The sequence below is a fragment of the Syngnathus typhle genome, linkage group LG12 (genome assembly GCF_033458585.1).
Source record: "Syngnathus typhle isolate RoL2023-S1 ecotype Sweden linkage group LG12, RoL_Styp_1.0, whole genome shotgun sequence".
Classification (NCBI taxonomy): domain Eukaryota; kingdom Metazoa; phylum Chordata; class Actinopteri; order Syngnathiformes; family Syngnathidae; genus Syngnathus; species Syngnathus typhle.
Window position 1 is genome coordinate 3,172,314 of NC_083749.1, and position 72,089 is coordinate 3,244,402.

A 72,089-nucleotide genomic window follows, 5' to 3' on the forward strand; every position below is an offset into this window, starting at 1 on the left:
CAGTCATTTTAAGATTGTAAAACAGAAAACAGCGAGTTAATTTAAAAATACTAAAATAATTTGGACAAAACAACTTTGCTACACGACCCTTCATCATTCCGTTTATTTTGTTAGGTTTATTCTATCCTGATAAATTAGACAATCACATTCTAAAATAAAAACACGGAAATCATAATGACAAAACAATGGACAAACGTTTTTCACTGAATAGCGCAAGAACGCAATTGACTGTATGCGTCATGACCGCGCGTCCCAATACTTTTGTCTCATTTTCGGCTCTTCTCCGACACAAGTGTGGAATGTGGGGGTAAAGCCAGTAGAGGGTTAAACCTCCTCGCAATGAGAGCCAACCCACTGCGCTCTCGTGCCGGCAGCGGTGGCAGTATTTGACGTGGACTCGAACCTGTCAACACACGCTCAGCAAAGTGGGAAATGTCTTTTTTTTTTTTTAATGTCCATCTTTTCTAATACCTGGTGAGGTTATTGAAGCGCCTGCGCTTTGGATTAAAATGGGCTATTTTTCATTCTGTGCCAACAAGCCAAAAAGGGGCTTCCACTCTTTTGGAATATGTTTATTAATGCGCAGTGGACATTTTTTGTCTTCATATCGTCCTCTTTTTTCTCTTTCCTCGCGTCCAATACGTGAAGATGTCATTTAATGGCACAACCTGTTCCCTCGCGTTAGGCTTGAATGATGGCAATCTGTTGAGATGAAAAACGGCACTTTGGGGGATATTTACTTGCCTGCGCGCGGCTCCTGCCTGTTGTTCGAGTCTGTGGAGGAACGCGCAACTTTGCCGGGAGCTGGACCGGCATCTGGACGTGGAAGCGAAGCCGGATTCGGGGCTGCGGTTGATTTGAGCGCGTCACGAGGGCCACGCCGTGGGGCCCGGGAGGGGCACCAAAGGAGCGGCCCCCGCATTGGGCCGATCTGTGGGGATCCGGTTATGGTTTGGGGACGTTGAAGATGGGGCTGATGATGATGTTGGTGAATGGCCCAAGCTCCTCAGTGTGTTTACTGATGTGCGCAATTGTCTTTTTCCCGTTGTGCTCTTACGCGCACCCGCAGCCCTGTCAGGTTCTAAAGCGCATCGGCCACACGGTTCGGGTGGGAGTTCTGCATGTGCATCCTCGCTTACTCCCCGACACCAACACTTCCGATATCTGGAATACCGCGGGCGGTCCATCGGAGACCAGAAATGGGCGAGCGCATGTGGACAAACAGCTTTCCAAAAGTGCCGAGTTCAGAAGCCTCCGGAGTAGAAGTTCCGCTCCCATTCCACGAGGTGGGAATCGGGGTAAAATCCACGCACGGCAACGGGAAGAGAACCCATCGTGGGATGATCGTTTATTCGCACCCAGAGAGTCGATCCTGCTCGCGGTGGAGGCTGTGAACCGAGCCGGGATTCTTCCCTTTAATTTGTCACTGGAGCTCGTCATGGCGGTGGGCTCGGGACTCGGAGAGCTTCCAGCCTTTTCTTTCTCGTCGCCGGGAAGCCCCGAGGATGAGGACCCGCTGTCCTTTGTGGAGAGCGTGTGTCACACGGTGGTCGTGCAGGGGATCTCCGCCGTGGTGTCCTTCCCTCGGAACCGTGACGAGTTTGTTAAGTTGGAGTTTGTATCTCAAGCGCTTCGGGTGCCTGTTGTCAGCGTGCTTCCGAGAGAGTTTAAGCGACAAAGTGAGGTAATAATAAGAAACAGAAGTTGGGTTTTATTTTTAAATGCTTGTGCAAGATAAATTGAAGAAAGATTTCACATTCCATCACATTTACATCATCAAATAGACTGTTGCACAATTTAATATGCTTCTTGATAATCCAGTTTGATACATATCTGTAACAGAATCCATTTTTTTACAATTGGTGGTGTAAAACTATAATGTGGCACGTGGTTAGCATATCCGCTTCACAATTTGAGGGTTTCAATTTAGTCCTTCGTGGAATATAGTTTGCATTTTATCTTTGTGTTTGCTTCCGAAAACACGCACGTCAATCCAAAATGGCAACAGAAGCGAGGGAGCTGTCCATGGTAGCAGGTAACAAGCGGCACGATAGGAGGGGGCGGGGGTGTGGTGGGGGTGATTCCGTTTCCATAAATGATCGAAGGTGATCACCTGCCAGCCATTGATTTCAATATTATAACGCTGCCAAGTCAGTGGAAGATGAATCCACACGACGAGGTCGCTTCGGGATGGGCTTTCATCCACACTATTGATCTCTTACCTGTTACCTCTCATGGTTATGTTTAAAGGCTGAAACAATTAGTTAATTTGTGTACCTTGGATCGATAATGCAGGTTTTATGGTCATTGAGTAATCGGTTGCAGAAAGAAATCTTTTATCTCAGCCGTATAAGAAATTTGTTAGCATCCTCGCTGGTGTTTTCAAAAAAACGTTTAGTCATTTTAATGAACTCGCAAGCAAACTTTATGTCAGGTTTTCACTTAAAAAATGAAATGAGTTGAACATTAAATCTATACTGTGCAGTGTCTTTATCTGGCATCCTCACTTAGACACATAAACTAAATTGATTTATTGCGGGTAAATGCACACTCTTAGATTGCACTGACAGGAGAGTCATTGCTCATCACCGGGGGAGTTTTTGATATTCCGTGCACACAGCTCAAAATAAAACGTGCACACTGACACACGCGTACACACACATGCAGTGGGGATGAAGGCTTCTGGAACAATTGCCACTTTCAGACACAAAAGAGTGTGTGTGTTTTTGTCTCTTTCCCATTTCTGCACCTTAGACGAGAAAGTCTAGATGGTGAGCGCTTGGATGGATGGATGGATGGATGGATGGATGGATGGATGGATGGATGGATGGATGGATGGATGTCAACATATGGGTAAATCTTAGCTACTTGGGTTGTCCATTCATCCATCGAGTAATCTAACCTTTGCATGTATCCCGTCCATCCATCCAGTAGCCAATCAAGTCAAACCTCCATTTACTGTATCCTCTGATTCATCTGTCCCATCGCCTTTCATCCAGTAATAAATTCATTCGTCCAGTCATCCGTTGATCTTCCTTGGGGTCCATCTATCCACTGAGTCATTTGTCAACTGTGAATAAATGAAAGATGCCAGTGTATGGAGGATGGATGGATGGTAGAAGTGAAAAGGATCAATGGTGGGAACTGGAAATATGTATAATAACTGGATGATGATTAGACAGTGGATAGACAGGTAGCATTTGGAAGCAAATTAATGGATAGCCGGCTTGATGGTGAACAAACAGATGAATGAATGATTCTGGCACACAGTTGGGATCTCGTACAAAGATGTTAACAGGTAGCCGCACTGCAGAGCTTTTCTTCGCCCCCCCCCCCCCCCCCCTTCATCTTATTTTCATGACATCAACAGATTTAGGCGCTCACAGTACAATGAGAACGGAATTGGGACGTGCAGATTTTGGCGGTTGGAGTCAATATGAAGTGGCATTTATTTATATTCCAATCAGGAAACAGCTTTTTTAATTGGCTTTAACCGATGCTTATATTGGCACAGTTTAGAAAGCAAATGAAAAATTATTACGCGCATATGAAGTGACTAATGTGATTAAAAGCTTTTGGTGGCTCTGATAGATTTTGGTTTCACAGGTTGTGTAAAGTCGATTAACACCGAGGTATGTCGGTTGCGAGTAAATGTTAAGAAATAATTTTATGCGTGCGTCGCAAGATATTCCTCTCAGTTTCTCGCGCATGAATAGGAGTAGGAAGATGGAAAAAAACTTTAGGATATCAAGTGGATTTTTTTTTTCATTTTGGCAGCTTGAAAATAAATTAAGCAAAAAAAATTTAAATAAAAAATATATACGAGACATAATACAGATCACTTTGTGGACCTTACAAAAAAATATCTGAAAAGCGATTTGACCGCCATTTCTTAAAATAAGTTTCTCATTTATCATGTTTTTTTTAATGGACGATTGGAAGATGTAAAGTATGTGACGAATATTGGCTATATTTCATGTTTTTTTCGTCTTTTGCTTTGGCATAAACACATGTAGTATAACTTGTGATGTGAGTAATGATATTCATGGAAGCAGGTAAGTGAAGGTTGAAAAACCATTCTCTTCACCTCTGTGTCTGGTCTCAAGGAACAAATTGAATTCAAAGCGGCAAAGTAATTCCAGTGCTGGATTCATAACCCATTTTTTATTTCCTCTTCCACTTCACTACATCTGTTTTCGAGGCCTTATCTTCAAGCCATCGCCTGCTATCCCATTTCCCGTACTGTAACGTTCCCCAGTCGCTATCCGAATTTCCCCCTCCGTCTAATTACGTTTCATTTTGTTTCTCGCAGTGCTCCCCAATGTCTCTCTTGCCCTCTCTGAAATCCAAATGACCCCTTCAAAAAATGTTATCTGCCTCATTTTCATTTGTTTATCACTGATATTATCGTAATTTTATCGTTTCCATTCCTTCCTTATCATTCCAACTATTTTCCAAATCTCTTAAAAAGACTTGAAGAAGTCTATTTTCAGAAATTTCCATAAATGAAATGTCTAAAAACATCTGGGGACATGTCCAACACTACTTTGTTTGCTACAATTGTGGTAAGTGTTTAAATTTTGACTGAACCAACACAATTGTCTTTCCATTGAAGGAAACCAACTTGTATTTTATAACCAGGAACCAACAAAATCCCCAACAAACATTTTGTTTTCTTTTGTTCAGACAAAAAATGTAGGTCCTACCTTAAAACTTTTTCGGTAGTTTCGGCAGTTTCGGCAGTAACTTCCACCTTTGTCATTTGTTTGCGCTGCTGACCAGTCACACCTGGCCACCTTTATAGCCTTCTGGCCCCGCCCACACCTGAGTAAAAATAAACAGACCGCCCCTTAGTGGTTGGGGGTAAAACAACACGTGTTTTGAACCCTCCTTTTTGTCATCTCACATTTACATTACATGACACATTTCTGTGTATGTTTTTAATTATTTTCTTACACTTGCTAATTAATCTCCTCTTTCATCAGAATCATCTTCATTTCCAAATGGCAATGCGATCAGCGGAGGCCCCGGCACCTCATCTCCTCTACTCGCTTTTGATGATGAATGGCTGGTGGGACATAAGCGTGTTGCTCTGCCAGGAATGGGACATAAGTGAATTTATTTTCCTCATCAAAAATAACACCCGTTTCCACCTGGGCGCACTTGTCAACCTGACATCTTCAACTTCCGCACTGCCGTCATCATCTTTATCTAACTCAGGAGGCGCATTAAGTGTCTCAACAGGAATGGAGTTGTCATCGACATTTTCCCATCATTTGTCTTCATCTGCTTCGGCTTCCAACGCTAAAACGGAGCAGCAGCAAGCTCTCATGCGGCAGTTGGAGGCCCTGAGAGAGCCTTCGACCACAGTCGGAGTGGTGACCTTCGGCTGCGAGATTCGGGAGGTTCGTCGACTGTGGGCGACGGCCACTCGGATGACGCTTCCGGAATTCCACTGGATCTTAGGGGACGGCCAGAATGTGGCTGAGTTGAGAACAGAAGGATTACCCCTTGGACTATTGGCACACGGGATCATGGCGCCACCTTCACTGGATAAGTACGTCCAAGACTCGTTGGAACTGGTGGCACGGGCTATCGGAAGTGCAGCCCAAGAGAATCCCGCCCTGGCGCTCATTCCCGGAACTACAAATTGTATGGATGTACAGCCGAGAAATGGAAGCTCAGGGGAATACTTGACAAGGTAAGAAGACCGTGATATTATTTTTGTCCCCTGATAGACATTTATTTCAATAGTAAATACAATGGTACTTAGTATAGACCCTTGGGGGACACCATAATAAATTGACAGGTGGGATGCAGTAATACCATCATCTTGAACCGTTTTGGTAGTCACTAAGGTAGTTAGCAAACCATTTGACCGCTCTTAAAGACTTTCCATTATCTTGCAGCATTTTTTTTTTCTTTTAGGCAACCAAGACTGAATTGATGACACTTCTGCTAGTAGTGCTTTGATGAGAAGGTGAAGTGAACAAGCCGCTGCATTACAATTCCAGTGTGCCTTTTCCTGCTGAGATTTACCTTAAAATAACTGAATCAGCATCTCAAGGAAGAAAGACTAGGGAATTAGGCTTGTATTAAGATTACTCTGGTTGGAGCATCTTATGAATTATTGAGTAGTCGCTCTTGGAATTACATGTATCAGTAGACAAAGACAAGCGGGTTGAGGAGAACCCCGTCCGGGATTACAGCCTTCCTCAAAGATGAGCTATTGCCACCCCGTGACGGAGAACGTGTCGTACAAATTGTGTTTTGACATTCGAGATGTTGAAGACACCTTGAATACGTATGCTTGAAACAAGAGTAGAAAAAGGAAAGTAAATATAAGTGGCAAATCTTTGAAATAATCAACAAACTAAGTTTGGCAATTTAACATTGTTGAGGTTAGGTTTTATTTTTTGTTTGTCCTGACATTACTTTTGGTTTGCCTTTATAGGCTTAGAGCAGGAAGTGTTATAAAGTCCTCAAAGAGATGCCACTTTATACTCCTTTCTATTTACCTCTCTGATCTGATGGCTGAGCACCAAGTGCTGCATCATTGGATGTTAATTCACTCGCTCCTGTGGGAAGATTCCTTCAAGGCACATCACTTTGTATTATGATGAGGGAAAATAGGGATACTGGCAGCAGCGAAGGCAAAGACTTACATTCTCGCGCTCCAAGTCTTAAATTGTTTTAAATTTAGTATCCCATATTTTGGGTTATCCTGAACTTTTTAAACCAAACAAACTTAACGTTCAGGTCCAAACAACCTGCAAAAATGCAAAGCTTGTCATTTGCCATTAATAGCTTAAATGTGCGCATCATTACAAAGTCAATGCCATTTACGACCAAGCAAATGTCAATGATTTTAAGCCAGCCATGTGCACTGGCTCTCTTGTATATTTTTGTCAGAGCTTTGCAAATTTTCATAATTGATGATAATGTCTTGTCAAGTGCCCAGAAAGATTTTGAGTGTGTTTGCACAAATTGCAGATGAGATCACTAATCAGAGGAGTGCTTCATGCTCTTAATGTGCCAAGCTAGCTCGGTTACCCAAAAAAAAAAAATCCTACGTGATAAATGTTCCCTCCGTGGGTTGTACTGTGTAAGTCAAACACTTTACGTTTTGCTCCGGGCGTGTGAGATTGTTTTAAAGCCTCCATAAAAACAGCTGCGCTTCTTTTCTGGCGTATCTTCTGGCATCAAGAACACAGAGCTGACATGGCAGGCAATGAGGTCGTGATGGTGAGAAACAGATTTGATTCACCCCGCTGTCATTCTCCATCTTAAAATACCAGCTTGGATTCTCCGCTTCAAATGCCATCAGTCCTCCATTTGTGAATCACACAGGAAATAATAAAAACTTCATTTTTATGTGTCGCGTTGATTCCGACGACCCTGAAAATAAAGTTACACTTTATTATTACTTGTGAACTTTTAAGTTGCGTTTAAAGGGCGAAGCATCCCTCAGCGATAAAACTAGCTTCCATGCAAATGAGTGAAATGAAGCAGAAGAATATATTTGCACTAAAATTCCTTGAGCAGAGCGTTTACACACCAAATAAATCAGATTTATGACGTGGAACACCACCAAATGTTTGGATTTGATTATGAGCAACTATCATGAGAATTACCAGGATCAGGAATCTTAATAATGCCACGTAATGTTAAGCAGGGAAATTGTGTGATCACAATCCGAGTGATGATTAATCGATTAATTGACAACTAATCAAATTAATCGATGATATTTTTTGTAGCCAATTAATCATTGAGACTTAAAATTGTCTGAATTTTGCTCAAATGGGCCTCATAGGTACGTATGAACTAACAATGTCTGCCATCTAGAGGTGGACGGTGATATTACAACTCAAAACTACACAGTGGACCTCCATTATTTCTAGAGAATTCAGAGTAGACTTTGAATAGCAAAAATCTGAACATAAATTGACTGAAATTGAAAAAAAATGTTTTATTGGTCGTATTGGACGAACTAGTCTCTCTCTCTCTCCGTAACCGATAACCACTCCTCAGTAGATGATGCATGAGAACGAGTGGCCCATCAGGTTCTACAAAAGAAAATCAGCTTGGACATTCATCACACTTGTCAGCAAGACTCTTGATAGTTGGAGCCATTTTTCTTGTTGAATGTCACATTGCGTTGTTGGACTTGTGTGAGACAACAAAATCACGGCGGGCGTCCGAGATGAAAGAGACAACCGCGAGAGGCCGTCTTCTAAAATCGTGACTGTGCATCACAAGAAAAGTCTACCAACTCAGCTCCTTTCTCTTCTCATAGTCTGCAAGGAGTCACCGTCGTGATATCAAGTTTAGTTTAAATCTTTGGGTGGCCATTGTGTGGTCAAGTTTTGGGTCTGGACAAGCGAGGTATTGACTTCATCGAGATTTCCGCGGGTGTGATGGAAAACATGACTGCGGGTGTGTGTTAGCGTGCGTGTCTGTTCTGGTTCCGGACAATCTCGGACAGCCAGTAGCATAGCTCACTGCGAGGCATGGCGTGATCATGGGGCCATGCTCTGTCCTCTGTTGTAACACTCACTTTCACACGCAAATACTCAAGTCAACAAAATGAACACCTCATCTCTGTCGCGGGCATTTTTATTTGGGCTAAAAAAAACGGTGGCGGAACAATCACCGGAAAAACGACTCTTTGACATTATGCAATGATATTTAAGCAGATATGACAGTTGAAACTCAACAGAATTGTATTTCTTCTGGGTCGAATTCAATTTGTCAACCACAGCTCTGTATTAAATACAAAATACTTCATAAAATGAAAATAACGTACAGGACCGTATTTCCGGATTATAAGGCACACTTAAAATCTTTTCATCTTCTCAAAAATCAGATGCACACTTTATCTAGCGATGATGAATTGAAATGAAATAAAGCTTGATGGCTTATAAATATTTGGACATTTCCATATATTTCCATTAATTTATCCCGCACCTTATAATCTATAGTACACCTTATAGTCCGACAAACATCTATATATATTAATATATTAGTATATTATGAATAGTCAGACTGATATAACCCGTAACCGAATCAATCCCATCAACAGTTTATTTTTCTTCATCATAACACATACAAATTAAAACGTAAAGAATATTTGAACTCCAACTAACCAACATTCTCTGACCTTAAACACATCATCGTTCATTTATGACCTTTTCATGTTGTCCTTATGAGTGGATTGATTTTACACCTCTGCAATGACTTGACAGATGTCCGCCAAATGATGTGTTTAAGGTAAACACAGATAAGAGGCCTTCTGATCTGCTCACTGTCCTGTGTGGATGCTACCAATATGAGATGGGAGGGGGGGTCTTAACGCAGGTGGATAAACAGAGAACGGAGATTTTCATCTATGACAATATTTCCTTCGGCCGCTCCCTGGCGTTGAAAGCAAAACAACGACGGTGTGTTAGTGTCGCCATCCATCTAGTTATCTCACGACAAGCCGAGCGTTGCATACTTTGGCCGAGGCGACGTCTCGCTTGGGTGGCCACTGTCTGAAACAGCCGGCCAAATAATTCCTGGCTCTTCTGTTACGTCTGAAGCAGCAATTTATTGGGAAGTCGGTGTGAAATTGGCTCGTGTCTGTCGCTGATGTTGCTGACAGCTTTCTATTTTCGAGAAAGCTGTTGACCATCACGTGGAGATGACTTATTGGTTGAGGGAGTTTTGTGGTTCCATCATTGAACGGTTATTGAGTCATGCTTCTGTTTGGTCCCCTTCAGATTTCTTTCCAACACATCCTTTGAGGGCCAGAGTGGCTTTATATCCAGAGAGCGTCAGAGCCAAAATGTCATCTCAGAAGCCCATCACTACATCTGGTCCCTCCAGCTGGACCCCCTCGGCCAGCCAACCTGGACGAGACTCGGACGTTGGCGTAGGGGGAAGGTTCTGATGGACCACGGGGCCTGGACGAGCCGACAGGGTTCCGGAGGGGGAGGCGACTGGCGCAGACCCACCAGGCTGCATTTACGGGTGGTGACGCTGGTGGAGCACCCGTTTGTGTTCACCCGGGATGTAGATGGAGACGGGATGTGTCCCGCCGGCCAGTTGTGCCTCGACCCGCTCACCAATGACTCATCGGTTTTACAGAGTTTTTTCCAAAATCTTGCAGGACCAAATGGATCTGTCCCTACAGATGCGAAGAAATGTTGCTATGGTTACTGCATTGACTTGCTGGAGAAGCTAGCAGAGGACATGGGATTCACCTTTGACCTCTACATTGTTGGAGATGGGAAATACGGAGGCTTTAAGAATGGACGCTGGACGGGATTAGTTGGTGACCTGCTTAGCGGTGCTGCTCACCTAGCTGTGACATCTTTTAGCATTAATTCAGCAAGAAGCCAAGTCATTGACTTCACCTCGCCCTTCTTCTCCACCAGCCTGGGAATTCTGGTCAGTTTTTGATTGCTCTCATTTTTGTATTGCTATTATCATTGACCTTACCTTAACCTTGTTCCGAATTTGTGTTTAGGTTCGTACCCGTGACACCGCGGCACCTATCGGAGCCTTCATGTGGCCTCTCCATTGGTCAATGTGGCTCGGGATCTTTGTCTCGCTCCACGTCACCGCCATCTTCCTCACCTTATACGAGTGGCACAGCCCATTTGGTATGACGCCAAGGGGACGCAACCGAGACCGTGTCTTTTCCTTCTCCTCGGCTCTGAACGTGTGCTACGCCATACTTTTTGGGAGAACCGTTGCCATCAAGCCTCCAAAGTGTTGGACGGGCCGTCTGCTGATGAACCTGTGGGCCATTTTTTGTCTCTTCTGCCTGTCCACCTACACTGCTAATTTGGCGGCGGTCATGGTTGGTGAGAAGACCTATGAGCAGCTGTCAGGGATCCATGACCCAAAGGTATTCGACACAAAAACTGACAGACGAGTTGACTGACTTGTCAGCGGGGGTGTTCATGCAGTCAGCATGGCCTCATTCTCAACTCAGACAGTGCGAATGTACCAGGATAAGTCTTTAAAAAAAATGCATTGCCCGTATATTTCCGATTATAAAGACGATTCGAATTTTCTAAAATTTCACAAAAATCAACCTTATAATCAGGTGCGGCTTTTGTATGGATGTCAAATCAAAGTTATATAATGTTTGAATACGCCATATAACCTGGTACTGAGTATAAAAAAATATTTTATTATTCGAAACATCCTCAACCGCCATCATGGCAGACAACGAGATTCTGATCACGTGATCAAAAAAAAACATATCTCTTAGACTCTATTTGATAGGGTAATACAAAAAAAAACCTTTTGAGTTTCTTTTGGATGTATTTACCTTTCACTGCTAAATGCAGGTACTCGAATGCGGAAATTGTTGCGTAACTGTAGAAAATCAATAGGAGATTGAAGTAAGGTGGTAGGGTTGATATTATTAAAGCTTAAATGCCCTTGCTATCTTTCCTGCAGTTGCACCATCCCTCTCAGGGATTCCGATTCGCTACGGTGAGGGAAAGCAGCGCCGAGGACTACGTCAGAAAGAGTTTTCCCGAGATGCACGAGTACATGCGGCGATACAACGTCCCGGCAACGCCGGACGGCATACACAATCTCAAGTAATTCCATTTTTTCTGCATACTCATGCATGTGTATACAAATATTTGCACATTCATGATCCACCAAGGGTTTATTGTCTCTGGAAATATCACACAAATGTCAAATGAATGGGAATGAAAAGAAGGAAAAAAAATAACACTGCTGTCATTTTTCTTACTGCGAGTCTGCCTTCACTTCACATTCAGCTCCTATCTTCTTCTTTTTCACCACCATCGCTGTCATCCTAAGCTGCTTCGACATTCCACCGGTGTCCCCACTGAGCAAAGCAAAAAAATAAAGTGAGAAACAGCCGCTTGGATACAAACAGAGCTTGGAGAGAACACAATTTAAATAGATGAAACATTTTTTTTTTTCCTCAACTGAGTCTCTAAAATGCTGATTATAAGGTTCAAGGAAAATGTCGACCTTAGGAAATTACAGCTCAGCAGTCGGAAATGCGTATCTTAAGGATACACGCCTGAAATTTGTCGTTTTTTGTCAGTCACGTGATAATATAATAAGAATATTGCAGGGTTGCTTCGTCTTTGCTATTACCACCTCCATCAGGATCCAGATTTCCACGGCTCAACTCGTCGCTGATGAATTCGAAACAATGCAATTTCAAGCACAGGTTTTTCTTATTAACCCGCCTGCAAGCATCGAGATGCAAAGACGTTTTAGCAATCAATCTCAGAGATGGAGCGTGAATAGAAGTGCTCGATGAAGCCACTCTACAGAAATGACGATGTGTGTCGGTAACGGGCTGATGTTTTGGTGGTGGGTTCAAAAGATCGTACTAACATGTTTATATTTGGGAGACAGTTTTGAAATGAGTCCATTTTAGTCCGAGAACTAAAATCATCTGGATCCAACCGCAAGACGACACAGTGAAAAACGATGTATTTTTCTTTTAGGGCCGATCCCCAGAAACTGGACGCCTTCATCATGGACAAAGCTCTGCTGGACTACGAGGTCTCAATCGACGCAGACTGCAAGACTCTGACTGTTGGCAAACCGTTTGCGATAGAAGGTAAACGAACATAAAAATCGTTTTTTCTTCCTCCTGCTATGATCAGTTTCCGTCCATCAACTTTTCCGACCAGACATCATTTAACAGTGTTTATCTTGTGGCTTTTCAAAAGCTTACAGTTCACGTAGTCCCCTGATAATCTCAGGCCCATTTAGAAAGCCTCGTTCCACCCACAGTGAAAACGTCCCTGCGGTTTTTAACGTCCATTACAGTCCTCGATAGTCCAACCTACCATCGCTGCTTTTAATTACTTAATGCAGCCTCCAGGTCTATTTACATTATCAAGTGGTAAGTTTAGTACTTTTAGAATTTCCCGTTATTGACCCTGTTGGGTGCCAAGGGAAAGCAGAAAGTTTCGAAAAAGACGGTCATCAACGTAGACACCTCCGACCTGAATGAAAACTTGTCTGATATAAAGAGTGAAATCAATAGAAATGCTGCCACACAAATGGATGATTTTGTTTTTGATTGTGTGCCCACTGACAGGATACGGGATCGGTCTGCCTCAGAACTCTCCGCTCACCTCCAACTTCTCCGAGCTTGTTAGTCAGTACAAGTCGGACGGATTCATGGACATGCTGCATGACAAATGGTACAAGGTGGTGCCGTGCGGGAAACGCAGCTTTGCTGTTACTGAGGTAATTACGCGAGCCGCCTTCACCTTGGCGGCGTTTCAATTAATCCCCGCTGATGATCTCGATGTCATGTTTATTTATTTGGGTTTGCGTTCTTTATATTCACTGGGCGTACTTGCATCGATGAGAGTCCCTCTGTGTGCCTCTAGGTACTGTACGTCTATGTTGCACCATGACCTGCTGAAATGATAAGCAGAATCCTAAATTGCTTTTCTTAATTTCAAATTTTTTTTGCTGAGCTCTTTTTGATAAGCGCGAGTTAATGTTGTTATTAATGCGATGAAGTCCGAAAACTAGCAACTCACTGAAACAATCAACTTCCGCTTATCTTCCTAATGCATATTTAATGTTTAATTAGGAGATGCAGGATGGCTATCTAGATCATTAACTGTTGGCTTTAACATTTGTTTCTCTCCTAATTGTTGGATTCTTTAATTTGCCTCATGGCTGCGGTAAAGTATATCTATCAATTAATCGATTAAACTTAGTGGAAAAAGGTAGTCAGGATAAAAACAATCGACAATCTCTATAAATGAACCCGGGAAATGAGTCAGCTTTTTATTTGGGCGTCGCTGCCTGTAAATGTGTGTCACTTGTGATCGCACTCAATCTTTTAAATTTGGCAACAATAAAATAAAACTCACAAGCTCGTCGGAGTGGCATGCGTCGAGCGTTTCCCCTTACATAATGGCGTCGAGTCCGAGTACAAAGAAGTGTGGCTACTTGTGTAAAAGTCAAGGCTACTTGAAGATTCATGCTCATACTCAAATAATGGCTACCTCTTAAAAACACGTCAAGAAAAAGGTGCTCTCACTATGCTTTCCATTCAAGGTCATTTCAACAACCATGTGTGCAATAACTTGTAATTCAAAGTCGGCCCTCTTGAAATCCTCCAGCTGCTAACCAAGCTGGACGTCCATTACTTTGCTTTGTCCTTAGCAGTCAAACAGCCCTCTGAGCTCCATCTTGTACCGTTGTCCACGACAAGTCAGTCGTTTTAACTGCCGGCTGTGATTTGGGATCTCGTAAAGTGTCTCCTTGCTTACATTGGGTTGTACAAGCCTTATTAGGTCTTTAAAAAATGTGGTTTCGGGACTTGTAACTTAATTCTGTTCACGAAGATGCCGTAGTTGCTTATAGTGCTATATTGATTTTTTTTTAAATTGATTTATGTATTTATTTATTTATTTTTTATATATTTTTATTTTTTTTATATTTATTTATGTATTCATTTATTTAATTATTTATTTAGGACTAAGCACATTCATGGACATCAATATAAAAACAATAGATGAAATAATGAAAGAATTATCATTTAAAAAAAAAATACATATCTGAGCTGTAAAATTTTGCCCACTTCTCCTTAATACTGTAATAAGTCAGCTTTTTCACACTGCAGATTTGTTCGAGAGGGTGTCAGTCGCTGCAGACATTCAAGTTGCTTCAGGTTCATTTCATTTTCCTGCACCGTGCCCCGTTCTATGATGACTCCAGGCATTTAGCTCGATGCCATTCAATTTTACGCGATTTATCCGTCCGAGGCCCGGCAAGCAGATCACGGATGACGCCAGAGGTGCACCAAGCGGCGGGCGGCGAAATATGTAGTATAAACTGTCAAATGAAAGCCTTGTAAAAAAATGATTCAACTAAACATTACTCATGTTTCATTGCAAATGAACTCTTGTGATTACCTTGACATTGCAATCATTTTCAGCAATGTTACAAGTTTCTGTCAAAGTGAACATAAGACAGAATAAGCAAAGAGATTCATGTGACACAGGCAGTAAAATATTGACCATGCTGCTACGTTTGAGACACGCTCAGCATTTTCAAAGCCATCATTCAATCGGATGGCTGGCAAACTTTTGTCCGACAAAACGGGAACAAAATTGATAGATCGCCTTTCATGAAGCGGGCAACTCCAGACAACATGAGGGAATGACTGCATATTAAAAATAATCTCTTGACTACTAATTGATTCATCGCTAGCTTTGAATAGCTTTGAACGATTGTCACTTATTGATCTCAGTACGGAATTTGATATCATATACTGTTAGACAGGTTGGAAACTTGGGTGGGGTTAAATGGAACAATCCTAAAATAGTTCTTGTCATGCTTAGAGGAAAGGAGGTATTTTGTTAGCATTAAAACTTTTGAATGCGATTGAATGGCTATTGTGTGGAGTCCCTCAAGGGTCAATCCTTGAACCCTTTTTGTTCAGTCTGTGAATGTTAACTTTGGTTTAACTTTTTTCCTGTTTTATTTCAAGGCAGCCTGAATGAACTGAGGCACCAGGCTGAGTTTGCTTACAATTAAAAAATCGGTAAAGTTAAAAAAGACTCTTCAACTAGCTTCCTCTTTATTTCAAGAATATCCCACTGTAGTATCCCAGTAAAAAATATTTCAAATTTCTCATGATGCCAAAGATGTTGACAGCACTGGGCCAATTTCCCCCCAGCTTTGGAAGTAATTGGCTTCACCTGAAATGTCATTACAGCCATCTTAGTTGAGTCACAATATGGAAGATGGCCAATTTAATCCATCATGTATTTACATCCCACATCACTTGATAATGCGGCCACTGCAGCCGTATTGAGAGCTACGCCATACGGGGCAGTAAAAAAGATTCATACGCTGGGGATGTGCTTCGGCAGTATCTGTAGCAAGAGCTCCATTAAGAAAAGTGCAAGATCACATTTGTTGATTGCTACTTGCGCACTCATGATACGCCTCTTAGGGAGCGGTGACACATTCATGCTCGAGAAAATTCATTTCAGATGACTCTGACCGTTCTGCTTTCAACACCGACTTTGGTATTCCTCTATATCTCCCCACAGACCTTACAAATGGGCATAAAACATTTCTCCGGGCTCTTTGTGATGCTGTGTGTGGGCGTGGCTTTATCTCTGGTGACCACCATTGCCGAACACATCGTGTACAAGCTGGTGATTCCGAGGGTCAAGGAGCCACGCTTCAAATATTGGTTGCATACCAGTCAGGTACTCAGCTCTTTCTCATAAAGTTGGTTTGAGGCCCAAATAAGTGATATGTTGCTTCCTCTCCAGAGATTACACCGAGCCCTCAACTCCGTCTTCGCCGACGACAAGCTGCAGACTGTCACCAAGCCCGAGAAGAGGTAACACCCATTTCTTTAGCTAATTTGGGTATAACCCAAAGATCCCTTAATATCTGCAAATACAAATTGCTGTTTGCCTTGATTGTACCGCAATTCAGACCACCTCTGTGGCGGTCAAAACTCAACCAAGTTCTTTAGAAAACCATCACTGCACCCACTCCAGCTTTTCTCATGAGTCACTATGACTGCAGATTATCAGATAAGGATGATTTGTGTCCTACACTCGTAGCTTTATTCTTCCAAGAGGAGGTTAAAGTATCCATTGAGCTTTTTGCTGAGTAAGAGTTCTGTTATGTGAGAGAGAGAAGCTTCTGTGATGCCGTTTCAAATTTGTCCTAGCTTAGCTCTACACGCAGAGAGGACACTCCAAATCAAGAGGAATGTCTGAGTAATGAGAATAGATTACTCTGCCCGTGGAGTTCAATTCATTCTATCAGGCCCTTCTGCGCTGTGCCCTTCCAATTCAAGTTGTAACTGTCAACCTGTCAGTGTGTTGCGGGTATAATGCAGTCTGTATTTTGCTCCAATTAAAAGCTTTTAAATGCTATCGGCTAACAACCTTTGTCGAGAAAATATTAGGAAGAACTTGCCGACAGGAAAAACATATGTAACACTTAAGAACATTGTCGGAAATGAATATTTATGCACATTATGAGCATGTGAATGTAGGACTGGACAATGTGGCAATGTGAATGTCGGCTATTTTTGAAACTGACATAAGGAAAATGCTTATAGCGTCCTCTAAGTGGGACAGAGAAGTGAAAAACAAACTTTGGCAGTTGTCTGACTCGGAGCACTTGTAAAACTGAATTAATTATTGCTGTTTGAATACTGAATAGAACTATAGGCTGTCATGGGGTTATGGCTCCATACATCCTGTTATATAGAATATTAAATCATAGAGCACAATGAGGATTTTTGTTTTACTATACAACACTATACAATCATAAATCTGCTGACTCAACGGAAACACCAGTTTAGAGAAGTGCGCATAAGCAAATGAATAGAAATCCACGTATTGCAGTCCATAGCACGTTGCAAAAAGTGCTGAGCGGGCCCAATTCATCTTGATTTTGGATCAACATCACAAATGGCGAGGATGGAAGTGACTTAGACGAAGAGGAGTCACTGTTGTGTCAGAGGCTGCAGCAGCTTCAGTCACAGGAGATGTTCAACCGGTTCACGTTTCAGCTCAATCACACTTAAGGCTGTCAAGCCTGGTAAAACCTTCTGTGCTGGTTTAAAACTTGTCAGGGCTTTAAAAGTCCACTTGATTTATTTATTTTGGGATCTTTAGTTTTCAATGGATGCACCTATTTAGATTTAATATATGTTATGTTATGTTATGTTATGTTATGTTATGTTATGTTATGTTATGTTATGTTATGTTATGTTATGTTATGTTATGTTATGTTATGTTATGTTATGTTATGTTATGTTATGTTATGTTATGTTATGTTATGTTATGTTATGTTATGTTACACATTTATTTCCTCACTTTGGACACATACTTCCAGGTTTGTCCTTTTTATGTTATGTTATGTTATGTTATGTTATGTTATGTTATGTTATGTTATAATATCTAATAATATTAACTTCAGGTCTAAGTGAAAATGTGGTTTTGTCATCTGTATAATTAGTCAAGGCATCTCTGGCTGTAGGCTTCCAAGAATCAGGACATGGACCACATTATCAAAGATAAAAAAAAAAAAATCCTACCTTACATTTCCGTCTTTGTCTGCATCTCCAGGTGCAATGAAGGAAACAACCAGTCGGCGACGTGGAATCCCGCCGATTCGTCGCTCTGTAACAGGCGTAGGGTTCTTCCCAACGAGGCGCACAATGACTTGGAGCGTCCATCTTCCCCGCCAGCTTCGGCTATTCCGCTTCACCATTCTCTTCCTCTATTGGGCAAACATCTCCCCGTTGTGACCGCCTCAAACGGGCGCTCCAACCTGTTGGGCCGCTTGTGTTCCCAAGGACTTGGGCGAGGGCAGGGGAGCGCCACACCGGGAATGACTCCGGGACAGTGTCTGGGTTTGAGTGCGGGGGACTGTGATCCTGGACTGGGTGTGGGCCACATTCCACTAGTGCAAGAGCTGTCCGAACTGGAGACTCAAATCTCCGTCATCAAACAACAGCTGCAATCGGCCATGAGGAGGAAGAGAGAACTGGAAAAGTACCAATCGGAAAACCCGTTAGCAAACCAGACTCCACCTAGCCAAGCTACGGTGCCGCAGTCCAATCAGCTCTCACAATATCCACAATCCCACCAACAGACTAACCAACACCAAAACACACTACCAGAATTCTGAAACATTTTCCTAATTTGTCAAGGGCCAACTTCCCTCATGTGGTGGTCCTAGAAGAACATGCAGCTAAGGCATTTACAGACGAACGATGTTATGAGGCCCAGGAGGATTCCAGAACGCTGGACTGAATCGTTCCATTTGGTCTGAATCTATCCCAATCGATCATTTCTTGACCTGTGGATTGCATTTAACGGGGAGTCGTGAACAGTACCGAGCACCAAGTCAGTCCTTCCTCGCTTGTTGCAATTTGTGGTGAGCTGTGTAAACCATTTCCCTTCCCTGCCTCTCATTACCTTCATTTTCTTTCATCCCTCCCCTACTGCTTCCTTCTCTCTCTCTGGCGCCTTCCACCTCTAAGCCTCGCCTCTTCAAGGGAGCACATTTGCTTTGCAGTGGTGATAAGCCCCATCCCAGATATGAAGACCCATAGGTATTTAAGCCTAATGGGCCAAATCACCCGAGTCTTATGTTACAGCTCAGCCAAAGTTGCCATGACCCGAGCTTGAACCCAGCCCTTAAGTCTTGGTGTCCCTTAGATCTTAATGAAACCTGAATTTGTTTACCAATGACTTCTTTGGGGTTATGAATCTATTGGTCTCGTTTTCTGGTCATGATCTATTCTGAGTTGTCCAGGTCTTCCTGCTGCAGCACACTTGATTCCGAATTTCACCTCATCAGCAAATTCTGGAGAAGCTTGAGAACGACCCTGATCATTACAATTAGGTGTGTGAAGAAGGAAAAGTCTCTCTAAGACCAAAATTGTCTCCCCCTGGCATTGGAGATCCGTTTTTTGTTCTGTCTTGCTAAAAAGAAGTTCAAAAAGTATCATAACATGAAACAGTCTAAATTTTTTAGTGCATTGTGAACATCTGACACAAACCACCTCTGACATATTTGTTTAACATTCACAACTGAAGTCATCTCCCTGTAATGAAATCTGTTTCACCTTTGCTGTTCAACGTTTGAGTTCTGTCATTAAAGACCGACCTCTCTCGTTTGCACTTATAATGATCACGAAATTATTTATCGAGCAAGAGCACTGTCGGCTGCATTCTTGTAATATTTATTTGTGGGGATTATTTTTCAAAGACCACTGAGATTCACCTACAGCTACGCATGGTTTTCAATCTAAAAAAAAAAAAAGACTCCATTATAGTTTCAAACATCACCGCCGGCAATATAACCAATATTTGATCCTTGCACTATCCGTCACTTACATTGCTTGGAGAGAATAGACAAAGAATGCAGTCTGGGAAAAACCAAGGACTGCGACACACACAAACAAGCTCTTATATTTCATCAGTGTGTCTAACGCGGTAAGTGCCGACTGTCACCGTCGAAATGAATACCTGACCGAGCAGAAGTGCATTGGAACGGTCGCCAGCTTTCTTTGTGAATCTGAGAGAGAACGAGACAGAGAGTTCTGCTTTGTGCTGACGTGAACGTCACTAAGGTTGATAAGGCCGTGACAGAATGACTTAACTCAAAACAAAACAAAGTGTCAGGTCACCCATCTCGTGCTCCTACTGTCTGAGGAACGTCGATTGAAGAAGAAAGCACTGAGATTAAGGAATAAGGAAAATAAAGTCAAGGTTTGTTTGCTCACAAGTCAATATTTTTTTGGGACTCTACCCGATTGTGTTCCTTCAACGTCTTGTTCTTCTGTGCGGCATGCTATTAAGTTCAAAGTCTATTAGTGCTTCTCTTCAGGCTGGGAATTGGTCAACACATTTCCTCGCGACGAGACGTTGCTCCTGCCAAGATTATCTCTCTTTCCCGTTTATTTCAACCAAGCCTGTGACGCCTAGAACTTGGGAAAAAATCGCCGCTATTAAGTTAAGGACCATTTAAAATTTTACTGACAGTAGAATTTAAAACAGAAAAACTTTTTGTAATTAACTTTGAAGTCGATGCACGATTTGTCTTTGCGGGACGCATAAAATGATGTGGCGGCCCATATCTGGCCCCCGGGCCTTGAGTTTGACACCTATGATCTAAATAATGTAAACCATGGAGTATAAGTCAGGGGTAAAATACACTCAGGAGACCACATCGTTGCTACCGACCATTTAATTTGAGAACAAACCGAGAAAATAAAATATTATGCAGCATTTGAACTGAAAACATTTCTTTTCCAACATATGATAAAATGGCAAGTATCATCACAATGTTATCATTCAAATCATGAATATTTATAAAACATCTTGACTTCTCTCTTCATGCTGGGCGTTTTCTTCCAATAGGAAATGGAGTCACAACATTGCATCACAATCCACTGGTGGGTGGGGGAGGGATACCTCAAGGAGGAAAGGTGAAGAAGGTCGTTAGCCTGGTTCACGTTGTTAGCTAGCCAAGGTCGTTAGCTAGCCAGACCTTGGAGAAACCCTCCGAAACACATTTCTACAGTGTACAGACTAAAATTTCATTTTGGAGCGGTCTGGCACAGGCTCGCCATGTAGAACCTCTCTGAGAAGAAATTCCGAACAGCAAAACAATGAATACACCGTGTAGCGTCTCACACGTGGTTGATGTGTCTGACCGATATCGAAACACGTGGACAGCAGGCAGACAGGTCCAAAAGGATCGATTAACCAAAATCTTTACAAAATTTCGACCCGACACGGTCAATTCATATTCAGGCGTCATGGAAAGAAGAATTCTATCTCTTTCTTTTTTTTTCTGTACAAATGACAAACATCACAGAATGACAACATCAACATTGCTACTTTTTTCATAGCACATTTTCAGACTGAGGTGGGGACGGGACGGGACGGGGGGGGAAGTCACCTGACGGGACGTGATGCGACACAGGGGTGTGGAACATCGTCAGGCTGGGTTCGACAGCGATCGCTCATACAAAATGTGCAAAACACCCTCGTCCAATCAAAAACAGAACATCTGGGAGGAACATAAATGCCCCGTGTTGCAATGAGTTGTTATGAAGAAAACAATCTGTGCTTGAGTTTGCTTTGTAATACCGATGCCCATTACAAACATGGTGGATTTGGTCCCCCCCCCCCCCGATGAGGAAGGGAGGAATGAACGAGACAAATATGTTTGTTTTTGGTAAGCAATCGGAGCCACGTGACATGCGTCCTTGTCATTGTGTCTGGAAGTGCTGCGGAGACGCAAACGTGACCCGGTGCTGCCCCCTTAGTCATGTGACCTCCGTCATTGATGCCGAGTGGTTCTGAAAATGGATGTGATAGCAGGAGGGTAAAAAAAGGGGAGGGGGGGGATTTTAAGGACAAGAAAAGGAATTGGGAGAAATGTGGAAAGGGGTCGTGGTGAATGGAAAGAGGGAAGAGATCATCAGGCAAGTGTCAGGAGCTTCTGTTAACGTTTCATTCAGGGAGACGAGGACAAGGTGCATGCAAACGTTCATGCTTTGTCGATGAGTCATTTGTAAAGAAAGAAAGAGGAGAAAAAAAGCCTAGAGGGAATTCTGCCAATTATTCCAGAAAACTTCGAGGTTGTACCTGTGCACTGAGGGTCTCCAGGGGACTTTCGACGCGAGGGAAAGTCATCAGGGGGAGGCCGCGGTAATCTTCGCTCTTCTGTTTGGTCGTGGCGCCGTGGACGCCTTTGAAGTTGTTCACCACGCACACGCCCTGTCGCCCAATCGACAATGAATACGGAACGGGGGAAACAAGTCATACAAACTGTACGAGTCCACCTGAGAGTATTTAGAAGGATTTTATAGGACATTTAATGCGTTTAGGGAGACTCTGTTGGATCGGGGAATTTTGTAAACAGCTCATTTGTAATGTTCTTAAAACAGTGCCAGTAGTTAATAATTGGCCATATTCCCAAACCATGTTTTTAATTACGGTCAAATCGAAAGTAATAAGCCCAGGGAAAGTTTGGTCCAGTTGTGGAGTACGTTGTAGCAGAGGCGTCAGTTAGTCTTCAACAATGTCGCTGAATTCATTTCAATATTTCACACATCTGAGGTTGTCAAAAGTCTCTAGGAATAAAGTTGAAATAAGAGAAAGGAAATTTGACATTTTTTAAACGTATAGTGGAGATCTCATAACCAAACTTGGTCTCAGAACATGAAGCAGAAAACACCTTTGCTCCTCGGATAAGATACGAAAATGTCTCTTTGATTAGATCTGAACAAGAAAAGCAATATTTTATAAACCCAAGCGGGTTTGGCGGTGTGATTCCAAACACTGTGTTTAATCTTAATCCTGATGCTCACTGACAGATTGTATCTGATCCTGCGCAAGAAAGCTCATTTGAAGTAAACTATCCAGACAGTGTTTTGTTTTAAAGCGCCCAAATAAAATGCGAGACAATCTTACTACCAATTTGTCTTTCCTGTCATCCAGACTGAGCTGGATTTCTTATTTGTTAGCAACACGGACAATCCAATTTAAACATTGGACATCGCCACCAAGTCTGAACTAAATACCAAAAATTGGACAAGGAACGTAATAAATTGCGAAAAATTCTTTGCGATGAACTCCAAGTGCGGCGCTGACTCGTATTGACAGCAGCCGAGGCAAATCAGCCTGATAGTTTTTGCAGCTGACAGACGGACGAACAAACAGACGGATGTGGGATAAAACCTTGGCAGAGGGAACAATCCAATCCCCTGATTAAAAGCACGCTCGGTGCCAGTAGGACTCCCGTTTCGCTAACGTGTCGTCAGTCTTCCCGCTATATCTTCTCTCTTCTCTTCAACCTGACAGCAATTACACCTAAGAAACCTCTGAGACTGTGGAATAAATCGTTTTCGATTCGGACGGGGTTCCCTACGGGTCTCTTTGGTAGACCACCTCGACTTAAAATGATTGTGACCTTGAAAGAAAAATACATAAGTCAGGATCAGAATTTTTTTTTGTCCTCACCAGAAAAAGTGCAACTGCTGATCCAAGTATGAATCCAGCCACCACGTCCGAACAATGGTTCCGGTACTCTGAGACCCGGTTGAGTCCGGTGAGGAAGGCTGAACAGAGAGTCCCGAGACAGAGGACAGGCTTGGCCAAGCGGCTAGACTTGGTTTTGATGGTACTGGTGATGTACATCTGGAAAAGGAAGATGGAGTTGTTGCTAACCTCGGCAGAGTTTGCATGGAACCGTACCGAGACCGCTAGAGTTTCGTACCAGACTAGCAAAATCTGTTTTTGTTGAGTTTATCAAAATGTTGACTAAGGCAACCAGTTTGCTGGCTTTACCGTGTGTACGGTTTGTTATTCCCACAAATCCACAACCTAATTCACATTACCAGATGTGACCAAGGTCATGTTTTGAAGCCAGACACTTTTTCAACAGCCTTTCAAGGACCTATTGCTGCGCCCACAACAACAAACACATCTGTGGATTATTATTTTCTATTTATCAAAACACACACTTCTATTCCCCTTTCACTTTCCTGCAGCTGAAAAGAATTTTGGTAAGCGGGAATACAAATAGATGTTTTCTCCGAAAATCCCTGCCTGCGCTCCTGTGAAAGAAATTGTGGTTGGGTGTGAAATGAGTTGTTCCTAATACTTTGAATCTTTCATTTACTTTTTGAACTGGCGGTATTTAAAATGGACAAAAATGACAAAACTCACCGTCAGGTAAACAGCAGAGTAAACACTCAGCGAGGCGTCTTTGGACGGAAAAGATCGCCGGGCGTTCCCGACAATGATGGGATTTCCGGTACAGATGTTACCATTATTGATAAACTGGTGGTTCAAACGGCACTCGGTGCCGGTGTAGTTCGGTTTGCACACTGTCAGAAAGTACGGCGAGAGGCCACCCGTGACCACCTGGCCGGCATTGACGAAGATGTCTGTGGCAAAGAGTCCGAATGCAAACACACCTATGGATGCACAAAGAATAACAATGAGAAAATTTGGGATTATAAAAGCCTGCAAAAAAAGCACCACCACGTGGTATTGCGTAATAGCAAATATGAGTTTAGTGTGAAATTTGGGCTGTGGTTTCTGCGCCCGAGCCAAAATCATCATTTACACTGCGGAAAACTATTTCAACACTTTTACTTAATTAAAGTAATAACTCGAATGATATACACTCGAATAAATGTAGACGCGGTACCAGGATGTAACGGGAAGGCGACTGATGACATTAACAAGAAGAGGATGGGTTGTTAAATTATATATTTTGGTTGGAGTTGGTTCATTTCGTATTGTTTTTGTTGCATGCACGTTTGCACAAATTTGTCACATCCGGCTTGTTGCTGTGTTGTGTCTTTTCTAGGTCATTCAAATTGATCTGCCATGTTTTGTTGACTTTTTTTTTATCATTTGATTTTGTTTTGTCAATTTTGGTTTCTTTGTGTGTGGTTTTTCCTCATGGCTTAACTTGCTCAGTTTTTTTTTTGTTTGTTTCCACCTGTTCTAGTCTACCTGCTGGTTTATATCAAGAGCAATAAGCTCCGCCCAGTCACTCGTGCCTTGTCCAAGTGTAACTTGTTAACTCATCACCTGGCTTGTATTTAGGTCACTATTTCAGTGTCCCTTCCATTTGCTGAACTTGGCTGAGTTTGTGGTTTTCATTGTCCCTGTACTTTGTTTGCAAAATCCATTTTTATCTCCTCCAAACTCAGGAAAACAAAAGTTTGAGTCGCTACAAATATTTGCTTAATGTGCATATTTGCATGGACATTTGCAGCCCAATCAATCTTAGCAGCGTCTGCATTGATTTCACTGTGAAATATGGCTGCTGATTAGCTATCTGGCTTGCATAGGCATGAAATGACTGTGCTTTGTATTCTCATCTGTAACAGGGGGCAGCTGTTGTAGTGCTTTGTCCAAACAAGAGGAAAATGTCACTTTTCTAATTTAAGTATAAAAAAATACTAAAACACTTATTTAGGTCAAGAAACAGACGCAGCAAAAATATGTGCTGCAATTTAATTGCGAGAAGCAATATGAACTCCGATGAACATTTTCCAAAGAAGGCTTGTAAAAGGCGGCCATTAAAGATTTTATTTAGTTTGCGGCTGGTATCGAATCCATCACTGCATCGACTGGCTTTGTGCCATCTTGGACAAATGCCTCATCTCGTCATGCACGCAAAGGTCGTGGAAATTTGACTTGCTTGATCACCGCGCTTCTTGAAATATTGCTTAGCTAATGTTCATTTTGAAAAAATAGGACGTATTTACCGATGAAGCGTATGACGCGGCGAATAAGAGGATTGAGGTAACAACAGTCGCCAGTTACGATGGTTTTCTCCTGAGACAGGAGAGATTCCCTTGTCGATTTCATGGCGTACATGGACAGCTCGCCGACGAAAATCTACAGACACACAAAAGGAAAAAAAAGAGACCTGTTATAATAATAACGGGAGATAACATTGAGCCCGTGGGTGGCTCTTGTGTACACAAGCAGTGTTTCTCAATGCGGTCTTTGCTCGGCTCTATTACAGCGGTGACATTTCATTACCTCTGATGGAAAAACTGCTGCTGGACACAGTAAATGAAATTCCTACAGTGAGGCAAGCTGCTGTGTGTTTGTGTTCATAACAGACTCTGCTCTGACCCTCACAATGTCCTTCGTGAATGTTTTTCTTGAACGCAGCAAACTCTAAGGAATTTTGCCCCCATGTTTGTTTGCGTTTTTAAACAGAAATACTGCTGTACTCTGACTAAGGGTGTTTTTTTGGTTCTTTTTTTTTATCCCCCTACAAAATGACCAAAAATTTGTGAATACCGTATTTTCCGGACTATAAGGCGCACCTAAAAACCGAAAATTTTCTCAAAAGCCGACAGTGCGCCTTATAGTCCGGTGCGCCTTATATATGGACCAAATTCCTAAATTTAAACTGGCCCGAAGCATTGTGTCATGAAATCAATCATAAGTGGCCCGCTGAAGACTATGAATCATGAATCAAAAAGACTATGGATCATTATTTTGTGATTATAAAGTTAATTTGTTGCGTCTGAAGTTGAAATAAAAAAGATAAAATGGAGAATGATTTGATTTGGATTAAAAATCTGACATGATTAATGGTGCGCCTTATAGTCCGGTGCGCCTTATATAAGGACAAAGTTTTAAAAAAGGCCATTCATTGAAGGTGCGTCTTATAGTTCGGAAAATACGGTAATTTCTTTTTAAACGCTGACAATGAATGTGCTACGCCATCTACTGTCATGGTTCTGCAATTACACTTAATTCTCCAATTGGAACACTGAAAACAGCTAGAAAAACATTTGTAACCTAATTAAAGAAATTAAATTTTAAGACCAACAGAGTGTTTTACACTGATACGTGGAAGACTTTGGGCAGGTTTATATCCCATCTATAGTCATCATTATGAAGAAGACTAAATCTAAGTGCCCTCACGCCTGGCAACCATTATGCAGCCATAAAATGCATCATGACATAAACATAGACTGTAATCGCTTTACATCTCCTGAATACCCCGAATAGGTGTTTATCTGAAAAACAGACATGTGGGTCTGAACAAATTTTGCATGGCACACAGAATTAAACCAAGTGACTCATTCCCATTCTTCCCTGACACTGAATGGAAGCAGCAGCAGCAGCTTCATGTATCTTAATAACACTGGCAGAGTAATTAAGGGAAGCGCAGGGTCGCAATATCCTTGCGAGTCCATAAAACGCATCACCTGTGAAATTCAAATGACGGATTGCGACTGCCCACCATATTCAGGCTGAGTCTTTGCGTGTCTGTCACCTTATTCACAAGCTAAGTATGGCACGGAGGAAAAACCACAACTGATGAATGTTGCCTTTCTATTCCATCATAAGATGCTGCCAAATAGCAACTTCTTTATGACCACCAAACAAATCAGCTGAACTGTACCACGCAAATATCATCCATCCTTAACTTAGCCTTCGCAGTGCTAGCGTCCAAAAAAACAAAAGTGGAATTCAATTCAAAATGATCAAGGCATAAAATGATTTCGGTATCCGCCGATGCCACCGATCAATTCCGAGCTCTATTTGTTTTCTTTGCACCGCAGCGTTTTTGCATAATCTTCTCTTCGAGCAAGCTAATGCCCAAACTGTGAAACAAATATGCCTCCCTTCAAGGAGGAAACAAATAACTCGACATAAATCAGTTATGCAGTAAGGCATATTTTTTCTCGCTCTCTCATTTTGCAGAGTGATTTCTTTCGAATTTTATCTTGTTGTCTTTGAAACCCACTTTCCCCAACTTTGAACAATATGAATTTCAATTTTCAATATTCAATCGCCAATGGCTATCGCACTGTGCCGCTAATTGTAATCGGTCTGCTTTTAAATGAAAACAAACACTGCGACACAAACCACTTTTTCAACCTCATGGGCTTTTAAAAGTTCTAATCTCTCTTCCAATACTAATTTTTAACATACATTCATACATTATTCAAACTACTCCAATTGAAATTGATTTATGGCTAGTTAGCAAGAGCAGTAATTGATCAGGTACTTCAACAGAATTGCTCTGATTCTAATTCGGGGGTAATGTCGGGCCACTCGTTGCGATTTACAATTCACAAATTGCTTCAAATATATCTCAATTTAGTGAAAAATTTAGTCAGTCGTTGAAATTTTGGAAAACAGCACAAGGACAACTGCCCTTGTCCAGGGAAAAGGAATGAGAAATACTGCCCTCTGGTGGTGCGAATGAGTACTGGAATTTGATTTTAGTTCCACTTTTTTCTGAAATAAATCCAATTTAAATTATATAGATTTATATATAAATATTTAAATACATGGTGGGGGTTCTTCCTTCAGAAAAGAAGCAGGTTACATATTAATTGGCCAACTTCCCAGCCTTAACATCATTAATTTTGATTGGCTGCTCGTGCACATGAGAAGACTTAGGAACAATTTGCGGAGTCAACTGTAACACCTGACAAAGCACTCTCGGAGGGCACAATTAAAAAAAAGTGGAAAAATACACGTGTGAACAAGGTAAAACGAGAAGTGATGAGGAGTGTTAAACCGAAGCTGACGCAGCACGTCACGGAGATGAAGCATGACCAGGGACAACCAGCTAAAAGGATTTATACGATTAGGAATACGTTTATGGAAATATTCAAAGGAAAAATGAAATTAGAGGGAAGAGGGAAAAGCTAATCCAAATGCATCAGATAGAGATGCTAAATATAACATGACTAGCGAGCCGATTGTTGGCATCCTATTAGAGTGGAAGGCCTGATGACAAATTGCATGCCGCTGAATTTGATACATGTGTTTAAAAACAGATGCCAATAAATTACCATTTCATTTTTAGATTTTGTTTTTTTGGATATGACATTAGATGATCAGGCCTTGTGTTTAACCCAATATGACATTATGATGAATAAGTTAATAGTCTAATTGGAATTAACAAAAGTGACAGCAAGGAGCAACACTGACACCTATCGGCAGAGCCATGTCACTTTTTTTTCAAGGCATTTGAATGGGACAAATAGGTTTCATTCTAAAATATCATTACAAGCTGCTTGAGAGAAGTTGGACTTTATTTACAATGGTCAGCAAGGCTTTCTGATGTCATCCATGGAGCTACATTAGTTACAAGATGTTAATTTCTAATCTCAGTAAATCTTATTTCTACCAGCGTGAAAGAATTAACACTGCATGAAAATATTGCTTTGGCAATTTGGCTTTTTGTGGCAAGAATAAATACTGATCCGAGCACTTTTCGTCCAGAATTTCAATGCTTCAGTATTGGCTTTTACGTAATTTGCCCTCAACTGACAGCAGAGGGCGCTGTTTCATCCACTCGCTTTTTGAAATTAAAATAAAGGAACAAGTGCTATATAAAAAGGATGGATAAATGCATGCAGTAAACTAATTTAGCGTTTTCCTTCACTGACGCAGTTTTACTCACAATAGCGGTTGGAGCTGCGGCTACCACACAGTACAAGATGAGGGGGGGTACAAAGCTGGCCTCCTCCGTCCCGGGGTACGGCTTCATCAGCTCGGCGTCGTTACAGAAGAAGCCCTGGACGTGCACGCTGAAAAGATCCGTGCACTCCATATAGTAGGCCAGCAACACCGTACCTGACATGATGACCAGCTGGAAGAAGAACATGTTGCAGGACTTAAGAATTGTTCATCGTGAAAAAAGTTCAAAGTGGATTCGAGGCTTTCGGCTCCTCGGCTGCGCTTGTCTGGCAGCTTTTCACACAAAACATGCACAGAAACAGTCTCTGTCTCTCTCTCTCTCTTTCGCTCTCCTCCTACTGCACCCCCTCGTCCTTTTCATCCCTCCAACGTGAAGCTTTTGTCTCCGCTCTTTTACCCCACTCTTTCCAGAATTTAGCTGAAGGCATGTTTGCTTCTTTTTTTAAAGTATGGTATATTTAGCCCACGATGACTAAGCCAGGCTACAATGCAAAACGGAAAGCGTATCAAAACCTTTTTAAGTGGCTCTGTGAATATTTTTCCACATTTGTATTCTTCACTCACTAATCTGTTGCGTTTTTTAGCCAAAGGAGTGTGATGAGGTTGTGTTTGAAGGATCTGGGCAAAAGAAAAGGTCGCAAAAATATAAATACATGTAGAAACATCAATCATTTGTGATTTTATAAACTGCATTTTTATTTTAGTTTAGAAGCTAGATACCTGTAATACCGGTGTCGAACACTTGGTGTCGCTAAATTACCTCTGAAGTATGGAGTTATGTTTTAATAGAGGCCTTCATTTTAGCCAGCGCTAGAGCTATTAAATATTTAGTGCTATTGGGAAATTGTGTGAGAGTCCTACTCATGTAAAATATGAATTTATCATACACAAAACCTCAGTCAAATTGAGTTCCTGGTTTTGTTCCCAAGTATCTGTTTAATATTATAGCGGGTCTGTGTATGTTCCAAATTTATATCCCATCGAGACAAGGGTCCCTCTCTGTGAAATTTGTTGGCTCCATTATATGTGCTTCTCCGCTTCCAGCCAGCGTCATGCCACCTCAACTGTGAGAAGGGCAGACTGATGGCACTGGCGCTCGTAAAACCAAGCTACAAAGTTAATGCAGTAAGCCGGTCTACCTTGAAGGGCAAACTTGACGGACTGCGCTGGCGTTAAGTCGTTTGTGGTCGTGAGCAGGATTGAAATGGGCATATTATATTTTTTCCCTCAATATAAAACATTTTCAAGATTTTTTTTATGTCTTTGGAACCTCACTTTTATGTTCGACCACCAGGGGGGAGTATAATATAATAGTTACACGCTACATAGTAATATCAGTCATTCATACTGGATAAAGAATGTATGCCTTTAAGTACTGTTGCATTTATACGACCCATCTACATGTGCTGCGTCACCTTTTGTGTTCAAGTTGTGTAAAGTGTTCGAATCCTCAATTAAGCTCCTGTCTTGAGGGAAGGGAAGAAGCAGCTGTGGAAAGCCACGCAAGCAAGAGGACAACACGCAAGAAGACACACCAAGGTGTGCCTGCTGCTTCCGGGATTGTCAAATGCAATCAGCAGACTAAATGCATGACCTGATTTAGAACCAACAGCAACTAGGAACTTAGTCACTTTCCAAACATGAACGCTGAACACAAAGACAAAGTAGGCGTTGGTTGATTTGAATAATTTATCGGCTGTAATGCATTTTCAGAGCTTACCGAGGGGTGTGCCACATGCATGCAAAAATGAAATCAGTCCCTTTTTAGTCAATATATCAGTGATTGATAATTAATGATATCGATATCACCATATTTTGTCCCTTTCCCAGGAAATCCAAATTGTATTGTTACATAAGCGCACCCGAAGGGAGGTTCAGCTTCCATCTGCTTCACTTTTTCTCAGAACAACTGTTCCTTTAATTAATTTACTCCCTCTTCCTTCCAGCTCACTTCGTTACACCTTACTCATCCTGCTTACTTTCGTCCCACTTGTGATTCTTATTTCTCGTTAGAATTTCTATGCCTCTTTTGTCTTGTATTATTTTTCAGCAAAAAGGTACTGGCGAAACAAATATGCGCTTGAGGTTCATGAAAGGAAGGTTGTGACAAACGGCCATAAACTGTCAACACTGCCTCTGGGGCAAAATTTTACAAGCCAGCTGCTCCACTCTGGTTTCATGTCTTCATCATGTGACATGAAAAAAAAACAGTCTCTATTTATTTGTGTCACATACACCGAGTATAATCTTCCAGTGGAGGTTTCATTTCGAGTGTTGGCCAATTAAGTCCGCTGTGTTCACACCCACAACGGCGCAGGGCCTCTTTGTTTTTTAACTGCACCGAGCAGTATATATTACCCAAGACTTTTGATTTAAAAGTCTTGTTGGTATGTGTGTTTTACAAGCACTCAACCAGTGGCTATTTTTTTTTAAGCGCCTGTCCGTCTGATGTGAATATTTGTATTTATTTCCGTGTCAACAGTGAATTATTTGGAGTTTTTGGCAGGCCTTCCCACCACCACTATGTTAATTGGCGGATGTTGTCATCAACACAATTAACAGTCACTTATTGACCCTCTTGCAATCAAATACCCTCATTGACTTAATTGCGTGGTGATTAGCAATGTCCAAATGAACGGCGCACGCCGACTTCAAGCCAAGACACTTGAAAGCTGCAATCTGAGCAAATTGTTGCACGATGAAGTCAAGCTGTGAAACCGACAACACAACATTTTATAGAGGCAACGGTGCTTCAAATGCGTCTGTGCTCACTTTTTAATGTCAACGCAAGCTGCCGAACAATGTTACACACAGTTTGACTCAATCTGGCTGCAATTGGATTGAAACGACAGCGCCACTCTCGTCTTTTAGCACTACAACTCCAGAACGATTATAAATCATTTTTTAACGAGTTTAATCCAATTAAAACAAAAGAATGTTGACGGGTCGATGTGACCCGGCCGCAAAAATGAACTCATTCACTGCCATTGACGACTATAGACGTAGTCTTTTAGCACTACAACTCCAGAACGATCATAAGTCATTTTTTTAATGAGTTTAATCCAATTAAAACAACTTAGAGTCAAAATGTCCTATAAAAAATGAATATACCGTAATTTTCGGACTATAAGTCGCACCGGAGTATAAATCGCACCAGCCATAAAATGCCCAAAAAAGTGAAAAAAAAACATAGATATGTATATAAGTCGCTCCTGAGTATAAATCGCCCCCCCACCCAAACTATGAAAAAAAAAAAACGCGACTTATAGTCCGAAAATTACGATAGTACATTTTATGTTATAAAATTAAAACTCCCCAATTTGTTTCTTTAATACACTAAAAAATGTTGACGGGTCAATGTGACCTGGCCACAAAAATTAAGTCATTCACTTCCATTGACGGCTACAGACGTCAAAGATTCATATTTAACAGAGCGACAGATTTCTTTTGTGTACATTTTATACATGATCTATTTTATTTAGATCTTTTGGTTGCTGTAAGGGGAAGTTGAAAAGAGATGCAGATCTGTCATGTGATTCTTACATAACAAGCGCAAAGGGATGAGGCTGCCCTGAATGCAAGGTGAAGCTCTGAGGCGCAGAAGAGAAATTAAAATACACACGACATGCGTGGGGAGGACCGTCCGAAAGTGACAAGTCAGTGGAGGTGAAAGCACCAGGTTGGAATAGTAATGCCACACTCAATTCTGGAGGATTCCTCTCCGGGAAATGTGAATGTAAGTACTATTTAGTGCTGATTTAAGACCGTCGGCTACAAAGTGATTAAATATGGAAGATGGCACACGCGTTTTGCTTCCCGACACTTCACGCTCCACTTAGACTTTTAAAATCGACCAGACAAGGTCATTTTGCTAATGGTTAGAATATCTCACGCAAAATTCATTCCTAGATTTTCATCGTCGGCACTTGGGGCAACTTCTCACCTCCACAAAGATGAAACATGGAATGATGGAGTAGCTACGTAGGATGTGGTTGGATGCCATCTTGTCTCCCCCTCCTGGAGACCTCTCCTCTCAGGATTCACCTCACTCTGAAAAAGACATCACACGTCAATGCTAATCTGATAACCCAGTCAGATATTCACCAGTAAATTTATTTTCTTAGGAGTCGAAAATCAGATTTGATTGATTTGCACATTATTGTGTCTATGAAATGTAAACAGATACGAACGGTGGTGACCTTGGAACATTCTACCTAAGCATCTGCGCGCTAACATTTGAGCCGCTTCTCCTTGGCCCCATTGGCACAAAAGAACAAACAGAGCAGCTCAAATGTCCTTTCAACTCAACTCATTTCCTTCTGGGGGACTCTCAACAGCTGCGAGATGTCGTCTCGCAACCGTGCCTGAGTTGACCCACGGGGTCATCAACGTGGGTCACTTCTCATGATGGGATGAGAACCCCCATCCTAAAAAAAAAAAGGGAATAAACTCCACTAACGGGGGGTGACTTTATCCGTAGCAAACAGACATATTTTGGAAATTACTTCCAGTTTGTTGAGATATGAAACCTGAAAAATGACAATATAAACCGAGCTGAACTGTTTTTTTCCCTCTCCGTGTTTACAGAGCGGAAAACATTAGCACACATAAGTAGCCTAAGCAGAAAAGAAAAAAAATACTGAAAAGTGTCATCCCGGCATTGTTTCATTTGCATTCCCGCAGCCAAAGGAATTATGTAATGCCTGTCAGAGATATTTTCCGAGGTTCTTTTTAAGAGTACGACGTTTGTTGCTAACCTACTTAGAAAGGAAAGTGTTGCTCTTTCGGCATATGCTTGAATTTTCTTGACGACCAACTTAAATCTTTTTGCCACTAATATATGATCAAAAAATACACACAAGCCTTCCTCTGTGTTGTTGACCACTATTTAGTCACAAACAATATACAACACACTAATGCACCCCTCCTAAATTGAGTCATTAGATGCAGGCAAGACACAGCGGTGATGATGATGAGCCTTAATCAGTCCCTAAGCGCTTGTCCTTTCTCATTGCAAAACTAAAATCAGCAATCTCGCGCTGACACTGGATGGCGGCAGCAATCTGACCGTCACTCTCGCATCTGTCCCGATGTCTCATTCAGCCAAACAAAACATCGAGGACACAAACATCTGCTGATGTCAGTCTACCAAACACTGGCAGTGACAAAACATCACACATCGTGAACCAGGTGTCATTTCTTTCGTGCCGGTTGGCTAAAACATTAAGCATTCGTCTCGTGTAAATTGAACTGCACTCTGCAAATTCTTGGAAAACATTCATTGGATCCGTCTCGGCGCACTTCAACGGCGTAATCGGCCTCTGGTGGCTCACTGTCTGTTTGGATTAGGGCAGGTAGGAGTAGGAGTGCCTCTTCTGCTTTGGGAAAATTTTGCCCAACCTAATTTGAATCTACCTAAATTCTTATAATATAATATAATATAATATAATATAATATAATATAATATAATATAATATAATATAATATAATATAATATAATATAATATAATATAATATAATATAATATAATATAATATAATATAATATAATATAATATAATATAATATAATATAATATAATATAATATAATATAATATAATATAATATAATATAATATAATATAATATAATATAATATAATATAATATAATATAATATAATATCAAATTAAATATTTATTAAAATATTACTTTTTGATGTCAAAATGAATTCACAGATGGAAAAGCAAGACCAAGTTTTTCTAAGTATGAACGTGGCTCTTCACCACATTGATATATTTCTTCTACGCCTCGACGAAGCTTCGGGACATCATCATTTTTCTTGGAATTGCTGGGGCTGAAAGGTGCTCAGACAGTCGCCGCCAAAGGTGAGCTCATCAAACTCACAGGCTCCAGACCCTGACACGTTTCATCAGTTTCGTCCTCTTGGCTCAGCCAAGCTGCGATGATTTTTTTCCAAACGGCACCGTACGTCTCCATGAGCGAGATTTGGCAAGAAGTGACTGTGAAATATAGAACTGAAATCTAATATATATATATATATATTAAAATAAATAAATAACAGGAATCAAATGGAGATTTATTTATTTATTGATTTATTTTTAGCTGTCCATCCATCTCTGCCTACTTGTTGACTGTTGTGTACAACCCCAAATTGAAAATACCGCTTGTGTAAAACTACCACTGGCTAATCTAACCAGCGCTAAAAATAAAGCTAGCTTGTGAGACAGATATTTTCTTCTGCAGACTATACATTGAACATGAAATAATTCCACATGAAAGAAATGTCCACAAGCCCTTTTGCACTCCTCATTTGCACTTCACACACTCTTACGCAGATAGAACTGTCCCATGGCTGCCTCTCTTGCCAATGGAGCATCTTTGCCGCTATAAATAGAATCTTTCATTCCTCCCCTGTGCTTCTCTGAGCTTGATTCATGTTTGAGTGTTCTGCCTTTTCTCACGCCATAAGCCCAAAAAAAAAAAAAGTTTGTGTTTTTGTAAAGCGCTGACTCCCCAAGCAGACATTTTTCGTGATTTCCGCATGTCTGTGCAAATCAAGATTCAACCACTTCTGAAAAATGCAAAAGAGCCAACCGTGTTTTCGTTTGAATTAGTCCAACTCCAGAAAGCAGAGAAACTCAAACTTTGTGGCATGTGCAGTCAAAAAAATCCGAAGAGGATTGTCCTACATAGCCAAAATGATTACTGATAAACAGCTGCAGGTAGCTCTGCATAATATCTGAATAAAATAAAAATGGGCGAGCCGGGCGGGGTGCATTTCCTCAAGCACTCCTTAACTCCAGTTATTTATGTCCTTCTTCAGTGGAAACGGATTTTTCACAATCTGCCCTGGAACTCATATCAGGAAGATCAATCAAACTCTCAACACAACCACCGCAAGAGATAAAAACTTTTTGCTGTCTTCTCAAACAGGACAAAAAAAAGCCTAATGCGTTCTTCCTTCCTCTCGTAAAACAACCGAGGGGTGAGCGCGGGGGGGGATTTGTACCTCACCTTTACGGTCCATCAATCCCTTGAGGGATCACTGACAGATCTACGACCCAATCATCAAAACTCCACTGCCCAAATCGCTCTGCCCACCCCCAAGCGTACCCGGAGAGGTAATCAAATACCCGCTATCACTAAATCATTTTTGTGCGCTTATGTGTGTGTGTGTAATAAAATGTGTGTGTGATCAATAACCAGCCTCTGTGAGGTCAAAAGTCACTCCTTTGCAGTCTCACTATGTCTGCTGTTTTAAAAAACCCAATGTTGTAGCCTAAAATCGTTATTGCTACAATAATTTTGCATTTTTATTTTCAAATTAATAAGAAATTCATTTTTAAATGTGGGGAAATGTCACCGTATTTTTATTTTTTTTTCCTCCAAAACATCTTATTCAGTGCAATTTTTTAATTTTGCTTTTCAGGGTGCTGCTAATAGGCTACATCATTATAATGAGCAACTTTTATCATCTCCTAAAGACAAAATCCTGAGGCAATACAATGCATACATTGGCATCATCGTGGGAAAACACAAATGTAAAAATCCAATCAAGAGGATGCCGTTCCTCCACATTCTAATCACCTCTTGACTAAAGAACCACCCAAACACTTGAAGCTGAAGCTGCAAACGAGGGTGATGCCCTGAATGAATTCCAAGGTTACGTCTCATGGATTCATCTTAACAAGCGTGAGATTTCAGCCATTGAGTGATCCGAGAGGCATCAACTGCGCCTTGAGTCCACAAAGGGGGGCTGTGTTTGTGGAAAGGGGGAGAGAAGGGGGGGTAGCCTCTATAGTCTTGGGGGGCGGGGAAAAGAATCACATTATATTTCTTAATCGGCATTTGTTGTGTATAAAAAAAAGGCGACAAACGTACATGAGGTTTTCACGCATATAAGGCGCACGTCAGTCTAAAGACTATAAATGTTTACAGGGCGTGTTTTTGGGGCACGCATCCACTGTTGCTGATGGAGAGACAGGTGTCTTCTTAAATACCAACACAAGCAATCGTTTTGAATAAATCTTCCACCCGAATGCCCAAAGCGCTTTTTACGCATTGAATCGTTTTCATCGCAACCAAACGAGACCCTCCTCGCGTTTCATGCCACAACTTGCCTCGGTTACCAGACAATAGCTGCCACACCAACGCTTCTGTGTTTGTGTGTGCGTGCGCGTATTTCTCCCCCACAGCAGCACCCACGACAGCACGCACGCGCGCGCGCCTTACCGAGATGGGATGGAGCGATATTCCAGAAAAAAGGCGAATCCATGAACGGAGGCGAAGGTGTGAAGAACACTCCTATATTGCTGCTGCTGCTGCTGCTACTCCAACTACTACGATTCCACGAGCTGCTCTGCGTGGATGCGAGGGGCATCACGCGGCGTGGATGAGGACGGATGCTGGGCTTTGTCGGAGGGCGGGGACAAGACGTGCAGTGGGCTCTAGTGGAGCGTGTTTAACTCGCTGGAGGGACCTTGTGTTCCGTGCAAGTGGGCTGTCTCGTCCGCCTATTCCCAGTCTGGCTGCCCTTTACAACCCCGACAAGAATCCTTGTTTTTATTCCATTGGGGTTTGTCCTTATCCATGTGGGTTCGCATAGTCAATGAGGCGTTGACGTCGTGATTTACCACCAAAATGACAAGATTAAATTGATTTATTAAATGCATGAAGATTAAGTTTGCAGAGCAAAACTAACACAAGTTTGATAGGTGGAAGATCTGTGACCAGGGGCGTTTCTAGCCCATTTTTGAATGGGGCAGGGGGGGGGGGGGGGGGGGACTTTCAAACACCCCTACATTGAATCCAAGCCCCATTGAAATTTGAGAGATTTATTTTATTTATATATTTTTTTATTATTATTTTTTTATTCGTTTATTTATTAAGATGAGAAATATTTCGTGACTGTCAGAACTGGGTGGGATAGACACATGCATGAGATTTATTTTATGTGTATATTTTTAGATTATTTATTTATTATATATATTTTTTAAATTATTTATTTATTTATTTATTAAGATGAGAAATATTTCGTGACTGTCAGAACTGGGGTGGGATAGACACATGCAGGTTGACGCGAGTGGTTACAAGAATCAAGTGAAGGAAACATTGGTGTGTTCAGTGATCTAGATTCTAGATGGCACGCCACATTACACTCTGTCCTCTGTCTACCCCTCTTCAGTCTTCAGCATTTTTTTTTTTTTTCCCGCCCAGCTCACTTCTTGGAGGCCTTCCATCAAATGAAGCAAACAGAAGGGAAGTAAAAACATGATGTGGCCCATCTGTGCATTCAAATTGGTTTGGATTGTGGAGATTGGCTACCAAAGATAATCATCCAATGTGTTATTTACGCCTAGATCTTTTTTATAATACTTCCACTTCCATGGTGAAATCATTCCGCATTATTTGTAAATGTTTTGATGGCACCCTCCATAGAAGCCATTTTATCATATTTATTCCAATTCCCATGATGCATTATTCCTTCTGTATAAGAGATGAGCGATTGTGCAAGATAGCTTGAAGACTGAGGCATTCATGTCCAAATAACTCAGCAGGTATCAAGATGAATATGGTTGAATCTTACATTTTTTTTATTTTCCTTTCCAAATTTATAAAGGTCATCCACACTCACGGAAGACTTGTTTTAAAGAGAAAGGTCACATGGGTGCTATCCAAACAGATGACTGAGTCAACTATGCAAATTCAGTGCATAGATGAAACAGAGGATTTTTTTATTTTTTTTAATTCTGGTGTTTTTGTTTCATCGGAAGCCCCCCGGGGGATTACGCAATATGTTGTAATGTACTTCCACACAGAAATATCAGCTTACACCTCGTCTCGGAGTTTGTCATGACGTATACGCCGCAAGCTTGGCTTTAGTCTTTTAATCTGCGAGCAAACCTTCACTCAGACTCAACAAGCTTTGTGTAGACTTTCACTAATAAGATGGCGCATAACAAAACATGGTGAGAGAGGGCAGAGGTGAATGCAAATGAATGGCGCATGAATAATATGATCCGGTAAATCACTTGTGGAGCAAGAAAGAATTGAAATATGGAGATTGTGTTTTGGGATTTAGATGGACAGTATATTTATTACCTAGAGGGAGTTTTTAAATTCATGTGAAGATGAGCTCCTATCCTCTTAGTGAAGGAATTTGGCATTTGCACAATAGCGCGACCGCCATGTTCACCGGGGCTTGACGAGTGTCCGTGGTCTCATTATTGGAGAGGCGTATTGATCAGTGTTTGGTTTCCAAGAAGTCTCCTAAGCTTGTGAGCTCTACGTTTCCATGGTGATGGAGCAGACTGCCCGTGAAGCGCCGGCCTTGGCTGTGATCAGCGTTCCTGGAGAGACTTTGCAAACGCAAATATATAATATAGTGAATTTCATTCAGCAGGATGATTTTTTAAAAAATTTCCCACTTTGAATTAAGGAATCATCTTTTCAGATACTCTTCTTCTTCTGAAGTAAACTCACAAATTACGAAAAAAAAAAAAATACTCTTTCCCCTTTTTTTTGCGGGAGTCGTGATGATCTGCCGCTATAAATAACCGGACCGTACGGTTGCCCCGGCAACCAACAAACTGATGCCAGTGGTGGGAATGCTCAGCTCCTTCAGAGAAGTACATTGAGCAAACGGACAGGCAGTGACAAAAGACTTAATGAAATTATTTATTGATTTATGAATACAATATTGAAGCTATTCTTGGAGGAATTTCTCAGGTGTCAACATAAAAGTACAGTCTAAAAAAAAAAATACCACACACTCTAAGGGAATTTATTTTGTATTTATTTATTTTTAATTTAAATGAAATAAATTAAAAGGAATTAATTACATGAAATTAAATAATAAATTAAAAAAATATATAATTTCCAGCAAGATTTTCCTTTCAATAGACTGCGGCAGACAGATGCCACATGTGACCTCTTGCCTGCATCTGCCTCCCACCATCATCCTCATACAGCAGCCATCCTCTTTGACACGTAGCATAACCTAGCCCTGTGTGTTGAGACACTCATACTGACATAAAGCTTAACGCGATCACAGGGAGAAACGGGAGTAGGTCATCGGTGGGATGCAAAGGATGCAATTAAGGGGCGGGGATTGGGAAATGAGGGTGGGAAAGGTTAAAGGTGAGGTGAAAGGTGCATCGAGGAGGACAGAAAATGAAAGCAAAGCACACAGCAGTGATGTTCGGGGAGGAGGTGGGGTTAGGTATATTTCGGTGGTTGCCATGGCAGCAGCAATAACATTAGCAACCATTTTAGGCCATTTATTTCCTATTGGTTGGGAAAAAATGACGTGTAAATACGTCTTTGGGAGTGAATGAGTTGCATTTTTTAACGTAAGGATTTTTTTTTCTTTAGTTTTTGTGAGCAAATACAGGCTGACAGCATATTTTGAGGAGAAAATAAAATGCTCGTATACAAGAGCTCTCTCTCTGGACTTTGCATGCATGGGACATACGGACAAAGGTGAGCGTGGCAGCCTATTTATGTGATTAAATCAGCGATGAAGGTGGAGGCGACATTCATCTCCGTTAATGACTCGGACGGTTAAATGCTTATGGAGGCAACGTGACTCAACACACAGAGAAGAGACTTGCTCAAGGCAGCCAAGTGTCAAACAGAGAATGATAGAAACCGAAGTTCTTCCATTTGCAAGTGGAAGTAAACATCAATGATTTGAAAGAACACATTAGTAAATAAGAGATTTCGGTATTCCGGGAAATATACGGTGTCGGAAACGAAGAATAAAAAATGACAAGCGTGTTTGCTTCTTTTTGCTTTTCCCTCTACAAGCTTGCTCTTGGATCTCACCGCTCTCACTTTGTGATTTTGTCTCCTCTCCTACCTCAAAGCGCTTTTATAGGTCAGTGAGCACAGCGTAGCCGCCGATGTAAATCCAAATGCAACGGCTACTCGTTCTGCGCACAACTGAAAATACTTGCAGGGAAGAGAGTCGAAGCAAATTATAATGGGTGATAAATCATGTTTAGAAAAGGCTTGCATTTTATGAGTTGTGTGTTATTAATACTCGAAAGGTCGGCGATGTCTCATCAGAACAACTTGGTCATTATTTATGTTGGACAATAGTTGGACCATATGGACCAACCAGACATGAAAAATGTCTTGATTCAATTCATGTGAGTCATGAATGTCACACTTAATTAAGAAAAAAATTACTTACAGCCAAATGAATGCTCAGCCGAATATTTGTTTTGGTTGTTGTTCCAACGTACTGTTGAAGTTGCGCTAATTAATGTCTCGTCCAAGGCTTTGCTGTTTGTCACTAAATTGCTCAGTGGAAAACAAAACTTTCAAGGATGCAAAAATTTACAAAAAAAACAAGAAAAAGACTTACTCGTTCAGTACCATTGACGGATATAAACGCCAAAAATCCATTTTAACTCTGTTGGCGGTGAATGAGTTCAAATGTGTTCAGTAATGCATAAGATGATTACAAAATATGAATATTAAGTGACTATTTATGAATTTACTTTATTTATTTATTTATTTATGTATTTACGTATTCATTCATTTATTTATTTATTTCTACATAACTGATCAATAATCTTGACACAATTCTGCAATCTTGACCACAACTTGTACTTAATAGGGTTACTATTAGTTGGCCTTTAGCAGCAATTTATGAATCCTTCAAACCAAGATCCTAATTTTGGTGAGCACACACACACTCACATAAACACTCAACACACACACGCATTAAATCAAGTCAAGTCAAGTCAAGTTTATTTGTATAGCCCTAAATCACAAGCAGTCTCAAAGGGCTTCACATAGACAGAAATTGACAATTATTCTCAAAGCATCCCCTGATCTTAAGCTCCCAAAAGGGCAAGGAAAAACTTAAAAACCCCTAGCAGGGGGAAAATGAGAAACCTTGAGAAGGGACCACAGATGGAAGGATCCCCCTTTCAGGATCACCAGGTTGAAATGGATGCAGAGAGGGCACAAATGATACAACATGAAAATCAATTAAATAAAAAGTGGATGTCCATGTCACAGCAGAGGGCTGCCGAAAGGAGCCCTCAATTGTCCTGGCAGTGCTCTTCGAGGAGGTTGAGCTGCAGTTCCCCTATCCTGAATTGGCCACGAGAATCCAGATAGCCGCTGTCAGCATGGGTACCACCTAACCACCTCCCCGGCCGGGGAGGGGGGAGGGAGGGGGTGGAGAGGGAGAGAAAACAAACTCCAGCCGAATCGGCCACTACAGGTTAGTTAAAGGCCATGTCATAGAAATGTGTCTTTAAAATCAGACTGCACACTGACATACACACACAATGTCCCTGGGGAATCGTATCAATGTCAGTAAAAATGGCTCAGACCAATCAGAGTGCTTCGTTAAAAAAGACCATAACAATGACCCTTATGTGGAGAAACCCGCATCAGCCCAACTCACAAGTGTGTTGTTTTCTCTGGGCATGTGTGTGCGCGCACTGCTCTCCATTTTAATGGCAATTCCGACAGAGCCTTTCCCATCTCCTCATCACCATGGCAACCAAGCGGGTAAGCGGCCACGTTTGTCCCGGGGGCCTTGGCCTTCTTTTGCGTGCCACAACTACACGCACACATTCCAGGATACACACACTTAGCCCCACTAGACCTGCAGAAATCCCAATTATTTATATCTTCAATTGCAACATAAACATTTATCGACACACACACGCGGGTTCATACTGTATGCACTCATAGCTCCTCCAACCTCAGTGCTCCCTAAAATGATTCAATCCTCCCCCTCCTCCAAATTTCTGAGTCACTCGCTTCAAGGGCCTTCCCAGCTCTTCCGTCCTTATCAGGAATCCCTTCTATGCCTGATTTATGCCAGCCTAATTCAGCTTTTGGCATGCAGTTGTAAGTTTTTGTCCAATTTGGCTCGCGGGAGCATGAGCCCAGAATTAAATATTAAAATGTTTTTTTATGACGTCTTGTTTCCATAGATGCAGAAAAGCATTCGGATGGTCATGATGAGTAATCATTGTCTGCTGAGATTTTGAGTTGGCCTAGTCTCACCTCAAACATATGATAAAAGCTTTCCCCAAAAGGTTTAAACAACCGTACAAAAACAATTGCTGAGGTTTACAAAATGGCATCAAGTTGTTTAATCTTTCATTTGCTTCAATGGCTTTGCACGAGGAATGTTATGACGCTGGATCTTCTCCGGAATTCTGCCCGGGATGTCACTGAATTTTTCATCAGCACATATTTGTTGAGTTGAAGTCGGTCGCACGGCTCCACTGCTTGTTGGAAGTTTGAATTTGTTGAGATAAACGGCCTTTAGTGAGGACAAAGCTCCACACTGGCATGCCGCTGACAATCTGTTGTGAAGGCTGAAAGTATTCACGCATATGTTGGCACAGTGCTACTTTTTTTTTTTTTTTTTTTAATTTATTGATAATAATTTAGGTCGTAGCTTAGGTATTTTTTATGACTACTTAATTTTACATGGACCTGAAATTCTGAAAGACAGCGCCCTCTAACGGGGTTTTCCGGTGGTGCATGCTCTTTGAATATCTACTGTTTTTTTAAATGACCATTTATTGATTCTATATCGGAATGTGAAGTGTGGTGAAGTGTATTGTCTTGTCAAATAATTATTGATCATTGTCATGAAGCATCATTGACATGATCAGAGTTCTCCTCACATAAATAAATAACATTAGATCAGTAATGCAGACATAATGAATTTGAGCAAATTTGAGCAAATTTATTATTATAAGAATCAATCTGATAGTCTTTTTTATATCAATTATATGACTTCAGGGCTTGTCCCATTCAAGTATACAGTAATCCACAAGAGGGCAATGTGCTCCATTCTTCACTGCTATTGAATTCACTAACAAGCATTTTTTCCTGTCCATTTATTGATGTCTCACTATACATGCTGCTTTACATTTAAATTACCTGACATCCAAACTTATAAATTATTTGTGAGTATTGGTGACTAAATTTCATCTGTTCAAAGTCAGAATGAAATGCTTTGTATTTCAATACATCCATAAATACTTTGTATTGCAAAGCAGTAAATCCTCTTTGCGGCATGCATAAAAAGAAAATGTTCATACCAACTTGGCAGCTCCAAGTATGATGCACCTACAGCAGATTATGTGCATCTGTTTTCAAAGCACATTCAATATGTTCTAAAGATGTCCATGTGTAATTATACTACTGGATGGATGCACAATGATGAACTCATATGCTGATACACTTTTGAAAGCAGAATATTTATCTTGCAGGTTTTGAATATACAAATGACCCTGCTTTCTCGCTCATCCACACACATGCGCACACACAGGATGCTCCCCTCCATCCCTTCTCGGGCAGGGCGATGCGGGGATGCAGGAGCTGCGGCAGCTTCGCCGACAGATAGCGTGATCGACACTCACTAAAAAGGCACGAGGAGAGGAGGAGAATAGGAGAGGGAGAAAGAGTGGGGTGGAGGTGGGTGGTGGAGGAGAGAAGAAGAGGAGAGGGTTGCTGCAGCCATGATGTCGGACACACCGTTGCAGAGGAACGGCACGGCGACAGTACGGTGAGTCGACACTTCATCATTCATCTCTAGTCGTCTCTTTCGCCGCCGTCTCGCCTCTCCCTCCATCCCCCCGGCTCCTCCATTTGACAGGGGTTGTCATGGGAACCAGAGCCCCGTCATGGTGAGGCTGCTGCTCAGTCATGACTGGAGAGGGGGACACGAGGAACACGGTGTACACCCTCGAGCAATGGTTTCAAAGTGTTATTCATCACGTATGTGTCCTCCTTCCCTTTCTGATCTTTCAATCTACAACTTTAATGGCATGATAGTGTGGAGGGCAATGAGTGTGCGTGATTGAGGGGCGTGTGTAATGTTGCATGTTCAGCATTGACAATGTGCAGGCTGCAGTCTCAGTCCAACCGCCTTGTGTCAGCACAGCTGCAGGCCGCTTCATCTTTTATGGACGTGTAGTTTTCTCTTCCAATATGTCCTCTAAGAAGATTTTTTTTTCCAATTGAAACAATTATTCGTTTTATTCTTATTCGTCAAGTACTTAGAAACAAAATTGTGAATCTATGATGAAAAAAAAAAATAGCATCCCACCCCCGTTGAATGCTCATGCAATGGACTGATCCATGTATTTTTTTTTTTTTAATATGTGCAACTCAGCAAAAAATACTCACAATGAGGCAAATGGAGCAGAGTTATTCTGCATTGTGAGTCAGGTTTGACAAAACCTTGCAATATAATAGCTAGAAAATTGTCTTTAGTAATAATGACAATGCCCATCTGCTTGTCATCATTAGGGTTAAAGGTCAGCTGGAGCCTCTCCCAGACACATGTGTAGGACAGTGTGACTTTGTCAACAAAGTCCAATTTTACACCCAAATCAATGTTCTGACCTTGACGCAAACCCCACGAGGTGGCCAAATGGCTCACTATCAGATTCTTTTGCCCCTGACCCGCAAAAAAACGAAAGAGCTGCTATTTGGCCTCGCGTACAATTACACAAAATGTCAAATAAATGCTTCCAGATTTGTTGAAGCTATCTGATTGTGTTTCAATATACACTGAAAGCAGAGAAGATGACCTACAGGCTGTGTCACATGTAAACAAGCAGACCTCCCTGGCAATCTCATTAGTAGCAAAATAGCTTCTTGAAGTCAAGCATTCACTCACGCAAGTTTTTCTAATTTACTTTATTTGTGGATATTTACTAAGTCCCCTTCTGTATGTTGTTATTTTCCTCTATTCGTGTGTGTGTGTGTTATTCCGCTTCTGGATCCACATCTGGAGGCCATTACCTCCTAGTCGGGATCGAGGGTGGGCGGAGTCGGGCTGACTCGGCAGTGAGGTCATTGTGTCGTCGTGGCGATGCAGACGAACAATGATGCCGTTGTCTCTGGAGGTGGGCAACTACGAAACTAACGGCGGGGGGGATTTTTTTCGGAGGTGACGAAGAATCGGGCATGACTGTATGGGAACAGAACAATGTGGTGTGGAGAACCGAAAAGGTTGTGGTCATTAGAAGAACCATGACAGGGCCATTGTAACATAATGTTGCATGTAAAGAAGATAACGGATTACATGGAGAAATTCAAAGTGGGGAGCGACCTAACCTTAACCCTAACTGATGGCCCACCAAGCCAATAAACAAGCTCCCACTAATAGACGCCTAATACTCTCTGCAGTTAAGCAAATAAAAGCTTTTAGCCTCTATGTGAGGAATAACATTGCCGTGTGACTCTCATTGCCATCTAACTTTCTCATTGGCGCAACGATGTGACAATCAGTTAAATCGGCTAGTCGCGTTCAAAAGCTTCCATCGGTTGTTTAGTACGGAAAATGAGTTTAGTGTGTACGGCTCTCATCTCAAATTTTTGCTTGCAAGTCAAAGCGAGAAATCGTGGGGAAAATTCCCCTCATCGTAAGAGAATATTTTTTATTTATTGGACGTGAACAGGACAACTGCTGTCCAGCTGCTTTTGTTTTTCTCGTGATGTGACGTCTGAGCGTGTTTGCATGTGACAGTGTGTGTGAGTGTGTGTTACATGCTTCTGTATTCCCCAGTGAGTCTACCGGCTGTTTTTTCCCTTATAAGGACGTAAGCCTCAACAAGGAGGTAGAGAAAGTATGGCGAGGAATGAAGTAGGGTAAAAAAAAGGTGAGAGGAAGAAAATGTTCAAGTGAAGGCAATTAGGATTTTTATGAATGGCTTCATTTTCAACGTATAATCAAAACTGTGATCCAAAATCAGTTTTATTCACAACAGGCAGCTTTTTGTGTTTAGTCGTTCCAGTGTTGCCTGCCAAAAAATGGCAACCAGGATTGATGAGGTTGTGTTTTGCTTTCTCTCCAACAAGACCTGCATGTCAAAACCGCTCAAATAAATACAAGTCGAAAATATGTTCTGGAAAGTCGATTTCGGTTGGAAAAAAAATAAATAAATCAAGGCAGATGCTTTACATGCCGGATATCGCTTCAGACAGAAAGTAAAAGTATTTTTTTTTCCCACTATCTATTTACTCCTCGTAAATCTTCGTCCCATACACCTCCCTCACTCTCCCTCAGCTGCTCCTCCCAGCTGTTTAGTCACACATGGCTCTTGCCTAAAAGTAGAGAGAGGGAGGGAAGCAGGGAGCGAATGGGAGGAGAGACGGCGGGCCAAAAGAACGAGTCTCTGATCGCGACAGAGAGTGGGAGGCTCATGGCCAGTCAATGAGAGATCTTTGCTAGCTGTCCACCAACTGTTGGATTATTCCCGAGGAAGGACCTTATCCGGACACCCGCTGTGCCCCCCCGCCCCCTGACCCTTCATCAGTCACATTTAGGACCTCAGCTCTCCCCAGGTCTCACCTCTCGTTCTCCTTTCACCCTCCCCACCTTCCTCCCCTCTCCCCTGCTTTCCCCTTCTCAGGATGTCGTGCGAGGAGGCTCAGCTCCACAAAGAGAGGCTGCAGGCCTTGGCGGTAAGTCACAGTGCCCAGATCATCTTTTTTTTTTTTTTTGCATTGGTCATGTGCCTGTGAAGAATTCAGATGAGTTCAGCTTTTCATCTACCTGTGTGTTTTTGATTCACTTTGCCATCTATGGAGTATCTTTGAAGTCCTGCAGCCTTTTTGGGCAACCGGTGTCTCATCTACTGCTACATTCATTCATGTTTCATCTGCTTTAATTTGATGGAATTATTCAATTGATGGAACGGATTAAAGGGAAAAGTGTGTGTGTGTGTGTATGCATTTGGGGGTTCAAAGTAATGTCTTGGGTCAAATAAATGGCATTCATTAATTTGAATTCATTTTTAGTATTTGATATTAGGACTGTAACTAAGAATTTTTTTAATTGTAATATTTTAATAATAATAAATCTGCTGATTGTTTTGGGTTATTTTCTTAAATTGCTTGATGGGAATGAACGATAAGGACATGTTTTGTGATGAAGGACAGAGGCATCTGGGGAAGTGTCTGCTGATAGTCGGACCTGTGACTAAATTTGGCGCCAGCTATAACCAAAGCATACCACACACACACTAAAGTGGCAGAGGAACACACACATTCCCATGACACAAGTAAGGGGGAACAGCAGCATTGGCGGCTGCAGATGGAGAAACTATTTTAGCCAGTCGTACCAGGCCTCATTTATGTCCACCAGCTTGGCATGGTACAAAATGGAAAGTTCTCATTGGTGGCCACATTTTGTAGTTTTATACACATGGCCAGGAAAAACCATTTTTGCAAAGCATGCAGATTACGGCTGCAGCTGAGCCGTGTAGTCAGAGTAGAAATATCCTACTTGAGGTTCTGCTTGAGGTGCCAAAATCCATCATATAAAGAACATTGTGCTGTTATTTGCTCGTGAATCATCTGAGCCGGTCTGTCTCATCTCCCAAAGACTGAAACAGCACTAATGGCTCTTAAGCAAACCCACGAGAGCCTTACTAATACACTTCTGAATATTCTCCGAGGTCGCTAAGCACTCTGTAAGCCTTCAAATGTGTTAAGTATTTTCGGTCTAATGTAAATACGGGAGCCAATCAATCGATTGTCCTCTCGGTGTTTCGTAATAATCATGACATCACTGTCGTCGTTATTATGTCACTGCAAGAACTTGAAAGGTGTAGTAAGTAGGTTATCGGAACAAGTTAGCGCTTCAGAAATTGCGCTCCAGGATATTACTAGAACGTTGAATGAGAATAGCTAACTTCCTTAGCCCATATATGGATATATCAGGAGTTTTGAATTTTACATGGAAGAATTGACATTGTAGCTGGAATAAGCTTTTCTTATTGATGACGTTTATTAGAATACTTTATAAATAATGGATTGATGGTTTGAAAATTTAAAAGAATCCTATAGATGAAATTTATTAATCCCGTGTTTACAATTATAATACTGGGACTGGCTTGACGACTCATGTACGGGTAATTGCGATCGAGTACGGAAAAGCTCAATTCCCGTAATTTTCCCCCGTTAAAGACCACGGAATCAACTTGTGGGGAAAAATGCAATGATTTGGACATGTTTGAATATTACAGACATGGACTTAATGGAACCCATGACCTACGACCTTTAACATACATATACTGTTGTTTCAATAACTTTATTTCACTGACAAGATACATGCTGTAAAAAGAAAATTGTTTTGAACTACTTCACTAAGGAGAGTCAGGGCCATGTTGCGAGCATTATTCGGAATTCCCACTGTCTGAGACTGATTACAGCCTATCGAATGCCAACGTTGCCGGTTTCTGTGGTTACTAATTGCTCAGATTAAGTTGATGTCATGCTTTTAAATCCAGGCCTGTAATCGACATGGCCCTAACATGTCATTATTGTAGTTGGGGGAGTAGAATCTTGCTCAGGGTTTCCTAAAGAACTGATGTTTGTATATGTGTGTCCATGCGTGTATGTGGTATGAAGATCAAAGTTTCTAATTGGCCGATGGTGCCAATCCCCGTCAAACGTGTGAACACATTAGTCATACTGTTGCGTCTAGGACATGTTTACACAGATGAGGTCAGCACTTTGGACTTTAAGCTGTCCTCAAACACACCGCAATCTTTTTTTCCCAGTGTGTGACTTTGCGGAGGAGACATGACATCTCCAGGCACTGACCGCCAGACAGGAACTGCGGCGGATCAAAGATTTAGATAAAACAGCCGACCTCTGGAAAACTCATATTTGCAATCTTGTAAAAAATAATAGGTCTTTAACTACGAAAGCACACCGGGTTCAACCACAGATTGCTAGTAGTGATCGTAACGGATGCTGGACACTCTCTGGTTCCACTTAGTGAGGGTCTTAGCGGGGCCAAGTGAAAAGGTGGGGGATGCATTAGCTAGAGCTAGCATGTGTTGAGATTTGTGACCCGAGGAGTAAACGGAATCTTGGTAGGGTACAGGCAATGGGGAAGGAACGGAAGGCGAGTTTATCGGTAGACGAGGGTCTTGGACACGACAGGCATTGCATACCATCCAAAATTAGCAGCAGCTGTTTTGGGCCTACTGAATAGTTGCGTCTATGAATGTGATTGGTCAGCATTTAAATGGGACAAGAGACAGTGGGATGTTGACATATTGAGCCAAATGGCAAATAAAAGTCATAGAAATGAAGATACAACACGGTTCCTTTTGAGCTGCATGCCGATGCTAAGCTAACGCGCCGACAAACATGTAGCTTTTTGATGGAAAAATTATTCCTGCCAAGATGGCCGCCACGTAGGCATGTTTGGGCGTCTCCTGTACTTATATGACGGCCAGAAATACGTACCAGTCTACAGAGTTAGCATACATATGCTAGTGCAGACGACACCTGGTGCTGCTATCGCATGACATTGGCACCCCGGGCGTTTGTCGTGTGCCAAGTTTGCCTTTCCCGACACCAGTTGGTAAGAAAGTTCGTTAAGGTTACAAGCTAAAGTTGCAGTATTGGAGGTGAATGTAGTTTGCAGGTGTAGTTCTTGCCTTCAAAGTCCATTTCAGGTTCTGAATTCTGCGGCATGAATGGAAGATGATCTTCAGGGAGATGTTTCTTTAGTGTGGGTTGGAATGTGGAGAATGTGAAGCATCTGTGTTGTCCCTCTCGTTCCTTCAAGAGGGGTTCAAACAGATCTCCCTTGATGGTTCATATAATTTAATTTATTGTGCCTGCTTATTAAGATTCTACATTTTTTATGGATTCTCTACTTTATTCTTATCAACTACTAAGATGGAACTGATTTGTTTTTTTCCTGAAGTGTGTCACCAGTAGCAGGACAAATGATTATCTGTTTATGAGGGGGGTAGCTGAGACTGAGTGATTCAGATTGTGAGAAGCTTTCAATGTGTCTTCAAGAATGTCAACATATTTTCCCGAGTGGGAGGATTATGTGCTCTCCAGGGGGAAACTATTGCCAGTGTTGTGGATTTTCTTTCAATCCAAACTTAGAAATAGATCCGATCTTAATATTTATTTATATATTCAAAATATAGATTGTTTCATGAGTCCGCAGAAGTGTTGTTTTTGCTACCAGTGGATTTCCCTCCACTTTGTGAGTGTGTGTGTGTTTTATTCAGTGCAGATTATGTTGCATTGTGCTGCTGCCAATGTAGACGCAGCGTCAACTTTTCCTACAAGACTAGCCACTTATGCCCGCGCCCCTTCCTCTGTTGCACTTACTTCCATTCCATGACATCATGGAGTTTTCTTCCAGCAACCCTGATAAAATTCTTGTCTCACTTCGGATTGATTTGTCCTATCTTATTGTTTTAAGTGCTGCACAGGCTTCCGTTGGCAAAAAAGGGGCAAACGAGGTCAAAGGAGCAAAAATGGAGTATGTCAGTGGAGTAGCCAAACGTTCAATTTGTGTGCAAAATGAAAGGGTGGGAATGGCAGAGTCAGCACTGAATGGTTTTGTCCAACCATTCACTCGGGTCTTCATGCTAGAAATCTTTGTGGCATTATAATAGAGCAGAACAGTTTAGATTTGACGCTATTTGTTGTTTCTTGATATTATGAGATAAGTTTTTGCTAAGTCCGCAAATGCAACTGAGTAACGTTCGTGCACATTTTGGGGATTTTCTGTGGTTATTTAAAGCAAACAGGATGTGTGTGAGTGTGAGACAGCTATATACTCCCATGCCCTTCTACCCCACGCAGGGCTACGTCGTCTTGTTTACTTTCCCATTTATTTTCGGTGACACCATTTTTTTTTTCCATGTCCACTTCTGTTAAGGAGCTTTCACCCCATTTCAAAGAAAATCTGTTTTCACTAAAGTGGCAACCAATATAGAGTGATTTTTTTTTTTTTTTTAGGATAAACATTATAAAAGATGAATGTATGTTTTAATGTTATTTGTTTTGTGTCACGCAGGAAAAACGAAAACGTCAAACCGAGATTGAAGACAAGAGACGTCAGCTCGATGAGTTGGTTTTGCAACTACAGCAGCTCAAGGTTGTAGTTTTTTTTTATATATAACAAACACTCTAATGGTATCCTCAAAAACACCCAGTGATAAAAAAAACCTTTCAGAGAATTGATTTAACATTGACAAGAATAAACACATCAACCTGGATTATGGCGTCATAAATTTGATATCGATTAGACTCCGCCCCCCCATGTGAATTGATTTCAAACACTGCTGCAATGTAGCATGCGTGGGAAAATGGCCGCAAGTTCCTGTTTTGCTATAAATATCCAGCGAGTGGAAATAAAATACATTCCTTTCTCTAATTAAAGGCCCTTAAACACTTGGCATAAAAGAGTCCTTTATTAGTAAACGTAATTCCTAACTACCGATGGTTTCCATCTTTAAACACCCACTTATGGAAAGACTGACAAAAGCCTTGTTGATTAAAGCCATGCGTACTTAATGTTTCCGGCCGTTAAAGTGTCGGTCACAATATGATAGAGTCCTTCGTGCTGATGTACTTGAACCAAAATAATATTAATAGATGAAACATTAAGCGCTATATTAAGTTCATAACTGGACTCGTTTTCCAGCAACGTGAGCATAATGCAAAACCACCACAGGGAGATATTGCAACTCCATTATGTTTTACCATCTCATAAATAATTGAAAAGTATTGAGTATTTTTTTTTCCCGCATTACTGGTATCAACTTAAACAAGAGCTTTTTTCAAGGTTTCAAAAATTCATCGCAAGGACATCTGGGCCATAAAAACACAGCTGCAAGATTAGGAATGAGTTTAAATTTTGTGAGGCTTTACAGAATATCTCCGCTATATAAACGGCATCGGGTGTGCCGGTAATATTTTTAAATCTTTTAAAGGCATTGATGAAATATCAATAGTGTGACTGCAGAATCTGCACTATCGGACTCACCCCCCCCCCCCCCTCTTGAGTCAGCACACTGTTGTGTTTACTTTTCATGCATACACCACCACCGGCCGACTTGATATAATCAGCATCTGGTCACACAGTCCCATTAAATGGCCATTACGTCTGAGTGCCACGCAGCCAAGAAGCATGAAGCGGGCTTTGTAGTACGCCCTCCAGGGAGGCCTGGTACACCGAGAGAAGAAAAGGAGACTACAAGTCAGTGATTTGATAAGGACAGCTGGGCCTCTCACATTGGATCGAGTGGTCTGCAAAAACAAGAAGTGTATTTTGGGGACTAAAAGGCACACTCTTGATGAGCGGGTTTATTTTGGGAAATTTCTATATATGCCAGGCAACTCAGTTATAAGGCTCACCGGTTTATAAGGTGTATTACTTCACAAGTCAGCAAAATGTATTTGATTTGACATAAAAATGGGCCTTATAGTCCAAAGAATACGGTAAATGGACAGGAAGCACACACAAGAAGCAAAACGCTCAGCTGTCACGATCTGAAAGCAGTTTGGAGTGACTCACATGGGAATGAGTTTCTTTGTGCAATCATTGTGAGTGTATAATTTTAACCACTGTCGTTTCTAACATTTGGAGACGAGCAATTCATTGTACCATGTGACAGTAAATGTCTTGAATTGTTCATGTTGAACTCTTTTGTGGTAACAACACAGAGACCAAACTTTGAAGACAACATTACATTTAATGATTTTAATATTAAACGCAGAACCACATCGACTACTTTAGACCATCTGCTTTGTATTTGATGTTGACGTTATAACTGGCAATCGCACTTCTTGGTGATTATCCATATAAGGGTGAGATGGAGTCTGGTTCGTTTCAGGCGGTGTGCACCATGGATCGATTTCAAGCCATTTCGGGTTTCACAGGAACTGGTTAATTCATCTCAGCTGCAGCACGTTCAAGACGAACAAGTCTAGCTGAAGCCGAGCACTATTTTTAGGAACTCACCTGAGATATCTGTTTGCAGTCCAAAGCCATGCGGGAGCGATGGCTCCTTCAGGGAATGGCGGCAGAACAAGAAGAGACAAGGAGGAAACAACTGCAACTGGACGAGGAGCACGGGAAGACGATGGAAACCATGATACACAGGTATTGTTTGATTTCAAATTCAATTCTGCCGCCCAGCCAAGGTTAAATCTTTCCATCCTACGACTTTCAATGACTCCTCTTTCTCTTTATGCAGCAGTGCAAACAAAAATGTAGCTTCGTTTGAAGACATCAGTCGCATTTGAAGTGTCAATCAGGGTCTTAAAATAGAGCTCTAATTTTGTAATACCGCACGTGACACTTCAGAAATATTCTCTTGTGTGAAGTTAGTAATTCATCAAAATATGAACACCTATATTTATTTTAGTTGTGTATTTTTAGTGACTGCTTTTAAATAGTTTAGGAATACGGGTTTTGACACAATTCCCTCATCCATTGGTGAAAGAGGCTTTGTAAAGCAGCAGCTTATCATCAGAGCTGAAATAACGGAAACGTCACCAGTGGCCACAGGCGCCAGGATAACATTGGCACTCGAAGGTAAACAGCAGTCGTGAATGCTCAAAGGACTGTGGAGCAAATTGTCGCTTCTCTCCAACTTGAATGACCGTGTTGTTCGATATATTTTTTTTCTCAGCGAGGAGATATTTTACTTGTGGTTTGTTTTGCTTTCATTAAGAAAAGCAAAAGAGTAACAGTTTATTTCCTACATTCCTGTGTTGAGTTAACTCATTTTAAAGAGTTCCGATTTTGATTAATATGGCGTCACAAGATGGCCGCCGACAAAGCGGCTTTTGTAACATATTTAATAAGCGTCCATATACTTATGTAAATACGACTAATGCTAGCACATCTGTAACCGATAACTGTTTACTCATCTCAGGTTTTCACATTTCAAAGCACAAAGCGTTTTTTGTTTGCAATGCTTAACCACAATTATAATGAAGGTCCACGAATTACGTTGCCAGATTGGAAGCTGTTGTGAGGACATCTATAATTTACGATCCTCAACCTCAGCAACCGCTACGGATTGGACATTGGATTGATTGCAAGCGGGGGAGAAAGTATGACCGCTTACAAATCCTTCCTCCTGTAAACATTTCCAAATTAGGCTCCCCCGCTTTGTTACAAAATGCACAGAAGCCCGGGAGGCATCTTCGCCCGTGTTCTTTTTACAACTGTTGAACTCGTAACATGTGCACCAACGGAAACTTTTATGATCCAAAGTGACCAAGACATAATTGAATCTTTTGTATTATAAGAGCAGAGATGAATAAAAAATAATCTAATTGAACCAGAATTACCACCAAATCAGATTTTGATGCAAAACAAATATTTCAAACATCATGATGAAAAAAAATGAATCAAATTATGAAAACAGTTACACAATGGCGTCCTTGTGTTAGTGTAACCCTTACACTGAAAATAAAATAAAGCAAGAGGAACACATGATCTTTGTCATGTACACATATGGACGCCCCCCCAACCAAAAATGGTGCTAAAGGACTTTATTTTTTTCTGGGGGGGGGGGGGGGTCATAAACCAACTTGGGAAGCAAAGAAAGAGGCATCATTGTGTGCAGCACCGGACACTGACACTGCCTGAAGGACAAACACACAGTTAGCGAGTATGGCCGTTTCCAAATCTCGCTAAATCAACAAGAGAATGAGGAAAAAGAAGCTTTATTAACACCCACTGTAGTTTTTCATACTTCGATCGACAGCAGTATGAGAAGCTAACATTCTTGATATACCTCCGTCACCACCAGTTGCAGTAGACAAAACCCCCAAAACTGCTTTCATCTTCTGCTTGACGTAACCGCCGTGTAATTTAGACAAACTGATGCTTTCATTTCCACTGCATTACAATAACAGTGCAGACCAAAATGCATCAAGTCGAGTAATTTCCCAGGAGCGGATGGCTTCATCGGAGAAACAAATTATCTTTACAGCTGAACGCACAAAAGAGCCATAAACAGACTGGAGCTAGAACAGAAAACAAAGATTATAATTTGTACTTTAGAGAAAGTCGATCCATTATTTTTAGCTTAGAGATATACATACATCATCTATAAAAGGGATGTTCGATACTTCAGACCGATACTCAACTCTTGACTACCGATACTGATACCACTTGAATTTTTCTTTTCCATCTTTTTCAATTCTTGGGGAAATGGTGGCTCACTGGCACTGTTGGTTTGCTGAGGCTTACCTCAACCAACGTGATCTTTCCAGCAGCTCTACATCTGGGAAACTGGCTCCCAAGAGAAGTAGTACACCCAGAAGGAAAGTTCACATACAGCACACATGAATTAACGTGTAAAAATACTCCCTTCTATACCGCGTGGTTAGCGCCTCGGCCTTCTTGCCTCCATAGCATCAGTCGTTTGGATGGGTTCTCAATCTCCGACGCATGTGGGCATAGGCGAGCAGTCCACCACCACCACACATAAAATCAGATATGCACTCTTCTATGTCCCGAGTGATGTGGAAAACCGGGCGTATCCATGGCAACTCGCCTGCGGTTGGCTGACACCGCTGACGGCGAGTTCTCTTTAAGCATTGCCGCTACCAGCTATACTTTATATACAAAAACGATATAAAATAATCATTTAATGGACAATGATCTAAAGAGAATTCATGACATAATATCACTGCACATATTTACTTAGTCTCTACTGTAGCCATGTTTCTGGTTTGGCCACAAGGGGGTGCCAGTGACAAATAATAGCGTAGCCTTGTACCGTTGCCAAAACACCATGGAGGGGACATTACATTTGATATGAAACTGTGTTTTTCTAAAGTAATGAAAGTAATCAAAGAGTTTAACCTCTTGTTAAGTTCCTAAAGTGGTGGTTCAGTAAGATGTGTCTGCTATCCCTTGTTCTTGTTTGAGCTTCCGAGAATGGCTAGTTGCTAATTAGCAAGATTATAGGTCCATCATCCAACATAATTGCGTTTAAAACCCATTGTCTCATGCGGTCCAACTGTCTGCAGATAAGGAGACTTCTCATTTTCTTTTTACTGCTCTGGAAGACCAAAACCCAAGAATATCATGTCTGTTGTTTATCACAAACCTTAGTTTGTTCTGGCAATTCTCAGTTTATGCTAGCTGATGAAGCTAAACTTCACACATAATTATGGCACATGCATTCTTTGCATCCCAGAGGATTGTTGCAAGTGGTGGCAGGCAGTGAGGAAGCAAGCGTGGTTCTCCTCCCAAACCGCTTCCTCCTATTGTTGTAACATCCATCTTTTAATGTCCCCATGTGCGAGTTTGTTGGAGTACGTGTCTTAGAAATGAGTGAATGCTTGGGGGATCCTCGTGTGGTGTCCTAAATGTCATCCAAAAGTATTTTGTTATTTTAGATTTCAAGATAAAGAACACATGCTGCAGGATATTGTTGGAAATTGTAATTATAATTGACATGGTTGAGGTTGGGATGAGACGTACAGCCAACTGTCACTATCACACAAATTGGCGATTGTGTTGAGTTGAATTTGGACTGACTCTTTTAAGCAGCTGCAAGATGCGAGTCGGAACCAGCAAAGCTCTCCAATATCGACCAAAAGTGTGCTATTTGTGTGTTTGTAGGCTGGAATCTGAAATCGGCGCACTTGAGTGTGAAGAATCTTTGATTTCAGCCAAAGAGCGATCTTTGCGGGAACGTCTCAAGGAGACGGAACGCACGATTGAAGATATGCAGAAGGTACAGAACTCGTAAATATAAAAAAAAAAGGTTCCAAAATGATACATTCCACTTTGATGAGGTTATTCTTTCTGTTTTTCAGAGTCTGATGGCAAATGATGGAGGTATGATCAATCACAAACACACACAAGATTCTATACACAAAGTTAATAGTATCATTGTTCTTCCCAAGGTTGTCATCACTGTTGTCCCCAAATGTGTGTGCATGTGTCAGTGTGTGTTTGTTTGGATAATAATCTCGCTGAGGCAGGAGCGATTCGGGCCAGAGAGCGCCCATGAACCTTCAAACACACACTCTGATTGCCATGAACAGAGCGCATACACACACACACATATATACTTACACACTGGCGCTAAAACACACACACACACATCGTGCTCAGCAAGACTATTGACACTCACACTCACACAAGGCCATGAGTCTGCAGCCTGGCTTTATCCCCAGCACTATTCTCCAAAAAGCCCTGTAAGCCCCTGCCGCTTTGTTCTTCCCATCACACACACATTCAAAAACACACAAATACACACACAAAGCAGTCACACACACATGCACGCTTTTGCTGCATAAGCACTTGAACCTCTGGGGTGCTGCAGTTGTCGGGGACACACATGTGAAAAATGGACGGTTAGATAGTGTGTGTGTGTGTCTGTGTGTGTACGTGTCATTGCCTCCAACATCACTGACTATCTTTTACACTGACCTCCCTCCACCGCCACCCTCCCCCTCCTCCCCTTTGTGCTCGTGCTCAGTGGAGGCCACCGGCTGCACGTCCGCTCCTCTCTCGGACGGCGCGGACCTCGATCCCGAGCGACTCGTCCCGGCCACGCAGCTTCGGACCGGCCCACCTGCGCCTGGAGACAAGGCAACTCCCAGACCCGGTAAGGATGCAGAGGGTGAGGGGAGAGGAAAGGAAGGGAGGGAGGGAGTTTAAGGGTTTGGGATGCGGCCAAGTTGGATTAGATACACGCAAAGACGGCCAGGTTAGGACTTGGCCATACGTGCTTGTTAAGGTCACAGGTCAATATTATGCTAAAAAAACGGACGTTGAAATCCACCCTCAGTCGGGAACACATTTTAACCATTCCTAAACTTTTAAAATGTTTACTAGTTCCTATTTTTATTCATGTTTTGGTTAGTTTGTGTATTTGTGGACGGGTGGGCCATTGGACATTTTTAGGTACGAAGTATTTCAGGGAGTAGAGTCAAGGTAGATTCAGGGAACTTAGATTAGTAATTTGTCTGAATTAGTTTAATTATTTCGTGCTAATTATTATTTATCAAAGTAAAATATTTGATACGCCAGTATTGACCCAAGCGGTAATGATGTTGTGCCCAAAAGGCTCAGCGTTGTAATTGACTTGAAGCTTCATCAGCCTGTCTCCCCCATCTTCACGCTTCACTCCTTCCACTTTTTCCACCCCCCTCACACTTCCCTCACCCCCCCCCCTCTCACTCTTCCCTCAACCCCCCTCCCTCCCCTTCTAACAGCAATGTTTGCCATGGAGATCAACGTGCAGCATGACCCTCAGACGGGCGAACGGCGGGTCCTGTCATCGAACCGCGTGAACCCCTCCGAAGCGGGCTCGCGCGGCATCAAGGTCTACGACGACGGCCGGAAAGTCGTGTACGAAATCTCGTCCTCCGGGGGCGTGTCCACAACCTCGGTGGAGAACGGGTGGAGCTCCTCGCAGGTCGACCAGCTGATCCAGAGGGCGGTTCGACCCGGCGAAGCTGGAGATGAAAGGAGGGGTCAGGTGTTGGTTACCCCCGCCGCCCCGCAGGCCTACGTCTCACCGACGGCCGCGGACGATCTGTCCCCGCCGTCCTGCGCCCCGCCCTCCATCCCGTCGAGCCCGCCGGCCCAGGTCATCCTCCAGAGGGAGACTCGGCTAGGCATGATGCCGCCATCCCCGGCTCCCATCATGACGCAACCCGGCCCCTCGGCCCACCCGGACCCGGAGGTCATCTTCGTGCCCCAAGCCAGCGAAGAGCACCCGGTCACCATGGTGTTCATGGGCTACCAGGACCTGGACGACTCTAGCGAGAGCCGGCGGCTGCTGGGTTTCGACGGCGCCGTCAAAGCCGAGGTGGTCCTGATCGACGAAGACGACGAGAAATCTCTGAGGGAGAAGACGGTCACCGACATGTCCATCATCGACGGCACGGCGGCCGACCTGGTGTCGGGCCGGCCGGCCACGTCCGAAGCCGTCAGCACGGAACTCTCGTCGGAGGGCCGCGAGCCCGACAGCGCCGCCTCGCCCCCGCCGAACCCCGAAGCCAACAAAGCCCCGCCTCCTGGCCTCACCCCTGCCACAGGTACAGACAAGAGGAAACGCTGCAAGTGCTGCGTAGTCATGTGACTGAATCTTCCGCTTCCCTTTTACAATTACCCACAACACCCCTCCTTTCCCTCTGTCTTTGGATGATTACTAACTGAAGCTCCTCCTCCTTTGGACTGAGCGGCTGCCACACTCACATTGACGCACACGCACGTGACCTCTCACGCTGTTCCGCCTTCATCCAGCCGTGCATTACTGCTTTTTTGTTAATCCCCTGTGCCAACACGGTGGCTCTGACCTCCTGAAAGTTCCAGTCGAACTAATCAGCAAACTAATATAATGCTGCTCTCCGGTCGTGGTAAACAAAGACAGATAGTTGCAGAAGCATCCATGTTTGTTTGACAAAGCGAGGCTACAATTGGCTCGATTTCACACGCTGTTAGCTACCGTGTTCCCGAGCAGGCACTATGGAACCACACAATCAAAATATATCAAAATATATATTAATTATTTATCACTTTGTCCCATAAATTCCTTTCACCCAACAAACACACACACACTTGTATGGAGAAAGGAAGAGGGGGAGGGTCCTTGTTGCCTTGGTTTCTTCATGTGCCTCCACTATTCTTCCACCCGAACAATTAGATTTTCTACGACATTTTTTGGGATGGTTCCTTCAATGAAGAAGTGAAGTTTAACATCATTGTTTTTTTCCCCCCGCATCAACTTCCCCCACCGATGAAATCATTTCCTCCCATTCAATCATTTCCTAACTCTGTAGCCGAATAAGAAGCCATGAAACACCTTAGGAATTGTACAAACATTTGTCTTGGTGTATATAAGACCACAAATTCATGAGCACATTGGAAAACACCATTCAATTAATAACTGCCATGTTCGTATACTGGTTAGCATGTCTTCATCGCAGCTTAATTGAAAACTCAAAATTGTCCATAGATGTGAGGACAAACGGTTTAGAAAAACAAAATGGCAGCCGACCCACCGGTAAGACAACTCAATGTAATTCAAGTTGTCTGCCAGTGCTTCTGAGGACCACCCCGACACTGCCAGCTTTTTTTTATTTTTACAAGGATGCTGCAATAATGTGGCCTGGATCACATGATCACATCTTTTACGACCAAAATAAATATTACAGTTAGAAACACTTAGTTCAAAGCATCTTGGAACATTCCAGAGCAAACATTTCAACAAAGCGAATTAGCCATTATATGAGGGAGTTCGTTACAGATAATTTCAGGATCCAAATCCAGAAAATACATTCCGTTGGTGCTTTAGTGGCTCAGGTGCGTTACCATAATCAGGTACCCTTGCCACTTTTTCATGAATCACCCGTGACTGCCGGTAAAAACACGTTATCGTCATCTCAGTATAACAAAAGATTCAAATGATGTGATGGCAAATTCCAAAATCGACATTTCCTCCCCTCTCCAAATGGACCTGTTATCGCTTAATAGTAATATGCCTTAAAATAAACAAACTTTATTTAGTGCTGAGTGACTGGCCAGGCAAAGCTTGTGTCAAAGTTCCTGAAGGTACAGAATGTAAATACTGAAGGCGCTATTTAGCTTTTTTTTTTTTCACCAATAGTACGCTATAGATCAATATTCTAGATTTGTTTTAATGTCATCTGCCATTCTATTTTTTCACTCTCTCATTTGCAACAATACACCCAAGTATTCTTTTGTTCCCGCAACCTCACGCGAACTCCTAACAGCTAATTCCTTTTGCAGATGTCTCTTGAAGGCATGTGAGGATGTTCAAACCGTTTTGCAGAGGCAGGATTCCCAAACTAACCGTCTCAATAAATGTGCATGCTTGCCTATTAACTGCATGCTCAGCAAATGTTGAATTTTCTTCTCACGCAGACCACCAATGTTATCAGATTTTGGCAACTGTTGGAAATGTCATTTATTTTAAAAATTGGATTCATGCAATTAAGCCATCTGCGAGAGACAATGAGACCAATTTTGTTTTACTCGCCGCATACACACTACACTCATCATAACCAAAATATCGTGAGCCCCCAAAAAAATGAGGAGCTGAGTTTCCGGTCTGGGTTTTTTGCTAGTTAGCCCCACTGCCGCTAAGTGAAGTCCTACTTAAACTCTCTAGGGGGCGCCCTTTCTTCCCCTCTGCCTGCCCCCATGATTGTATGGACTATTCATTTTAAAGACGGAGCCATTTTCTATTGTTCACATTTCTCTTTCTCTCTCTGGTTCTTCAATCTCACCATCACATCCTCCTCCCCCAGCACTTTCTCTGACGTTTGTATCCACTCACTATCTTTGGACAAATAAAGCTGAGTTTCTCCAGTTTAGCCCCTGCTGTCTCTTGCTTGTTGTTCCTTTCATCTGTCTCTCTATTTAACATTCACTGTTTCATTGGCTGTCGGGAATAAAAAGAATCACTGCACCCCTATCTTCTCCGATAATACCCACACTGCCTCTAACGAGCATATATGATCAATATTACATTTCAAATTTATTCATCACCAGGAATCTCTGTAGTGGGGACTTAGATTGATTTATTTTGTAAACACACCAGAAATTTCTTATGATCGGATTATCTGTACGATACACGAGAGGTGAGGTAAGTACCAAAGAAGATAAATTGAGAGCAAGCAAAATTTGCTTCGCTATATGAATATACTAATAGTTCCGATTGAACCGGAAGCATGACTCACACGGAACAGAAAACGTTACAGCAGGATATGATCATATTAGAGACCAGCACTAGGCGACATCTCCATTCAATCCATAGCTGTGTGATAATAACCACGATAATGCAATCATCTTCGTACGATGACCATGTGACATACGGCATCTGACTGTCTGCTGATGTTTGTTTTTTTTACACCATCCTGTTATAGTGTTCCTCTTTAAGGCATGTAGCTGCAAAAGACACCCAATTTTTTCCTAATTCAAGATACTAACCTTGACAGATATAAAATATTCCATTCATTTGTTGATTAGATGAGATCATGTGATCCATGACACCGTCACTACATTCACCAGTATATTTTGGGTTATTTAAAAATCTTATTTTATTATTATTTTTATTATTATTAAAAATGATTTTCTTTATAATAACTGTACAGTACAGTACACTCTTGTTTTATTTTATTTATATATTTAGTATATTTATTATGTTTTATTTTTATCATAGGATTCGCGATTATCGGGACAACAACCAATGGTCATCAGGCCGAGATGGCGAGCAGATCTCCTCACACTGCCATGGTGAGTGTATGCCATCAGTTGCATGGAATTATGCAATACCTCAATCTTTTTCTGCAACCAAAAGCTTTTAGCTGGTAACCGCTAACAGCAATCTGTGATGCTAACACTGCAGCTCTGCTTACCATCTGGCCTTGAGTTAATGGGGCTTCTGAATAATCCGCACACCAGCTGTCACTTAAAAATGGCGGATGCTTGCTGAGACTCACTGTGGGGTATGATATTATGTAAATTTGCTATATGGTTTTACCACAATTTCTGAGAACACAAGATTGATCTGGTGGTTTGATAAAAAGTCTTTAGTAACACTTAAATGTGGAAAGTCTACCTGGGCCCCCAATGATTAGTTCCGCCTCAGTCCAGAGCTTGTTGTGCAACTGAATAACTGAAACGACGTTCCACACAGAGGCAACCTGATCCGCTCAGGGTCAGCCCCCATTGTGCCGGCCAGTCGGCCGCTGGCGCTCTGATTGTCTCTGGAAGGGCTTCGAACACGCTCCCGCCAACTGCATTATTCAGCACGCGTGCTGAGAGAGAGAGAGGGAGGGGGAGAGAGAGAGAGAGAAGGCAGGTAGGGGGGTAGTGACGGGAGGCTGAGCGAGCAGAAGAGAACAGAGAGCAGCCGGATGCTCAAAACTGGCGCGTGCCGCCGACTGTTAAAGCCGGACAACAGCGGAGTGAACATTAGACTCTTCTACCACGTTGAAGCATAACAAGAAACAAAGGACAAAGAAGTGACAGCCAGTAGGTAAGCGTTATTGTTGAATCCCGGTCATTGTTTTCCTCTTCCATGTGTCTGAGTGAAAGGCTGGACTGAAGCTTTAATGCAGTTGTTTGAGCAGAAACACTTCAGTGCCTGGTCATGAGAAGAATGATGTGTGTCGAACAAAATAAGCCTTCAATGGCATTGATTGGCTGGAAAGTGTGAAGGACACTAGATACCGCAGCCCTTGAGGTCAATGGACCAGAATTCTCAATGCAGTCTTTGTGCTCCTGAGCCGAACATTAAAATGGGGAATATCAGGAAGTTTCTTCATTTTTATGTTATTTTTTTTAAACATTGTTTTGGTTACCGATTGAAATGTGATGGAGGAATACGGTTTGCCCTCCCTCCGCAATACTTCAACCTATATTCGGAATGACCTTAACCCACTTTTCATCAATTCGGATGTGGCACAGTTAACAGGCTGGTTGTGACTAAAAAAAACTGGTTCATCAAAGTTTCCAATCTGGAGTAAATGCAATATTTGTTGCCTATCTAATTTTTATGGTTGCGTATTTGTTACCATTTGCAGTGGTAAGCACGATTGTCTTCCAGTTCTGGGTTTCTGGATTCACGTCTCGTTTCGGACAAAACTGCCCTCTGATAAAATGCTGACTTGACCTTCTTTCGCCATTGTGCGTTCAATTAATATTGATAGCGGCTGGCTCGCCAGTCCATCATCATCAGCTATTTTATTTCATTGCTAAATTATATTATTTTACAACCGTCAGTAAAGAAAAAAATCAAAATGGCCAAGTCATGATACCCTGAAATTACATTGGAGTGTCACGTCAAGTTCATTTGCCTTCCCAGCCTTCTCCGCACCACCAAGTGCTAGAATGTTATCAAGGCTAGTCTTCTTCCTTCCAAACCTCTCCTTCTTCCCAGAAAGCTTCACACAGGACATAATCATAGGTTATACAACAGCTGTAGTTGATAGGACCCAAGGTCAAGGGGTGAAATGGGGTTCTGAAGAGGGAACGGATGAGCGGGGCGGACGTGCTGACGATAACGTAAAGCTCCAAGGAGAGATAAAAGCAGGTGTGAGAAGGGTGTAGTCGCTAGCAGTGGACTGCGAGGCGGGGTGAGGGAAACGGGAGGGGGGCAAGAAGGAAGTCTGTTCTCCCTCACACAGCTCCAAGTGTTGTTGACATTAACAGCTCGCTGGCCTTTCAATGGCCCATCTGTAGATGTGCCGCCACTGGCCGCCATCCAGGAAGGAATTGCGTTTTGTTTCAAGAGCACTGATGTTGATCGAGACACTTTTTAGTTGGGGTTTTACTACGAGTTAATGGGCTCAGCCCATGTTAGTGGAGGATGAGAAAGAAAAAAAAATGGCTTAGCAGAAAGCATGTGAGAGCCCTTCAGGCAAAACAGAACATTTTCTTAGTGTTTGGGTTTTAAGGAGTTGCTATTTTAAGCACAGTGTCTCCTCAGTCATTGTCACGTTGTGTCCATTTTGGGGTTTTTTTCCGCGTATGTCTGTTTTTTTTTTTTTTCCTGCTGGTTCCTCTTCCAGGTTCAACCGGACTATAAACTGGACTAATTTCCAAAATGATCTTCCTACGATAAATCAAGTTTCTGTACCTCGAAAAAACTAATCAGCAACCATGTTAAGAATTATGATGTATAAAAGGGGTAGGAAAAAACAAGCAATAGCTTCTTCCTTTTTTGAACATGTTGATTTATTTGTCTTCTTGGCATAACATGAAATTAGGTGAAAATGTGAAAAAATGATTTTGTGTTTGGTTGATCTCATGTTCAAAAATAAACTTCAACTCACGGCGACTTAGTGAGAGATAGAGGAACCACACAAGCATCATGTTGAATCTGTCAAATGGATTTTCTTTTTATTTCAGTCTTTAATTCATCTAATCGCCGTTTTACGGGAAACTAAACCGCCAGTCAAAACAAAAGCCTGCAATCACATTTGTTTTGCATTCCATCGCAGTATTGTATTTTGCTTTGGTATTTTTCATCCATTAAAGCAAATAACAAGAAGGATGCAGGAAATCAAACAATGCAAGCCCATCACGTGACGACCAACTCGCACCACCCGCCATTGTCCGCAGCATCCACCTGCAATCGGTGCACTATGCTGCCTCACTCATTGATTTATCACAAAGCAAAGTGCAAGCGTGCATAAACAGCGAACAAGCTGGATAGAAAATACAGTGGAAGAGGAAATCATGAGAAATTTTCTCTCCAAAGTTTTTGCAAATGCAGCAGGCAGATGGAAGGACAATTCCTGTCAATCTGCGGCTCAGACGTGTTGGCTGGCAAAGTGTTTTCTTCCTCCTTCCTCTCTCTAAATTTGCAGGCTTATGAGCTAGTTTCCGGAAATAGACAAGTGATTAGCACAATGCTGCTCTCAGCTCGGCAAAGTGACTTAAAGCAGTAGGATAGCACTGGAAAGACGGTGGAGTGGTAACCATGGACTAAGAAGTTGTCAACCAGGATGGATCGAGGTCCATTCTAGAAGATTTGGAGATGGATAATGAGGTCAGATTCCATTTATCAAAGATCAAGCATGTCCGCTTTTGTTTTGCTCTTGACAGGACTTAGTCACTTGGTTTTGACTGAAATCATCTTCAAGGAGACAGATCAATATGTTAAATGTTGAAGTCATTTTAGTGGTTTTCTATGGTGCGAAATGTTTCACCACCTTGTCAGGGGTGATAAGAAGAAGCCTGTGATGTGTTTTGGAAGGTGCATTAAGCTGTCTAAACATAGCTGCTATCCTGCGGTCACTAATCTAATCTAGTGGCTCTCTGCCCCAAGTAGTTCATTTAAGACTAGTATGGTGTCAAGCAGCTAGGTAGAGTTTAATGATGCTAGCAGGAGAACCCATATTGGTCACTGGCTCTATTCTATCTGGCCACTGAGAAAAAACAATTATACAGCTTCCACGTCAGGTCCGTTGTTGTATCCTAAGTGATAAGTGAATTATTTCTCCTAATGTTTAGATTCCTGTGATCCAGTACACTCACTAAAGTATTGCCTGTTAAGGAAATTCCGAACACCTCATTTTGCTATCATTCCTGAAGCAGTTGACATTATAAATAATAAACACAGCGTCATTGGAGGCTAGCAAAGTATGTTCCCGATATAAATTCTAGAGAGAGATTTGGGCTCCAGCTGCAAAATGCTCAACTGGTCACACTGTGTGATTACAGACCTCCCTGCTCTAAAAGAACTCTCCATTGCTTAGAGTGTTCAAGCGTAGCATTAGCATTCAGCCTGGAGAGTCTCCGTGCCTGCATGTTAGACCCTTTGTTGTCGTTTTACCAAGGGGTCTTTTCGGGGGGGTGTCTGGGTTGTGTTGTAAGACACACAAACAGCGAGCCATGAGTTCAGACCCGCAGTGCATTCCTCTGTCACACAAGTCAAAAATCCAACTGAACTTAGTTGTGGTCTGCTCTTGTAGCCTGCGGTGGTGGCTAGCTGAAATTACATTCATTGTTATTCTTTGGGAGTGCTGCAATATGCACGAAGCCCGGGCAGACAGATGTACGGTCCCTTAGGGTCTGTGTGGGATGCCACTGTTTCATCAAATAGAGTTTAATATTTTTCTGACTGTAAAGCAGATTATAAGGCGCAGTCTTGATATTTTGGAAATTCCTAGGCACACCGGGTTATACGGCACACCGGGTTATTAGGTGCATTTCTGCACATGAAGGAAAACAAACCAGTACAGCAAATAAGTCAAATGTTACCTGATTATAAGGTGCACTGTCAATTTTTGAGAAAATTAAAGGCATTTTAGTGGTAGTCCGAAAAATACGGTCGGTATCATCGGTTATGAGATGGTTAATTGGTATAAAGGAGGTGGGGGCATGATTTTCCACTATCAGGTGTCCCAATACATTTGGGTAGGGTTAGGGTTAGGTTGGATGTCACATTTTGTTTGAGTACTTCATTCTTGAGTAGTCATGGTACCGATACCTCGTATCATCCGGCCATACATTTGTTTGGATCAAGTATGCACTGGTTGGATGATATGAATCCAAAAATGAAACTTCCTTGTGGTTTATTTTGAGGAGTCCTGATAAAGTGGAGCCTGACGAGACATTGTTTGTGTGTGTTGCGGTGTAGTGCAGGTGGCCTTTTGTTTTGAGTGCATTTCCTATGTTAGGGGGCCCATATCCGTAGATACAAGTTAGCAGAGGTTTCCTGTTTAGAATATTTGTGATGTGGAATCCGTTCTGCGATTTGCTTTTCATTGTGATAAAATAGGAAAGCAAGATTCAAGTCAGACCTCTTAAAGAACAAAACTTGCTGAGCTGTTAACAGTTGATGTTTTCGATCAATCGTGACCAACTTCCGGGACACAAGACTGCTCAGGGCGCTGGCTCTGTATTGACCCGTTAGAATTGACCCAGTTGCACGAAAACCCACGTGAATAAAACATCATGTGCTCCCCTTCCCTTCTTTCATGGTATGTCTGCAGTCATTCTCATTTACCCGTTATCGTTTAACATCCTATCCAGGGATTGAACTCAAGATACAATAATTAGGTTAACGTCCTATTTTCGGACTTGCTTATTTTTAGCCTAATAAGAGTTCAGTAGCACGACTCAAATTGGGTAGCTCACGTTTAAATATCTTTGCAAGTACGTTGGAACGTATTCAAATACGTTCGGTACTTTCGAACGTATTCAAATACCTTCTGACGTATTTCCAAGTATATTGATAATTGATTTTAGACATTCATGGCAAGTGTTTCCATGTTGAGCTCATGCTTGTAAGCACCAGAGAAAGTGAGCCATGACTTTGTATCTCTGGTTTCCCTTTCGGAGATCTGGTTACCAAACTCACACAACATAAACACACGTGAACTCATGGCGGGAGTGTTGCATATAAAAATGGGACTCATATCTGTGTTGAATCATTTAATCTGACATAAGTGATTATTCTTGCCAAGGTGGGAGTCCCCAGGGTGTATTTTAATTGAATAGGTCAATACGGGAAAGACGAACAATCCCGTACATGGGACTGAGTCACCAGCCGTAAAATGACGATGACAGAAATTTTATTATCTCTTCCACCTTTCTTCATGCATCATCTGTTCATTAGTACAAAAGAGGCAGGGCTTGATTTCAGCCAGGAAGGGAGGAGTAGGCAGTAATAGGGAGGATGGATGCCTGCCCGGTCCGGCCCGTCTCCACAGAAGGCATCTTTGTGCGTGAGGGCATCTGGAAAAGTGAGCGAGCACATACGCACACACGGGCACGCAATGACATCACGTCTCAGCGAGCGGCCGGCAGGAATGCCGCTGAGAGAGGAGAGGCTTTGTGGAGGAGAGGAAAGACATGGGAGGGGAGGAAAAGGAGGGGAATAAGAAGAGGAAAAGGCTTGGCCAGGGAAAAGTCCGGCACTCCCACAATCTGGTGAAGGCTGGAGCGAGCAGATCTGAGGATTACTTGGAAGTGAAACTAGTCAAAGGAACTCTTTTATAACTAAAGATAGCTTGGGAAAATTCCTGGATTAAGTCTTTCGTACTTTCGAGGTTTGTGGATAGAACAAGTGAGTACTGTACATATTTAAACTATGTGTGCCAAAAATGTGTGTGCCAAAAATGTGCTAAAGACGTGGCTATGATGATGATACTAAAAGATCCATGCATTGGTTTGTTTCAGTGTCATTTAAAAAGGAAGTGACATCACAAGACTGACAATTCAAATCTGAAGAGAGTAGACACGCCTCCTTTGAAATGAGAATGAAGATGTTTTCTTCTAGGACACATTCAGTCAAGTTTTATTCTGTGTTCTGTATTACATCCCTTAAAATGGCCCCACCCAGATGGGTTGCCGTGCATGTTTGTGATTGTGACCTGAGTGCGTCACAGTAAGAGTTTCCAGATGTGTTTGGGATGGTGACAGCCAGCGAGAGAAGCAGCATTTTAAAAAAGCAACAGCTGACTGAGACACACATATGTTCCATGTGTGTCTATATTTGCCTGTCTTATGATTCATTTCCGCTTAATTGTGTCCTTCGCTATTCCTCCTTATTTTAGATTCCGTTCAAGCACTTTGTGTTACTTGAAAACATACAATGAGCAACTTAAGTCGAGTGCAATACTTGGTGACAAACAGCAGGGGCGCTGTTGTTCACTTTCACCTTTGCTGTGCACAGGTCAGCACGACAGCAACTAAATAAAAATTCCAACTTCAAAACAGAAGTTCAGCACATTTAGAGATTTTTTTTTTCCCTAGTACATTCAAATCGTTTTAAAAAATGTAATTAAAATCTGCATTCCTCCGCTTGTGCAAAAAGGACTGTTTGGACTTTTTAAGCTTGCAGGCAGCCTCCAGTGTGTCCTTCATCACATTCATTAGTGTTGGAGCTTTGAACTTGCTACAGTATGTCTGGAATGTCAGCTCACCTCACAGACACACACGGACACACACCTGCTGTGCCATGACACACACTCCAGCATATAATGAAATTGTTGTGGCACCGTTTGGATTTCTACTTCTTCAAGCACTCAGTTGATGTTTCCATCATGCTGGTGTTGTGCACCCTGCAGAGTGTCGGTGTAACACTTGGGTGTGGTCACACCTCCGTTCCATTATGTGCTGTGAAGCTACGGGAAAAACAGACCAAAGCAACACAGGAACATGTGTCCCCATTACACGGCGTAAAGATGTAGTCAATAAAACTCTATTAGCAGGAATGACCTCAGTAATCCAAATACTTGTAGAATATTCCCGTATTATTTTGGAATTCCATTGCACTGGATTAGACGGGAAAAAAAATTCACATGACATCGTAAAATGGGTCACCAAGAGCACCTCAGGGATCGATTTGTCCTCAAAAAGAACAAGAAGAAACAAACATGAAGAGTCTTGTCTAATCAGAAAATCATTTTGTGGAAAGGCGGCGTTTATAATCCAACATGTGACTGCACCATTTCCGTAATAATCCCAGAAAGTAGGAAGGAAGCAAAAGAATGAGCTCAGTGGGAGAGCGGACACAAGGCAAATAACAGAAAGGAAAAGAAAGGGTAGAAGCCAGTTCCTTTGAGGCAATACCTCCCTTAAAGGGATTTTTTTTTTATTAGATTTACTGTCAGTCTGCTTTTATTGCTTTAAAATAGTTTGCTTGCTCCCCAATATTACTAATAATATATTAATACTAATAATATATTTTTTTGTAGAAATCGTGGCAGGCACCCGAGGATGTCAGTGGCACCACACCTAAGGAACGAGCCTTGAAGTGTGTCACTTTCCAAGAATCAGTCAGCATCATCACTGACGGACCGCTAATCATGGAAGTGGAGAGCCAGCAAATTCAACATGGCTGCCTCAGCAGATCCAGTATCCAAGGTCAAAGTGGAGTCGAGCTCAAGGCCGAGACATCGGACAGTGATGTCGAGCAGGTATGTAAATTCTCACCAGATGGTTATTTATGGAAAGTTTTATTCGTCTCATTTTCATATCAACAAAAAAACTTGACATTTCAACCAGGGTGTGTAGACTTTTTATATTCGCTGAATATATACATGTTACGCAAATTCTGAATTCAAAATGTTATATTACCATTATCCATGTGAATGGTGCGAATGCAATGTACAACTTTAACTTCTTTAAGAAACAAACACGGCAGTATGTACGTTAAATTTTTAAAAAATGTAATATTTGCATACGTACGTTTTTGTGTATTATGTCACAGTAATGTTTTTAATCACATTTTCCTAAAACTCTTTAGAAAAGAAAGATCACATGAAGC

The 72,089-nt window shown here is 42.0% G+C and overlaps 3 protein-coding genes across 7 annotated transcripts in view; 2 read left to right on the top strand and 1 right to left on the bottom strand.

The window, feature by feature from the left end:
- The first annotated feature begins 368 nt into the window (after positions 1 to 368).
- Positions 369 to 19,701, top strand: grin3a (glutamate receptor, ionotropic, N-methyl-D-aspartate 3A). Its single transcript, XM_061293962.1, has 10 exons — positions 369 to 1,684; positions 4,986 to 5,701; positions 9,762 to 10,431; positions 10,511 to 10,894; positions 11,455 to 11,600; positions 12,495 to 12,610; positions 13,097 to 13,248; positions 16,083 to 16,244; positions 16,311 to 16,381; positions 18,132 to 19,701. Exons 1-10 carry the CDS (start codon positions 968 to 970, stop codon positions 18,694 to 18,696), a joined length of 3,699 nt encoding a protein of 1,232 aa, XP_061149946.1. The 5' UTR covers positions 369 to 967; the 3' UTR covers positions 18,697 to 19,701.
- Positions 19,702 to 20,745: 1,044 nt separating this feature from the next.
- Positions 20,746 to 37,962, bottom strand: plppr1 (phospholipid phosphatase related 1). Of its 3 annotated transcripts, none has more exons than XM_061294154.1 (8): positions 37,750 to 37,962; positions 33,460 to 33,566; positions 29,500 to 29,688; positions 25,817 to 25,949; positions 24,258 to 24,508; positions 23,550 to 23,726; positions 22,173 to 22,304; positions 20,746 to 20,990 (listed from the first exon to the last, which is right to left on the bottom strand). In XM_061294154.1, exons 2-8 carry the CDS (start codon positions 33,517 to 33,519, stop codon positions 20,946 to 20,948), a joined length of 987 nt encoding a protein of 328 aa, XP_061150138.1. In that variant the 5' UTR covers positions 33,520 to 33,566; positions 37,750 to 37,962; the 3' UTR covers positions 20,746 to 20,945. The 3 variants fall into 3 exon arrangements, with proteins under 3 accessions (XP_061150138.1, XP_061150139.1, XP_061150140.1); XM_061294155.1 differs by having other exon boundaries at positions 20,746 to 21,883; XM_061294156.1 differs by lacking the exon at positions 29,500 to 29,688.
- A 9,682-nt stretch (positions 37,963 to 47,644) lies between these two features.
- The window catches only part of LOC133163045 (PALM2-AKAP2 fusion protein), a 30,360-nt gene continuing 5,915 nt past the window's right edge, over positions 47,645 to 72,089 (top strand). For 2 of the 3 annotated variants that reach the window (XM_061292576.1, XM_061292577.1), the window contains exons 1-9: positions 47,645 to 47,982; positions 52,364 to 52,444; positions 54,333 to 54,454; positions 57,944 to 58,058; positions 58,141 to 58,162; positions 58,809 to 58,937; positions 59,548 to 60,375; positions 63,525 to 63,598; positions 71,518 to 71,739. In XM_061292576.1, coding sequence (XP_061148560.1) covers positions 47,932 to 47,982; positions 52,364 to 52,444; positions 54,333 to 54,454; positions 57,944 to 58,058; positions 58,141 to 58,162; positions 58,809 to 58,937; positions 59,548 to 60,375; positions 63,525 to 63,598; positions 71,518 to 71,739 — 1,644 coding nt within the window. In that variant the 5' untranslated portion in view covers positions 47,645 to 47,931. The remainder of the gene's footprint in view (positions 47,983 to 52,363; positions 52,445 to 54,332; positions 54,455 to 57,943; positions 58,059 to 58,140; positions 58,163 to 58,808; positions 58,938 to 59,547; positions 60,376 to 63,524; positions 63,599 to 71,517; positions 71,740 to 72,089) is intronic. The other variant, XM_061292579.1, reaches the window with a different exon arrangement.

Excerpts from the sequence above, each read along its gene's own strand:
- plppr1 (XM_061294154.1), bottom strand. The coding sequence starts at position 33,519 with ATGGCATCCAACCACATCCTACGTAGCTACTCCATCATTCCATGTTTC. Across the intron at positions 29,689-33,459 it reads CATGTTTCATCTTTGTGGAG|CTGGTCATCATGTCAGGTAC; the intron begins GTGAGAAGTTGC and ends TTCTTCTTCCAG. Across the intron at positions 24,509-25,816 it reads CCGCGTCATACGCTTCATCG|GTGTGTTTGCATTCGGACTC; the intron begins GTAAATACGTCC and ends GTGCATCCATAG.
- grin3a (XM_061293962.1), top strand. The coding sequence starts at position 968 with ATGGGGCTGATGATGATGTTGGTGAATGGCCCAAGCTCCTCAGTGTGT. Across the intron at positions 10,432-10,510 it reads CCACCAGCCTGGGAATTCTG|GTTCGTACCCGTGACACCGC; the intron begins GTCAGTTTTTGA and ends ATTTGTGTTTAG. Across the intron at positions 12,611-13,096 it reads CAAACCGTTTGCGATAGAAG|GATACGGGATCGGTCTGCCT; the intron begins GTAAACGAACAT and ends GCCCACTGACAG.